Genomic DNA, 52,638 nt, shown 5'->3' on the forward strand with positions numbered 1-52,638 from the left:
CCTCGCTGTCGACGTTTTGCTTCTGTTCGATCACCACCTCTGCCGGCTAGAAAACACTGAAGCCGGGAGATCCGGAGAAGCCACGGTGGAGCCTCCCGTCGAGCCCCTCGCCGAGCGACGGTTCTTCTTCGCAGCGCTGACTCTGCTCTCCTCGGTAAGACCATCCCAAGTGTCTCCACTTGTGTGTTTCTGCACCCAGACGCGTTCGCTTTTCCCCGTCTGCCAGCGCGTTCCTCCGGCGTCCGGGGACGGCGCTTGACGCTCATCATTCCGACTCGCTTTCCTCTCTCTCGCGCCCGCAGTCTGTCGCCTTGGGGGGAAGCCGCCTCTCTCTCTCTCGCGGTCTCCGCCGGTGCGCGTCTCGAGTCTTCGTTTCGTTCCCGCCTTTCACGCTGTCTTTCCCTGAGTCCTCCGTCCTCTCTCCACGCCCTCAGATTGTCGCGCGCCTTCCGCTTCGCATCCGCCCTGCCACAACGGCCGTGCGTGCGCCCTCCCTGCTTCCCGTTACCGGGCGTTTCTGTCTCTTCCGTTCTCACGTTTTGTCCCCCGCTCTCTGGTGCGCGTCTCTCGTCCAGGCGATAGCCTCGCGGAATGCCTCCCCTTCTTCTTCTTCGCCCTCGCCCGCTTCGGCGCACGCGTCGCCCGCTTTCCGCGCTTTGCTCTTGTGGCTGGCCGGCTGCGTGGGTCTGGTCTCCACAAGTCGGAGCCTCTTCTTCTCTTCGCTGGACATCAAGAACGCGATGCTGTTTTCTCTCGGGTTCTCGCTCGCGCTTCCTCTCGCGGACTACGGCGCGAGCGCGGACGTCCTATCCCTGTCGAAGATGATTCAAGATGGCCACGAAGAAAACGTGAATTCGCTTTCGGATGCACTGATCGCCTCGTTCGAAGAAGGCACCTACGCGGGAATCGCCGAGTTCCTCTTCATTCGACCGTTCACTTCCTCCTCGCTCTTTACGTCCCTCGTCGACCTCGACGCACTGCTGTACCAGCCCGTCGCCGCGCCTGCGGCACCTGCAAGCGCGGTCTCTCTCCACCAGTTCTCCTACTTCCTGGCGTGCCGAGAAAACCGTGCGTTCACGGCCTCCCCCGTCTCCCTCTCTGCCCAGCTGCTCCTCTTCTCGGCGGCCAGGCGAACGGCTCGAGCCGGCGCGACAGGCTACTCGGCGGACCTCACCTCGCTGGCGTTGTCGCAGATGAGCTCGGAGGGCGACGAGGCAGACCCAAAGAGCGCACGCCTCGGCGTGCTGCCGCTCGACAAGGAAACGCTCGTTCTGAATCTCTCTCTCCCCCCGTTCTCTGCCTCTCGCGTCCGTCACCTCAGTGACCCTATTCAGCGATCGCTCTCGCGCCTTCAGGCAATGCCCCCGAGGCGGGAAGGCACAGAGGGAGGCGCAACCGACCGGGAGACAGCTCATGCAAGCGATCAAGTGCCTTTCTCGCAGGCCGCTGAAAACCTCGAACGCGCGGTCGCGGCAAGTCAAACGTGAGGCGTCCTGCGAGGCAGCACCGCTTCAGCTTGTGGCGCTCTCTTACGACTTCCCTCTCCCCTCGCCGCTAAACTGTCCTACCTTCTCCACTCCTACATACATACGTATATACGAATATATATAGATATATACATATATATATATATATATATACAGATAGATAGAGTTATCTATGCCGAATGGAAATCACAGAGACATGTGTATCGCAGATCGCGCTGTGACAGACGTCAACATAGGAAATAAGTATGCATGCAAACCTCTATGTACCCATGGATACGCGTATTCTACGTATATATATATATATGTCGTCCTGTTGTCTTCACTGCAGACGCAAACCTCCGTTGCTGTGGTTCATGTGCTTTTCACCTTCAGTTAAACGTCCTTTGAACCGCCTCTTTTTTTCTGGCATGTTCGCTCCTCGCTGTCACCCTCATGCACCCCTGTGGTCTTTACTTGCTGTCTGCGTTTCTTTGCATGCAGACTCGCGACCCCCTGGACGCCTGTTGCGCCGGCTCGTCTGGTTGGGGCCGAGTCGCTGGAGGCCTTGCCTCGCTGTCGGTCCGCCGACTTTTTCGGGCTTCTCCAGTCGCTTTCTGCGTCGTCTTCGAGTGCCGAGCGACGCGACAGCCACTCACCTACAGTAGAAGGCCGGGGCGAAGGACGGACGTGCGGAGACAGCGAAGGAGCCGAGGCGGGCGGCAAAGCCGAGAGCGAAGCACCCAGCATGCGCGAGGGAGACAGCGAGGACCAGCTCTTACGCTCGCTGTATGGCACTGACTGGGCCGACGAAACAACCGCCACAGGCAACGCTATCGGGGGCGGAAGTACCTTCCGAGCAAGCAAGGCCACTGAAGTTATGACCCGCCATGTAGAGGGCATTCCGAAGCGCACTCGGTACGTGTTTCCTCCTCACGGACACGTCGGCGTTTCCTGTCTTCTGCCGAGCACAAGGCGAGGTCTGTCTGTCGCGCGTCGGTCATGGAGCAAGCAGCCTTCGATCGCGCGCCGTGTGCTTGCAGGGGGTGGGGGGAGGGGGGGAACGTGGGGACGGGGCGGCCGGACGGAGTTTGCTGCTTTTGCGGCGCCTGTTCCAATGCGTGCGTCTCGTTTTCCGTTTACAGACGGCAGAGTCTCCTGGAGGTTGTATGTTCTCGACGTGTGCGATGTCTCTGCTTGTTCTTTTCCCTTCTTTTCCACAGCCTGCGACGCCTCACCCTCCTGACCCTCCTCCCACCGTCCGCGTTCCCCTCACCGGGTTCTCTCTCGGCCATTTGCCACCACTTGCGCGAGGAACTTTCCGAACTGGGATCCGCTCCAACTTCTCGATCCCCCGACGGTCCTTCTTCGGCTCTCTCCTGTTCGGCTTCTGATTCGTCCTCGCCTCCTTCGTCTTCGATGTCGGGCGCCCCTGCGTGCTGGCCGTCGCTGGGTGCGGCGCTTCCGACTGCATGCGCAGTGCACGGGGGCGGAGCGTCGCGACCGAGTCGCAGCGGGGCTGCGTTGCTCATTCGCGTGTGGAGGGACGCCGTCGACATGCTGGATGCTTCCCAGGACTTCCATCGACACTCCGGAACCGTATGAGACGCCCACAGACATATCTCCACACGTTCACGTTTACAGAGCACCGTTTGCCGCACCTAGCTGGGATCTTGCCTTTGTTGACCTTCCGGAGAAGAGAGAACTCGCGCATTCCTGTTTGTCTCGAAGTTGTGATTGTTGACGCGCCGGAGGATGGTAATGGAGAAAACCTTGGCGGAGCACATGTGTGCTGAAGGAGCACGGGAATCGGTGTGTCTGCTCTTCGCAAAGGAGCGTCGCCGTGGGCGGGTGGACTGTCTCCTTCGATACGCCCTGACTCGCGGCGAGTAACGCGGAGGAAAGTGCGAGACCGCCGCGTATGCCCCCTGTTCTAGCTGCTCCTTCTTTGGTTTGCACTTGCAAGCGTAGTGTTATCGTTATGTATCTGCTTCTATATACATACATATATATATATATACATATATGTATATATATGCATACGATATAAAGAAGTAAATATTTAGATGTATCTATAACTTGTCTCCCGCCTTTTTTTACTTTTGAGCACGTATTCGTGCATAGGGCGAGGTGCGGTAACTGTTGCCTTTAGGCCAGAAAGCACTCGGAGAGCAACGCTAAGGACGACGCGGTGGCAGATCCTGGCGGTTTTCTCGTAAGCCTTGACCGCTTCGTGCGTGACGCATCAGGTGAGGAAGTATGTTAAGGACGAGGCAGGAGTTGCCAAAACGTGCAGGGACACTTTGTCGCTTCGATCCCTCTCCTTTTTCGTCTTTGTGGCCGGAGGGAATCGAGCGTTTCCACGTAAAGCGCACACCGTTTCGAACACTCCACGCGATCTCAAGGGCGCGTCACCGGTTTGGGTGTCCCGGTTCCCGTGTCTGCCTTCTGCTCTGCGGTCGCCAGTGCTCTTCACTGCGACCCTGCGATCCCTTCGACTCGGCTTCGCGGCGTTCCTCGACGCGCGTTTTGGCAAGCTGCGGCGGGACGCTTTTGAGCGAGAAACGGCGAAAGAGCAGCGGAAGAAAGAGCCATGTCCAGATGGCGGCGAACGAGCAACAGGCGACGCGGAAGGGAGAGAAGAATGCGTGTTGCCCATCTGGGACGCGTTCTACCTTCTCGCTTCGTTCACTACCCTTGCCCTCGTCACAGCCGCTGCAGCGGCCCGCAATGTCCTCGTATGTCGCTGTTTTTTTTGGCGCCTGACGCCGACGCGCGTCTTTACGCGAGAAGGCACTTTCGTCTGGGGAGCGCGCGCCATCCCCATGCAGCCGTCGGGATATGTTAATGTGTAGAGGACAGCAACTGGCTCGTAACCCCGTTTCGACCGTTCAGGATAAGGCGGCCAAGGCGAGCCGAAACGTTTTCTTCGCTGTGTTGCGGATACAGTGCACATTCTTGTTTGTAGCTGAGGTCGCCGAAGGTATGAGCTTGTCATCCCTCGTAAGTCCGAGAAAGGTGTTCGGGAAATTTGTCTGTGGCACTGCTTGCATGTTCACTGTGCGTGTGCAGAGCACGCTCGGTAGTAGAAAAGAGGGGGAGCGTCTGCGTCAAGCGATTTTGAAAAGGATCGCGTTACTCCTTGTGGACCTTGAAGAGGTCCAAGCAGAGGTGAGAACTGCGGTGGTCAGCAGCAGCCAACCGTTTGTCCGTGCAAACATCGGCACAATCAAGAGGGGTGAGACGGAGAGGGTAGGAGAGGAGAGATGGGAGACGAACAAGGGCGAAGCAGACAACGGAGAGGCAAACAACGGAGCCGACGGTAGGAACCTGGAAACGGAAGCGGATATTGACAAAGAGGGTAAAGCAATGACGAGAACACATCGGCTGACAGGGACAGCAAGACGAAAGGAGATAGCGAGACAGCTTAGAAGCGATAATCCTAAAGAGACCGGTGGGCGTTCGCTACCTGTCCGTCGTTTTATAGCATCGCAGTTCACTGATTTCATCCGGATCCTGTGGCTGGTAAGAGGGCGTGTCAAACGCCGCCTCTTTTCTAACCATCGGGGGCGGGGAAAAGAGGAATCAAGATGCTGCTTTCCAGTGTACGACTCGCCATGTAGGCGGAAAGCGTACACGTAGCGGCGTGTCAGAGTCAATGCTCTGCACATCACTGCGCACTCATTCAGATCATACATATTGGCGCACATGAGCATTTCTGAGCAGACTGCCTGGGCTGTGGATCAGCCGGCTGTGCTCCGGTCGCTATGCACCTGATGAAGCTGAATGATTGGTGTTTCCTCTCCTGTGGGCCTGCGTCGTCCTGCGCCGCAGATGAAACAAATTGCACGGGCTGCAGGAGACCTAAGCGATGAGGAGCGGATCGACGAGGGGGAGGCAGGCATGCAGCCCCTGGCTTGGTGGACGAATATACACGTTACGCCTCGAGGGTCGCAAGAAGTCCTTCGGTTTCCGTTTACAGAAACTCCGGTACGGACTCGGGGAGAAAGCGGAAGCAGGAAACGTTCTCCAGTCGGAGATGCACACAACCTAACACGCAACCTGTGGCCAGGGGGCGTGGTTAAGCATCCGCCGATGCGTAAAATTTTGAAACGGTTTTCCGTTTCCGATTCGTTGCTCTGTTTCCTCCGGTAGAGGCCGTTGGACGCGCACATGCCTGTCCGCGAAAACGTTTTTCTCGACCTTTGCTTCCCTCGGTGTGAATGCACGGTGACGATCTGTGCCCCTTCCAAGCCAGAGGGCTGCCGGCAGCCGGCTTCAGAACGCGGACGCATTGCGAGCTCGGAAAGCAAACACACCGACGCGAGCGCGACTGCCTCCACGAGTGCAGCGGAGCTTCCCACAGGCGTTTTCCCGACTGTCCGATTTCCTTCTAGGCATTTTCCACGGCTGCCCGAAAGCTCGCTCGAGATGCACTTGTCTCGTACGCGCACCTTCTTTCCAGTATTTCACAGGTAGGAAGCCACCCTCCCACGCTGCAGTCCTGAGGGGGCCTACTGCGCCGGCACGGACATTTGGTCTCTCTTGCTCTCGTTTCTTCCGTCGACAATCGTACAGGCTTTCGGAGGCGAACGGAAGGTTCGCACGTGTGGAGGGAAACGCGTGCGTATGCGGCATATGCTGTGCGTGGGTGATGTGTACCTGAACGGGAATAGACCTCAACATGTGTATGTGCCTGTTAGCAAATTATTTGCAACGGGCATGGATCAGGTTTTCGGAAGCCGCATGCGTCAAGCGAAGCATGAATTCGCGTGCAGGTTTGCAACGAAGACAGACACGCTGGGCCGGGAAGAGACCGTGCGTATAGTTTGTGGTTGCGCGAACCTCTTGCGACAGAAAACGTGTGAGACGGAATCCAATACATCTCCGTTCTGTGTGAATGGCAACCGCGATAAAGGCGGGTCCTGTATAGCACACGCTTTATTTAAGCAAAGAAATACTTTTTCGAGCACGCGATCACAGTCGGGCTGCGCGCCACATGCGACGCATCGGTGGACCTTCAGGATCGGTTGAAATTTAAAACGCAGTGTCCTACCACACCGGGTGGTACCCATGTGTTTTCCCTGCCATAGCACTCCTTGATGTGCATGTATGTCCGGTTGCGGCGTAGACCTCGTTACGTTCAATTCTAACCGTGATAAACGAGTATGTCCGTAACTGTTACCGCGTGTAGGTGCTGATGGACATGCGAACACCAGCGGGGAGTTCCATGAACGGATCGTCTATGAATAGCAGTTTTCCCTGTAGCAGCCGCCAGACGATTGCGCGCGGCGGGGACTCCCAGTGAGATCACAAAGCGCAGGAGATGGGAACTGTGGGTGCCTGTGACGTGCCCTACGAAAAGGGATTCCATGGACGAAGGCCACCCTCTCACGGTGTATTTCAAGTTTCGCGTATTCACCAGTGTAATGCTGCGCTGTTTTGGGGAAATGGTCTCTCGCTGTGTGGCGCTGCTTGTTGTTCAGGCTCTGGCTTCTCGTAGACAGTGGCTGCTCGAGGCGGCCTCATCAAACGCCGACGTCGGCTCCGGCTAGGCGGCTTTGTGTCTCATTCATTGTCGTTCTTCGTTTTGCCTCCCTTCTCTGTCTTTGGCGTTCCTTGTCATCGCGCAACCTCTTGATTCGTTTTCTCGTGTATTGGTCTTCGCCTTCCGCTAACGTATCTATCCATGCAACTGCCTGGCTCCATCAATACAGTCTTCAACGGCAATGTTTGCGTCTGCTCGGCCGGTCGTCGGGACGCGCACCATGGCATCGAGTGACTGACTCGTATACTCATGTGCACACACGCCTGCTAGTGCTTTTCCCTTCTGATTGCAAGTTGGACCGCTGCACCACCCTACGAGTTGAAAGCTGTGTAGCCGGATGTATGTACACAATTTCGGGCCATTACAGGACTGGGCAAAGATCGTGCTCAACACTGCAGAACAAACAGTGTGCGCTGCTCCCGAATTCGTCTTGCCGCTTTCAATTAGAGTCTTCGTTTCTGGGTCGAAATCACTTCACACAGCGTGGCGCACTCTGAGTGTGAGTGTGAGAAGGCGATGTGCCAGCGAACCGAGTTCCCAGAGAACAGAAAGGCATATCACCGTGGACACACGGGCTCCATATCTGTGTTTTTCCGTTGAGGGGGGTGGTCAGCACACACTGTGCTCGTTCCGTGGGGTTTCTCCGAGTTCACGTTTGATGAATAGGCCCTCCGGCAGGCAGCCAGAATCGCGGCCGCGTGGCGCCACGTGTCGTTGTTCCCCTGGAATTACCGTCCGCACTGTGGGCTCGGCGACTACGAGACAGAACAGGTTCTATCGCATCTGCAGAAAAAAGAGACACTTCCTTTGCTCTTCGCAAGCGCCCACAGTCCCTGGGTATCGACTGTATCACTTCCTCAGCAAAGCCCTTGAGCATCGATTTCACACAGCCTACAGTGGCACGACTGCCCGCCCTTCGCCGCTACCCTGTACGTTTCCGGAACAGCTGTCCCTGGGTAAGTCCCGCGGCTAAACACATTCAGTGTTTTTACTGACAGGAACGTACAGAAATAGACTCTATGCGACTTCACAGTCGTGGAGGCGCGTGGCAACCGTTAAATGCGACGGACGTTGGAGCACAACCGTTAGTCTCGACGTCACACGTTTAACGAGACTGACCGAACAGCCAATCTGTATCCTCCATGCGTTAGCGCTCCATACCTGCGCGGAATTCTTTTGGTACTTTCGCAATGAGCCCGCACAAGCACAGTATCCACAGCCCCCCCTCCCTCCGGTCCCCTGCGAGGCAATAGCTTGGAAGATTCGTGCGGGGAACCGTCCCCAGCGTAGGACATCCGACGAATTATCGCGGTTTCTCTGCTTTCGTCTGACCCTCTCGACCCACGCATGTCTAGAAGGAGGCCGCCATCGTTCGTACGCACCAAATCGTGGAAGATTTCCGATCCATCGTTTTTTTCGGACAGAGGCTCCGGCCCACACTTTCCGGGCCAGCAAACGATTTCCACCACGTAAGATCTTCTTCCCCAAGGGCGCAAGCCTCCACCTTAGTCCATTCAGGACGCGAAACGAATGTCAGCGTCGGGCCTTTCTGCTCTAGGTTAGTGATCGTCATTTTCGCGTTGGTTTCCCAGGTCAGTTGAACCTTCTCATTCTCAGCGGAGTTCTGGTCCGTTGTTGTGACCTCGCTTCTGTCCTTGACCGGCGAGAGACGGGGCTTTTGACACCGTGCATTGTTTTTTATTTGTTACTGTTCAACTCCTGCGGTTCGTGCCAGGGTGTAACTGTGTACACATTCGTAAACGCTAGGGTGTCATTCCGCCCCCCGTATCCGATGAGTCCGTGCAGACAGTGCTACCACCAGGACTGAATGCCGCCTTCATTAACCGGTAGAATGCTTTCCTGAGACACCCAACTCCCACAACGAAAAGGAGGAACGTACGACGCTCCGTGTTGCTGTGCCCATGTTGCCTACCACACGCGGACAGTCTGCTCATGGCGATCGCTGCTGGCGGCAAGAATACGAACGAGGCAGTTGTCGCATGCAACATCCTGAATCCCCATCCGGCTACTACTTCTCCAACAAGGTATGTTTAACGCTAGCAACTGCACACGACGCTTCCGAAGTACATCTAAAGTGATACATGCAAGTATATTTGGAGCCGCTAGGATACCACCCCGTACATAAAAGGCCTCCGGCCTTTCGCTCGAAGCAGATTGCCTCTTTTTGAGACCGCCAGAACGGCGGTTCCACAGAATAGAATGCCCTAACCCAGCATCTACCTGATCTAATTCCATTGAATTCGGCACGAAAATGCAGGGATGTGCAACAGAAAGGAGGAGACTCAAAGGGAATCTGAGTGAATGGCACGCATGTCCTGCAGTTCACATGCATGCAGAGAGAGGACGACGTTGCTGCACAGATGCAGCTAGACTTCGAAAAACACGCTAAGAATGCATGGCATGATTCACATGATTCGTCAGCAGTTTCTCTCCGCTTATTTCTCGAAAACCAACCCTGGGGAATACGCCTTTCTTCAGTCTTATCCTCTCATTTCTCGTTCCTTTTTAAATGCCTTGTCTCTGCCGCGCCGAGGCTCTCCGCTTGTGTGTCTGACTGGATCCCGCAACCCTGGATGCTGATACTGACGATAGCCCCACCTACCGTGAATGTACATTTGTGTTGTTTGAAGGAACATTGTACCCGTCTTTATCCAATCTTTGGAGCAGAGTACGACAGACTATCTCTTGGCGCCCCAAACGAATTCTGCGCTGAGCCTAGCCGCCCCGTCTGTGTTGTGTATCGCAAGGCGCCCCCATCAGCCACATCGGCGACTTTTCCAGGAGGGTTCGGTACGAAAATATCCGTTTCGTTGATTTATTCACTTGGACCTGGAGCGGTCGGGAACTGCTTTCCTGTTCTTTTGTATTTCCGCGTTTTCCCGCTCCGTCCCGCCTTCTCCCTCCTTCGCCTTCTGTTCCCTGGTGTCACACTGCGCAGGAAAAACCAGAAACCTCGCCGCGGTGTAGGGACACCTGCCGATTGGCCGGGCCGGTTCCCTTCTCACTCAGCGCGCTCCCTTCTTCCTTGTAAATAGGAAGCAGTTTCTTTCTGTCGCCACCTTCAGAATGCCGCGCCTCGTGCCGTGTCGAGGCTGCATGCCCTACGGGAATTCTCCCGCTTCTCTACGTCGTGTGTTACCCTCGCAACCGACACAGTGCCTCCGTTCGGGCTCGTCTCCCGTCCTCTCTCTGAGAGGACATGCGTCCACTGTCGGCAGCCTCTGTCACTCGCTCAGGATACGAACAGATGATCCGAAAGTGTCGCGTTTCCCGGTCTCCGAGTTTCCCAAGGGGAGGCTGTGTATTCACACGTCGTCTCTCTCAGCCGGCTTTCCCGGGCGCTCGCCGGTGGGACCTGGTAGGCGTCCCCAGTCGTCCTCCTGGGTTCCCGGACAACGCGCCGCGCTTGTGTCTCGGCGCCTTTCTTCCTCTTCTCAGAGGCGACCTGGCCAGTCTGCCAGCGGAGCCTCGGCAGCCGTGTCCTCGAGGCCACAAGCCTCTGCTCTCCGCAACCCCGTCTCCTCTTCTGCTCCGTCCCCTTCCCCTTCTGTAGATCCTCTGTTTCCGTCGTCTTCCTCTCCGTCTTACCTGCCGTCTGCATCTAGCTGGATGCCCACATTCGCAGTTCATCCACGCCCTGAGTTCTCTCCTGTTCCGGGAATGAACTCAGTGCTTCCTACCCCTCCTCTGCCTCCGTCCGGTTCCGCGGCCTCGCCTTCGTCTATCGCCTCGTCTCCATCTTCCGCGTACGCCTCTTCTCCCTTCCCCTTTTCTGCGTCGCCGTCAGTTCCTGGCCCTTTGGCCTCCCCCTCTGCTCCCCGGCCTCCCCCTCCGCCATCGATGCCGGTTGGTTCCGCTCTCGCTCCGCCTGCAGGCGGCGCTCCTCCGCCTCCCTTTCGTCCTCGTCCTCCGCCCGTCCCACACGCCCCGGCTGCTTTTCACGCTTCTTCGGTAGGCCTCGAGACAGAGCAGCAACCGACAGCGACGCAGGTTTTGCGAGGCGCGCCTTCTCATCCGGGACTTTCTCCACGCATGCCCGCTCGCGCTGGCTCGCCCTGGCCTCCCGCAGCGGGTCTCCGTCCTTCCTCGCGCCCCGCACCTCCCGCTCCGCCCGCCGCCCCTTCTCTCCCTTTCTACGGCTACGGCTATCACCCGCCGCCTGCCTACGAGGAGACAAGTTCTGAAGAGAGCGCCTGCTTCCACGCTTCTTTGGAAAGTGGCGGGTCTCTCTATCTCGCTGGTTCCTCCGCCACGCACCTCGCTGGGTCTTCGTCGCAGCACGCCTCTGAGGAGCTGCATATTCAGCGGATTCATCGAGACGTGTCTGGGCGATCTCTCCCTGCTCCGGTCCTCGTGGGGCACCTCTACTCTCTCGCCTCCTTCGCAGCCAAATACACACTCGTCGCCGCGCCGCCTTCGCCTGCATCCACGTCGTTCTTCGTTCCTTCGAACTCGCTCTTGGCCCGGTACGCACCTCCGTCCTCGTCGCCAGTCGCGGCGCACGAAGCGCCGCCGTCCCTTATCTCGACCGCGGGGCTCGTCGCGGGAGCGTTGTGGGGTCTCGTGCCGGAGCTGGAACTGACCGACGTGTCCCCGCTGCTTGACGGCATCTCCGTCCTGCTTCTCCTCCACCAGCAGCAGATCCAGAAAGGCAGACGCAAGCAGCTGGACGCTCTCGTGACTCCCAGCCCTGACGCCTCGTCGCCGGACTTGCCGGGAGACGAAAGAGCCGAGGAAGCCTTACCCACCGCCGCAGCTGGTGCCTCTCGGAGGGCGGAGTGCGACGCCGGCGCCAGTGAGGAAGGCCCCGATGCTACCGCTGGCCTTCAGCTGCGGTTAGTGGCCAGAGTGGTTCTCGACAGACTCGAAGAGCTGTTGCATCTTATGAGGGTTGATGAGGTAAGCCGTACGAGACAACAAGGCGGAGGGACGTTTTTCCCCCTAAGCGAAGCTGTGTCGGTGCCCGGGAGGGGGCGGCCGCCTCCCGGTTCCTCACGTCCGTGTGCGTGAGTTCGCGAGCAGTCGTGCGTCCTACGGTGCGCTCTTCGGCCTCTGCTCCGTGACTGAGCAAGAGAGTACCACAGGAGACAGATCGGCCGATCGAGAGGAGGCGATTCACCGCTGGGCATGGTCTCCACTTTTCAGGGTGTGTCCCCGGGCGTGGCTTTTTGCCTTCCTGGTCAGTCAACGCTCGGTGAGGGGTATCTCCCCTTGTGCATGCATTCTCGCGCCCCCTTCAGGTGTCCCGAGCAGCTTGGCAGGCCGCGTGCGTCCTTCCCCCTTCCGTCGTCTCCCCCTTTTTCTTCTACGCCGTCGACCTTCGGATGGGAGACGCCATCTGTCTCCTTGCGTCCGAAGGCCCCAACAACCCGGATCTCTTTGATCAGCTCCTCCCGCTCCGGTCGACGGCGAAAGGGCCAGTCGGTCGCCCCGCGAGTCTTTCGGCGGAGACTAGGAGTGAAGACGAGGGCGAGAAGGCGCGTGAAAGACTCACCTCTCTCGCTCGAGTTCTCCACCCCTTTGCGGCGAAACCGGTACAATGACGGGGCGGTGGGACAGCGGCGCGATGGGGACGGGAAGCCCTCGTGGGCAGAGGAACCTGGACGAGCGACAAATTCGAGCGACGGCTACTTGCGGGCATTAAGTGCTCCGCAGGACAATGCAGAGGGGGGGAAAGACAGCCTGGAAGAAACCGGTGCGAGTGAGGTTTTGCGAGCTTGCGTCGTCGCCACTGCAGCTAGCTCAGACCGCCGCGTCGCTCTCTGGGTGCGTGTGTCTCCTGCTCAGCTGATCAACAAAGTTTCGTTTCTCCGAAGCGCGCCGATGCTGCAAGTGGTGACCCGCCTTCTCGAGGCGACCAACGGTGAGACGCCGACAGATTCGCGCAGCCACTGCTTTTTCCCTGGTGCAGGCAGTTGCGTAATCCGACGTCGCTGCGGAATGCGCCAGGACTCGAGGATTTTGGAAAACAGCGCGGCAGGAGTCTTCGTCAAAGGACCGTTTGTGCGCCCCACCCTAGCAGGGACAAACGACTGGTCTTGTCTGTACGGAGGGGACATGCCTGTCGCCCCACCCTAGCAGGGACAAACGAGTAGTCTTGTCTGTACGGAGGGGACATGCATGTCACTCGAGAACCGTGAACCGTCGTGCTACGAGAAAGGGCTTTACTGGTTTTTGCCTTCGACGCCTGTTTCTCTCTTGTGTTTCGCAGAGTCGGACCCGGACACGCTCGTCCGACTTCTCCATCTTTTCGGGAACTCTGTCCGTGAGTCGCTCTCCAGACAAATGCGTGGAAGAGCAGAAACTGTGAAGTAGGGAAAGTCGAACAGGTTGGAGTCGACTTCTCTCCGCATTCGATGCTTGCGTTTGTTTACCTCCTGGTTTCCGGTTCTCTCCGTTAGTCGACAACGACAACGCATGCTGCTCACTTTCAACTGTCCATCTTAATTCTGCCCTCTTGTGATGCGGCAACAGGCGTGTTCTTCGTGCTTCCTGGTGCATGTTCCTGCGGTGTCTTGTCTCTTTTGCACCCGATTCGGCTGTTCCCGTATCTCTGTGCTCTTTTTGATCTCTCACCAGAGGCGCGATGGTTGATCACCTCGATCTTGTCACGATTGAATGTTGAAGGAGACGCCGATCTTCCAGATTCAGGTCAGTTCTCCTCTCTCGTTACCCGGTTCAGGCTCCAGAGGTAACATTTCTAGGTAGGGGCGTTAGAAAGAAGACGGCAGTCTTCTCTCCCCACCTGCGCGCTGCTGCCGTGTCTCTTTGCTGTGCTAGAACGACCCTCCCAGATAGGTCCTCCCGTGTTGCCTATCCCCTCGGAACGGGGAATTGCTTCTTTAGGGCGTGCATGTGACGCTTGAGGTGGGGGCACTGGAGGGTGGCGCGACGATCTCTGCGGCGATGAATTGCTCCTTTATCTCTCCGCCGTCTCGCGTCCCATTACTGGGTTTCATAAGAACGGTCACGTTGCGGCTAAACAAGAGATGAGGCTCTCTTGCGCGCTCGCTCTCTGCTTCCGACACCGTGGACGTTATTCCTCTGTCGGACGCTTTTGTTTTTGCGGGTTGCCGCGTGTGTCCTGTGCACAGTCCTCGTCGATGTCTCCATTGCTGCTGGAGGAGGCGAACTGCCACACCAGCTAACAGCGGCGTGCGTTCGGAGACTTCTCTCCCGAGCTTCCCAGGGAATGCACACTCACGCCCTGGCAGAAAGTGTGCTGGCCCTGGCAGGTAAAGAAAAGACGATCGACAGACAGACGAAAGTACTGTGCCTACTGTGCCAGCCGTCGTCAACATTCGAAGAACATATAAGATCGGTTGGTACAGAATATCAAACCTACCACTAACTAACTGAGTTAAATAATACAGGGTTGAACAGTGGGTTTGTTTCAATGACCAAGGCTGCATATATATATATATATATATGTATTATGCAAATTATGTATATGTGTGTGTACGCAACATTACCTCATTTGCATGTGGGTATATGGGAATGTCGAGGTGTAAGTACGTGGACCGGCTCACATACAAGGTCGCCGTGAGTGTCGACACCTCGACATCCCCTGCATGGTGAGCGTAAACCTTTCGCTTTCCAGGACTGGCGCGCTGTCGCTGTGCTTGGTGGATGGAAACGCGTGCCTCTGATGAGAGATTTAAAAAAAGCACAAAGATACAGGAACGGCCGAATCGGCCGCGCTGGCTTCTCTGCGGTCGAGAGAGGTGGATGAGCTGTCCATCGTCTGGGATGAAATCGCGGCCGCCTCTTGTTTGCGATCGGTTTTTTGTGCGTTAACTTGCGGTGCGTTCCTCGCAGGGCACCTGACTCTGGAGCAGCTTTTTGATCTGGCGGGCCCCATTCAAGAACGCGCCGAATTTTTGAGCGCGAGGCAGCAAGCGGCACTTCTCCTTCTTTATTCTCAGGCGTGCGTTGCTGCAACAGATCTTCTTCGAGTGCTTGAGACCGTAAGTGTGCCGTGGACCGCTCCCTACTGCGACGCTTTCCTGTCGTGGTTTTCTCGGAGTTACCCCGGCATGCCGCCGTCGCGCTCGGTCCGCTTCTTCAGTCCCTCTGTATGCTGGCGTGTGGTGAGGGCTTTGGGGGCGTGTCGACGGCTCTTCCGTTTTTTTACTTGTTCATCGTGTGCTGATCTTTAATCATCTCCCGCATGTTTGGCTCCTTGGCGCCCGTCTTGGTTTCACGACGCGCACCTTTTCGCCGTCCTTCTGGTCCCGTCGATGTGTCTATTCGTCGTCTGCTGTCACGGCCAGATGTCGTCTTTCCCATCCTCCACGTGTTCTTAGTTTTTGTCCGAGCGAATTCTTCGTGTTTCGCACTACGGAGGCTCGGATGTCCCTCAAGCAGATCGCTCTCTTCGCGCGATCCGAGAGGGACGCGAGTGTAGCCTCGGCCCAGTAGTGGGAGTTCTGTCAGTTCTCTCGAGAGCCTAGAGGGCCGTCGCGTTTGCTGGTGCAGCTGGCTGCCACGGCTCAATCGGCAAGACAACGGGTGGCGCCACGGGCCAGGATTCCCGCGTTCTGTGCCACAAGCGTGTCGACAAGATAACGAAGATCCCACTCAGGCTGATTTGAAGGGGATTTATCTCTGGACCCAATCGACCAGTTCGCTGACTACATGGGCTCCGGTCCGTCAATATCCATGTGGTCTTGCGCGCAGCATTTGCTTGCATCTATGGACACCCTCCCCGTAGACCTCTTCGCCCGGACAGCTCTTGCCTTCTCCATGAGCACCTCCGTCTCCCTTCTGACAGTGAACAAAATTGCGCAGACTCTTCAGGGCCACGCGCTCGCCAATACGATTTCCCCAGAACGGGTCAGCTCTTCAGCTTCTTCCGCCGTATCTGCGATCAGCCCGTGGAGACGTGGATCCAAATAGAAACCTAACAACAAGTGTTTAAGCGCCTCTATATAGAGAGAGATAACGATGTTCAGAGGCAGTACTGTAATTGAAGCGATGTGGACTGTGCGTTCTGAGAGAACAAAGTTGAGGATGCGTCAAAGCCGTAATCATAGTGGTGTTTGCGTAGAGTCTGGGTTTCTCGCAATTGGTGGATCGGCGCGTTTCTTCCTTCGCTCGATGTTCGTTGAAGATCCGCCCTGCCAGTGCACCCAAGAGCGCATGCGGCCGTTCCACATGTTTAAGACAACGCGTGCCATCTTGTGCGACAGCGGCGATCCATCTGGAACGTTCTCGTCTAAGTTGTCGGTGTTTTGTCGTGTGATGTATCTCATGCGAGACTGTCATCTCGAGAGACGGCCAGAGACAGGCGTACAAGTGTACCTTGCCACATACTCCAGGTTTCGTTTCTCCATGCGTGGATACAGCTGTCAGGTGACTGAACGGATATCTCACTAGCGTGATGTGCGACAATGTAACACTCTGTAATTTCCCGGGCATTGTGTCGAGGGGGGGACGTTGAAAATAGCTTACGAAACGTGGCAAAATCCGTGTGTCGAGACAGCCTATCCTAGCTCGTGTGTTACGGCGCAAATACCAGCTCATGCTTTCCTTATCTCGTCGCCGCCTCGTCTCCTGTTCCCTCGCAGCTTGTCGATGTGACACTCGCTCTGGCGGTGGCTGGACTCCAGAACCTCCGCTGCTGGGAAGCTTTTGGAGTCGCGATCCGCATCGCCGACTTTAGCTGGAAGTCTCTACCCATCCTTGCATGGATTTTTGCAATGACGGACTATCGCGAAATATCGGCATGGCAGTCCATCGCCCTTCTGTGAGCCTCAGCTTTCGGCCGAGAATCATGAGAGCGAAGAAGCGTCGGGAACGTACAACATATCGCCTTGTGTTTCACATTTCGGACACTACTTGGCTCTTCTGTATCAAGTCATTGCATTCACAGCTCATCAAAATCAGGTGGCTCGGTTCCTGGGGGCCTTTTGTTCGGTGTGTTGTCATTCGGTTCGAAAGATGCGATGTAGGGTGACTAGCATGCAGACGCGTGTTAGTCCACTGCGCTGTTCTGTCGTTCAGTCTCACGTGCTAATCTTCAAAGGGAAGGGAGCGCCTCTCCAATGTGTTTGCAACGCTTAACGGCTACCTCGGTGCAAGGGGTCGCTACGTGGCGGCACCAAGGGGTACCGTGCCGGGTGTTGTATCTCTTAACGGACACTTCATCTGAGCTGCGCGTGTGGAAGACGGGCCGGATTGGCTGAAGACGCTGTCCATTGCAAACATGTCTCTGTTCCTCTGTAGCGCCAATGAGACTGCAACGATCTGTCATGCCTCGCAAAGGCGCCTCTTGCTTCGCCTTAGGCTCCCCAGTCTCCGTGGCCCTCCGCGATTGTCAGTCTGCATGCGGCAGACACAAGGCGACCAGGCGTTCCTTCCTCTTGTAGCGAAGGAAACTGCCAGGCGTTTCGATTATCTGTTTGGGACCCACCTGTTGGCTCGGGTTTCTCTTCTTTCGCTGCTTTCGTAGTCCCCCAGCTGGAGATATATCTACCTTTAATCATCTCGTCGTTGACTGAGTGGTCAGCAAGGCTCGTTTCACGTCCGGCGCCTTTGGTTGTTTTTTTCAGAATTCCTCAATTCGCGACAGAACTCTCCATGGTGCAGCGGAGCCAATTGTACGAGGCGTTCACAGCCGCCCGTTTGATCGGCTTCTTCAATGTTCAAGAACAAGTTCCGGAGCTAACCACTAGGCTCGCGAACTGGCGGCGATATTGGATTCGCTTACGAGGTCACTCGGCGTCAGGCTCCAGAGGCGGAGGACGAACTCTTCCTGGCCGGGACGGGGCCGACGGTGAAGAAGGCGACAAGAAGCTGAACGATCAGCTGACGAGTCCTGTGCCGTACGATGCCATTTTGTACGTAGCCAGAATTCAGTGTCTACAAGGCCGGGAAACAGAGCTATATACTATTCCTTTTCTCCTTCCCAAGTACAATCTGATTTTCGAGCCACTTGATGCAACACCGATCCACCAGGTAAGTGTTCATAGATGGAAATTGGGATGAAAAGCGTCGCAGCACATCACCAGTAAACCGAATTTTGCTTTTTTGTGTCCCTGGTTTGTCCCCGATTTTTTCATTTTGCAGCCATTAGCAAGCTGTTTTCTGCGTTTAAGCGGCGCATCCGACAATTAAACTCTCTCTTGTCTTGTGCCCCTTTCTCCCTTTCTCGCACCCTGTCACGTTTCCTGCTTCTCGTTGTTTTTCTGTGTCTGTTTCCCTTGCGCTGAACGGCAGAAAAGTAGTCGATTGTGGCAATCTGGCTGTGCCCGTGTCCTTGAATAAGCATTTCCTTTCCCAGTCTGATTCTTTTGTGCCGCGTATATACCAGAATTTGTTGAGGCAGGCAACTTCCCTATGGAAAGCAGAGGTGCTGAAACAGAATCCCGCGTTTTTTGCCGTGCACTTGTCCGCAAGTAGGCATTTCAGGTGAGGATATTGTTCGCTAGCTCCAGGTCTTTGGAACCCCGCCGGCGGGGGTGCTTCAATTGCAGGTTGTTTGATGCGTGCCCATCTTCTGTTCAGGGAACGGGCATGAAATTGGGCGAGGTAGCGCTTCGCCACCGAGTTTGGTCTGTTATGGGGTTCAACATTTTGACCGTAATGCACTCGGAATTCCAGCAGTTTTTTGAGAACCCCTCTATACCTCAAGACCCGCAAGTATGTGAAGAAGCCAAAACCGATGGTGAAGGTGCGGAGAAGCCCTCACCACTTCAGATGGTTTTAGAAGACGGGCGAAAATTCAATGTAGGAGCAGCGGCGAATTTCCTGACATCTCGAATCGAGAATGTGGCGCGTCAGGCCTCAACTCTGGATAGCTGGCTAAGCGTGCTGAAAGGAGGCCAGCAACAGTCAGCCCCAACGGCGTCGCCTGCTCCCGTTCGCGCTTTCCCCTCCATGTCGCTGTAGAGGAAAGTTCTCTCTTGAATGCCGCATGCGATGGTATGGCAGTGGTCAAGGCAGAAGGCGGGATTCCAACGCACGGAGTTGTGAAGCCGGTTATCGATATGTCCACGTTTTATATTCGTGCGATTGATGTGGGAGGAAGGGCTACGCAGGCTTAGATGGAGAAGGCGTGCGATGCTATCACAAATCGCAACCCGGAAGCCTATGATGTGTCTGCGCCGGTCGGGAGGGTTGTTGGAAGTGAATAACGAAAGACAGGGAAAGGTGAAGGCGGTGTCTCCTCTGGCTCTGTATTCGTCCGATGCTGGAGCTGTCTTCGATTCGATTGAGACTGCGGTCATTAACACTTGACGCAGCAGCAGGATGTGGAGCGATGCCCGGTGTAATGCAACCTGCAGCTGCGGGGCCTATGGCTCCTTCATTCAGCACTGGGATGGCCAGGTCACTGCTTTCACTGAATACCTAAAAAGTTGCAATAGTTTTATATATTTGTGGTCAACGCTATAGCAGTGTGTACCGAAATCGAACAGGATGTGTAGATTACCTAGCACCTACTCGACATTAGTACTCCTCTGGCCTTGAACCCTGGCCAGACTGTTAAGTGTCTCACATGAACTGAAGGCTACCTACGCACAAATGCTGAAATCGTAGCCAACATGCATGCCAGTCTAACGCGTGTGATCATGTGTGGTTGTTCCAGCCTTTCTCTACGCAACTACGTTTTTTCAATATGAGTGCGCGAATCGGTTTGCCAAATTACTGAGGAGCACCAGCGGCATGACGGACCTCGAGGCTGACGGCTAAACGCTGTCATTTTGCTTGTCACCGAGGAACGCAGGTTTATCCTGAGAGAGATGCATGACTCAGCTCAGAATAGTTAGTAGTCCACAGTGATTCAGCCAAAATGGGACTGGCAGGTGTCGATTGTGTGTCGTACGGCACTATTAATGCGCTTCGTCATATCCCTTCTCCCGCCCCTGCTCAAAAACTCTTCCGCAAGTTGCCCGAATATGCATTCCCCCACATTGTACATACAATTGCCGTGATGTTTCACACTATATGGTCTGCCTCTACAGGTTGTGGGTACATCTCTTGAAAGTGTGATTTATTTCCGATAGGTTGGATTAGCAAATTGGATTATCATCCGGATGTTGTTGCTACCTAACGGTTAATGGAAAATTTCGGACTCCTAAATGATGCGGGCAACCTAGGCGCTCGGGCCCTTAACCTAGTTCCTCCTACGAACTGCCATGGTGCTAAAAAGGCCTTACTGCGCGCATGAAGCCCGTTTCTTGGTTTTTTGAGAAGGCTAACGCCTCACGTTTTTTTTTTGTGAAGACTGGCAAGCACACCGGGGGCGACGGGCCCCCAATGTCGACACACGTTCACACAAGCATGGACGATTTGTGTGTGTAATTGACGCGGTCAAAAAGCGCACACCATGGGGATTAGTACACGGAATAAAAACCGGTTTGCCTGGACCCGCCAGGAGAGGTGAGGACTCGGGTCACGCATTTTTGAACCTTTAATGCCAAAAAGCTTTTTGACTAGCGACGCAGAATCAGCGCAGATGTCACGATAAAATCGGGGCCATGTTTTTGAGAGAAAATACGCAAGCGAACAGAGTTTAACAATTGTTGAAAATTGAAACGTAGCTCAAAAGCTCGCGGTATTATCCAAAAAGGTCGTCCCGCTCGTTCGTCTAAAGGGAAGCACATTCAATAATACACACACCCAAGCATATTACGTGCTCAAGGCTGCGTGGCTCAACAATCCTTGGTAACGCACTTTTATTTGGAAAGATGGCGTTTCTTCGTCGGAACTCTGCTATCGCACTGCTCTCACTGTGCGGTCTGGTGTTGAGCTTGTATTGCGTTCATGTCCAACAAAACGTGGAGAGGAAGATCGCTTACAAGCCATATTGCGACATTGCCCCCCACGTGATGTGCTCGAAGGTAAGCGAAAACCAGTACATGAACTTTCTTTGGCCGCGGAAAGGGGCAGAATACTTGTTTGCTGCCTTTCCCTTTGAGCTTCCGGGGGTGGCATGAGTTTGTATGCAACATTTTTAGTAATATGTCCAAATAAAAGTCTCTCTGATTCCCATTTTGAGGGACCGGGTTGTGGTCCAAAGTGACACAGGCTTTCACTGACGTAAGAATGGACCGGATGCGCTTGCTGAGAATCCGTCTAATAATGCAACCATGAGTTGTTTGTGTGTCTTACGTGAGAGGAGGATCGCTCGTTGTTACACATTGATTCCATTGTCTAAGACTGAATGGCAGCGTACCCTTAGAGAACGCTGTTGGTTCCATGTTAATTGACATGGGGGCTAACAACAGAGGCTCATCCTAGCCACTACAATTTGTCTACGTTTGAAACGTACGGTGCTGTGCTTATTTTTGTTTCTCGCTGCTCGACGTCATAGGTCGCGTTAAGCCCTTATAGCCATCTTCTTTCGCTTTCTGGACTCGCCGAGCCTCACGGACGTATGGACGTTGCCAACGGCTACCTTGGTGAGACTCGAAGCATACGTCCAATATGGCTGCTGTTAAAAAGCGGAAGCAGGGAAACTTGCACCCTACTTCTTTTGTCTTGGACGGGCCTAATCTCTGGAACGAATGGAACCTTTCGCCACGGAACACGTTGTCAAAATGCTTTTGTTTACTGAAAAAGAGATTATGTAGATGTATGTGTAGGCATGCGTTGATGCTTGTATGCATGTGCATATTCACGGGGGTCTTTGTAGGCCTGTAAATGCATGCAGGAGCATACGTTGCTTACCGCGCCTTTTGTCTGTGTCAGAAGTTTGTTTCTGGGAAACACTGCCTCAATTCCATTTTCGGTAAAGGCCCATATCAACACACCGCACTCAGACACGCGTGTATACCGCCTGAAACTCTTCGCGAGAAGAAAGATTTGTGAGGGCGTTTTTCGGGTGTACCTTCGATTATGTTCTGTTGCGTGCTGCTGCTGCAGGTGCCATCTTTTACAGCTTCATGATGACTTACCCTCTCGGAAAGCATGCGCTCAAAAACAGCTATTTTGTTGCAACGGCAACGGCTCTGGTAGGTTGTCGCTTGCATCCGACGTATGGCGGTTTGCGATGCCCATGCGTTTATTCATCTGGTATGCACGACCACGTTCAATTGAACGTGTGTGCTCACAACACATGGATCTACACGTAGGCGTTTATAACATCGTGATTTTGTATCTGTTACGTCTCTGTCATTAGTGATGTTTGCTTGCTTCGGGTTCCTTCAACAATCTCCGGCGGCAGTGCTATACATCGTCACCACAATATTTATATGCCCACGTAAATTAGGAAATAGTTATGCATGCAGAGGTGGATCTTTATGTACGTGTGCACTCATAATCATTCGGCTGCACTTATTTACGTTTGTACAGTAGACGTGTGTATACTGCTTTCATAGGTGCTGGGGCTTATGCCGGTGCACCCTCTCTGAATGTTGATTGGCTGAATACGCGGATTGGGCCCGTGGTTACAGAAACTCGAATGATTGTGTCGGAGGTTGTGTGAATAACCAAAAAGAGCTGACAAGAATGAGCTATGAAGGAATGATCGGTCTGTGTAGTTTGAGTTGATTCCAGATTGGAATTCTTCTTCAGGCACCATGGCAACATCCTTGCGTATTCGCAATGCGCCTTTTTTCAGGTTGTCTCAGGATACCTTTGCTACTTGGTGTACTCGGCTCTTTCAGTGATCTCTGTCATTTCGTTTGGTACTGCGACAGTAAGTGAAACTCTTTGCCTGTGTTGGGAGACAATGTGTACGCATACGCATATGAATTTGCGAAGAGTGTAGGTTTCTTTCTTGGCACAAAGGCCTAGTCTCGAAATGTTGTCATTGGATGAGTTATGATTGGGGTATATAGTATGATTTCCTGATTATTATAGGTAGTGCTATTCCATAAGCGACTTACATCTTATATGGTAGACTAGCTACTAACAGTTTTCTGTACTCTGAGTAAATGGTATCGAAAGGGAAGGGTGTATATCCTTGCAGGTGGTACCGGAGAGGCTTTTCAGACTCTCGTCTTCCGAGCATTTTCCAGAGCAAGTAACATTATTAGCCCTCTGAATAGCTATGCATGGGGGGACAACAGATTTACACCCGATTCTTACCCTTTTAATTCCGCGCAGTATTCTAATGCACATGGCGTACACCACTTCACAAACTTTTTTCTGATGACTGGATATTTGATTCACTGCCCATTTAGCTTTCTACCACACCTCTCCTTGGAAAGCGTCAACACTTCATTACTGTGGAACATGCATGGGGTAATCGAAGTTGATGGGATACTCCCTCAGGCTTGAGTGAAACAAGAGCCGTGTCCGCCTTTCTTTATGCTACTGAAGATCTTGTCCAATACAAGCCGCTTCTGTAACTTTCGGTCAAACGAGTGTATGCGTGCAATGGCAAAACACACTTCGGGCAGCTTTCCCAAGAACTTCATCGAGCAGCATACTAAAGGCCGACGACGCGGAACCTGTTCTCACTTTTTACCACAGCCGATAAACGGTTCATCGTTTATGTCAGGACGTGGTTTGCTTGTGATTTGCTGCGCAGATCAACGCTCTACTATTCATTTCTCTCCTTGGAGGAGACTGGGCAGACAAAGTCAGTGCAGAGATTTCAGATAGAAGAGGTCGCCTTGAAGCGGAGCCAGAAAATCGGCGACGGGAAGAGAAGAAAGTAAAATAATTCATCCTCTGAATCACCCCACCCCGGAGATGTGTTGTGTGCATTGGGACGGTCGTTTTATTTTGCCTCGCCCGTTCCAACAATTCTTGAGGCGACAAGTAAGCGCTTCGCATGCCGCGACCTTCACAGCACTGTTCCGTACGGACCGCGCTTGAGCAAAACAGAATGATGTACTGTATGAGATGAAAACGGGAAAAGGCCGTTTTTGGGACCCAGATTTGCCCCTTCTCAACGCTGAAGGCCGTCTCCAACGGTGTCACTGTTAAACCGGATTCTATCTGTCTACGCTTGTCGGTCTAGTTGCTCTGCGAGGTTCCTTGGGGCAGCTTGTGTGGTACTTTCTCACTACGGGGTTGCTTTCCGTTGATGCAGGATTTGCTTAATGTCGTGCTCTCTATTCTCTGCTGGATTCCTTCTTGCATCTTGTAATGTCGCGCTGCAGTAACGGACGATGTCTTCCAGGCTTGGTAGTTACCATCCGGAACACCTTGAATTATGCTACACAACGGTAGCGTGCACATGTTCCACGACACAACACTGAGGTGCCCTGATGATGTTGCGCATATATTTTTTGCTGGCAGATTCAAGTGGTTTAACACAGCGACTCCAGCTAAACCGGCACCGATGTACACACACGGACACACGCTGGCGTCTCGCATGCCTCACACGGTGGGGGTAGACAAGGCTCCTTTCTACGTACCGTGAACAAAAAGTACAGACTACATGTTTACCAGGGAATCAATTCGATTCGAGGGCGTGCTAGCGCCACCTTCCAGAAGAGCCCCAGAGAAAGAAATAAGAAAACGAATTACCATCTGTAGAAGAAATAATACAGATTTATATACTGAGCTCCGAGGAACAGTAGCATGGCTTTTTGGTGTCGTAAGAGCGTGAGAAGCGGAAAGCCACAGAGCAGAAGAACGGATCCAAAATACAAAAGAACCCGAAGATGGCTTCACTTGTTGGCTGTAGGTTCGAAGCCGAGCAGGTAATTCGTCTCCTCAGTCGACATCGTAGGCTCTACGTAACGCTTGAGGGATTCCGGAGCTGATGGAAAAGAACGTACTACTTGGGCAGCTGCAGTCGAACCTTGACTGTAGTAACTTACATGCAGAGCGGGGCAAGAGGCAATTGCGAGTGAAAAGTTCCTACCTGGCTCGCGCCATGCCTAACAACTGGCTCGGAGCCTACATTACGCCATAGTTCAAGGCGACCGCTATCCCGCGATGACAGACGGGGAGTTTCCCTGTCCGCAGCCAATTACAATTCAAGAAATAGTCATTGATTTCTCAAGACGAGAAAAACGCTGGACCTCTGCACATACACTGGCTGACGACACCGAGAAAAAGAGACTGTTACGGACGTTCGTGTTGCCATTGCCACAACAAAAGTGTTAACCACTTGGGGGCAACACAATGCGCTCCAAGAACAATAAATTATGGCTTTCGGAGAAGAACGTGTTTTTCAGCGCTACAACATTACTCCTGTTGGGACCGACTTCTAATGAAAAGCTGTAGGCAACACCTTTGGTGGAAAATAGGTAGGTAAAACGCACACCATTGTAACGCCTGATGTTAGATTCCTGAACGAATTACTGAGAACGCGGGTCCCGGCGGCATTTACAGCCGACGGAGAGATATCTGCCAAGTACTGCTCTCCGCGCGCTCACGAGTTGCCTTCATTTTCAAGTTCAATCCGCCCCTAGACAGCTACTACCACTGGTAACATTTCCGGCACTTTTGCACGGAATCGATACACCCCCGTATTATTATTTAACACCAGACCCTTCCCAATTGCTTGACCGTGCTCTAGCCACTTGTGTGGGAGGCGCTGCCTTTTTCCGTATTGCAGCGGAGGCGGACAAAAGCCACGTGTGTGAGGACTGCCTTCCGTTCAGGTAGCCTCCGCATCATATTATCCAGCGTCTACGGAACAACCGACCCTTCGCGTAGTTTTCTAATCAAAAATATTGGCGACGGTAGAACACAGGAAAATGACAGGGTGACACCCAGCGCCCACTTGTTAACCGTCGGCCTGTACACACACGGTCTTCAAAGTAGTCGCTTGTATTGCTCATTCTTTGGGACCCCAGCAGTGATGCAAAACCGCACATGGTACATCAACAGAGTACTGACGGCGTCCTGGGTACAACCGTAGACATCATAGTTGTGGCACAGCGCAGCTGAATCTGTACACGTTTTGCCAGCTTAGAAGCGCGCTACTGCGAACATTCGGCCTCTGTAAACGGCCGTCAGCGAGCGCCTCATGCAACAACACAACGCAACAGACTGTATACATCAGGCCCACGACATGTGCAGCCGGGACGGTGCGTTGGTTCTGTTCAGATGCCTTTCAACTTAAAGCCTGAAAAGATGTAGAATCCTAGGCCCAGTGTCCTTCCTCAAGAAAGCTTTTCCCCGAGGAGCACATTGAGACCCCTTCACATTAAATGTCAAGTCTAACCCCTTTGCGGCCTTCCATCACACAACCAACGCCGACATAATCGCGTGAATCTCGTAAGCCGCAATCTAAGCATCAGCCGAGTTTACGGAGCTTCTAAGAACCATGGTGAAGCTCGCGTGTACGAGCGCCAAGTAGGATGAGGGGCAACGGAGTGCTTTAACACACCAGCGTTTCACCTGACGTCTGATTCCTCTCTCACATCAGTCCATTCTGGCCTTCTTGCTCGATGCAGTTCCCGCGAAGCCTGAGTTGATCAACCTGTTTTCTGGATCGTTTTGGCCGTCGTATTCCCGGCTTCGCTTCTTGTGTTCTTCCAGCTGTTGTGCCGAGTCTGGCCCTCCTTCGCTTCCTCTCAGTTCGCCCGGACTCGGATCATCCACACTTTCATGCGCCTTTCCCCTATCCTTCACTCCTCGTAGCATCACATCCCGATTAACCGCAGGTCCCCTCGCATTTTCATCACGCTCCGATCGTAATAGCCGCCTTAAATCCTGAGCCGGGATATCCCCTGCCAAAACGTCTCCAATGGCCCCTGGTTTCCCAAGCTCGGTACTCTGGCCGTTGACAGCACCCGCTAGCAATGCCAGTGCACCGCATATATCGTCAGGCACAGCTTGGGTCTCTTCCTGAAGAGACGAAGCGGAGCCGTTTCCGGTGGTACCATTGCTTTTGGTTAGCTGCTCGAGAAGTGACGTAAGCATGTCTACCTCTCCTTGCGGTCTCTGCGTCGCCGCTGCCTCACCCAGATTCAGTGCCGGGGCGGGCGCACCGTCCTCACACGATGACGATCCCGCGGACCGCATCCACATGTCGTATGCAAGCGATTTTAGGTTGCTGTCCACTGCGGTCTTCTCCCCTCTATCGTTTGCTCCCCATTCAGTGTGCTGTAGCAGCCGGAGCCTGTCTTCTTCCTCTTCTTCTTTGGAGCTTCCCGAACGTGATCCACGTTTGACACTGTTTCCCGCTTCACTCTCTCCCGGATAGAGGAAGGTATCATCATGATCACCCTCTTCGTATGCCTCTCCGTCTTCGTCACCTGCTGAGACCCGAGGAGCCCCGGCTCCTTCGTTTCCGAGGTACATCATCATACTCTGAGAATCTGTTCCCGCGTTCCTTGCCAACCGCCTATCACTGACGAGCCGCCGACAACCCACTCCTCCTGATCCACCCTCCACCTCCTGCTTCCACTTGACGGCCAGGTCATACGCCTCCTGCAGGCCCCCAAGACGACGCGTACTGAACACCTTGAAGCCTGCGCCGCAGCTCACCTCCCAGCATGCACACTTCACATTGTATTTGATGCCTTCAACCCGGGGGAAGTCGCGGGCTTGAGAGGCGTAGGTGCGGCGTCCCTGTTTGTGGGTGTAGGCCATCCGGTGTCTCCGGCCTCGAGCGCCACTGGAGCCTGAAAAGACGGCGTAAGGGTCCTCGGCTGCTCGGGGGGCGGTGCCAGTCGGTTGGCGCCCGAACACATCGACGATTTGCCCGGTTGCGCCCTGTGCCTGGCCGCCAAGCAAGAACGGCAGCTTCGTTGGAGGAGACAGCGGATGGGGTTGCGCTGCTCCGCCTTCTCGCCTCGAAGCTGAAGTTGACTCCAGGAGCAGGGGCGAAACGCTTTCAGAAGACGAAGCTGGGAAGGGAGACGATGACGGCGACAGTCGGGGGTTTGTTGCATGCAGGGACATGGAGGTGAGTGCACTCGCTACAGACGTCGACGAGCAACCCGATGACGCTCGAGACAGGGGAGGATCGGACGTGAAGGAGTTGAGGGAGGACAGGTTGGCAGTGGACATCTGGGACAAGGGTAACGTGAACGCATGCGTGGATGCGTTCGGTCGAATCCCTGAATGCCCACCTGCTTCCCCACTCCGCGCCGCATGGGCGACGGCTGTTCCTAAATCCCCGGCACCCGAGAGAGCGTCGGCCTCTTCCACACTCCCCAAGATCGGTGAAGACCGAGACAGACCACTCACGTCCACATGAGAATTCAGGAGCGAAAGCGAGGACGCACCCCCGGCAGGTGACGCCAAACCGTGCGAGGTTCGGGACTGAAGGCGTTGCTGCGACGGGAGAAGCTGTTCGGCTAGCTGCTGGAAAAGTTGCAACTGCTCCGGCGACACCGAAGACGGCAAAGAGTCTCCTCTCAGGATCTTGCCCGCGTTCGGCGAAGAGAGAGCAGAGGCAAGATTCGGGAAGGCTTGGGCCAAGGCGGCTGAAAGCGACGCCAACGACGGGACGTTTGAACTGGTAGCAGGTCCGCTCTTTGGAGATGGAGATGCCACGAGAGGCGATGATCCTAGGAGGAAAGAAAAAATACCGCTAGCCAATAACAATAGCGCTGTGACCACTACACAGGCACCACGCTGAAAAACCCATACACCCCGAAAGGAGATCCACATTCAGGCGCACAGTCGCCGTCGAGTAAACGTCCTAAAATAATTCTGATCTTCACTGAGAATGCTACACACGAGGGAGTGCTCTTAGAATTTGATGCCCGCTGTTGTCTCATCGTGAAGCGAACGAGTTGGCCACAACCTTGCAACTGAGATCAAATGTAAAGGGACAGATGAATAGCGTGTCCAGTATGCGACTCGCGACTCTATTCTACGCTACCCTTCTACAAACAACAGGGCATGGGAACTTAAACGCTATGCACGTTACTGCGGTGTCCCGTCGCAATTCCACCGTGGTGTTTCTTGGTTGCCTTTTTGGCTTCTTACCAGAACAAGAAGAGGAAGAGCTCGTCATGCCCGCAGCTCCTACGTTTCGGTTGGCATGCAGACCCGTAGCTGTTGAACCGGCGGCCTCACCACAGATCTCACCAGGCGACACCCGCATCATTTCTTGTTCATTCTCTCTTATCGCATCATTTGTTAGAGAGGATGACGACGGATCATGACCCGCTTCTACGGAGGGAGATGCAGCACCGTGCGGACCCCCAGCAGAAGGCGACGCGTGAGCAAATCCAGAAGGCCCGCGTCGCTCTACAGGTGGGGCCATTCCTCGTCCTGGTTCCTCGCCTGAAGACGCTGGAGAATATGGAGATTCAAGACCCTGGGAAGACGAAAGGGGTAGCCGACCGTTCTCGCTCCCAGTCATCAGCCCCGCAGTAGCCGCGCTTGAAGCAGCCACTTCTGGGGAGGGGGGCGACGCAGCAGACGCGAGGAAAGGAGCTGCACTGGACGGTCCCACGGACGGAGACGCTGAAAGAGATCGTAGGAGCAGGTCAACGCTACCTTTCCGTCGATCCGATGGTGAGGAAGGTAGACCTCGAGACGCACTCTCTAACTGAGCCAGAATGTCTGCCGCCAGAGTGGTCGGGGAGAGCGAGGAGCGAATTGAACCCCCTTCCGCGCTCGAGCTGACGCCTCCAACCCCGTTCAGCGCATTTGCTGTCGCACGGACGACAGCAGAAAGCAGCGCCTCATTGGACATCGCCGGAGTCCCGTTGACACTTCCAGCAGAGCCTGAACAGATTCAGCAGGACGTAATATATATTTGAGAAGTGAGGAGGCAAGCGACGGGGCCGGCACACAATGCGGCTTTCAATATCTATATCCTGCAACGAAAAGGTATCTGCATACATAAGTATATATGCGTGAAGGTGTATACATTCGTTCCGTGGTGCTAACCTGCGTGCGTTGCGTTGGTGAATAAGTAGAACTTGCACACTAACGTTCGCCCTTTTTTTCCCACATGAGGTAAAGCATTCTTCAAACGCCATCTCGCATTGCCCTCAGATTCGAGAGATACTGCGGAGATAGCAGTTGGGTTCGATGACGCACGTCTGCTGTTCTTGGCCTCGTCCGCACACTTACCTCCAGCGTTATGGAGAGCCGGCGGACCAGAATCTGCCGGGAAGATGGACGGGCTGGTGCTGTGAGACGCACTCAGATTTTGTCTCCTTCCTGCTCCGCCTTGTTTCTGGTCCTCCCTTCCAGCGACGCCCGCGGTCCTCAAGGAGATGAGTTCCTCCGAGTCTCGCGGGGTGCTCGCCACATGCGTTCCCGTGAAGCCTGGGGCGTTCACGTCGCCCGTTCCCGGACTTACTCCACCGACACCGCTACCTGCAGGTGCTGCGGCTGAGGGGCCGCTTTGCCGACGCAGATCCGCCGCCGCCGAGCTCTGCTGTCTGCCACCGCCGGACACGATTACCGGTGCTGATCCCATCTGTCTCTGCCTCTCTTCGATCGCTTTTTGACGGGCTACTTCGAAGCCGAGCGTCTTAATATTGTAACACGTCTGACGGGAACGACCTGAGGAAAGCGGCATCATTGTGGCGCAGAAAAGGGAGACACGTACTGGCGGGGAATGCTCCGGAGTCACCAACGTGCACAGAGGGCCCGCGTCGTCAAAACCGTAACTCAAAGTCCCCATCCACTTTTAAACCATCGACCCGCGCACTACAAACCAAACCTACACTTCTACATATGCATGCACGCAACATGCGCTGCTAATCGGACGGTGTTCGGGGGCCGTCACGCGCGACGATGTGCAGAAGCATCCTGGCAGCTGACAGCGGTTCTCCGCCGACTTTGGTGAGAACGGCCACACTTTAGCAACACGTGATCTGGCGGCAAAGGCGCAGTGCCCATCCTAGCACATGGAAAAACAGCCTCCTGTATGGTTGTCTCGGTTCTTACCGGAGCTGTCGGTCCACTGGGCAACCCAGCACGTGTTTTTCTTGCCGATGAAGACTCCCTTCACCTTCTCGAGTTGTGAGGCGCGTCTGGCGTACTCCAGTCTCTCGGCCTGCTCCTCCTTCTGACCGCCCGCTGCTGACTCTCGACCAGGTCCGGATCCGCCTCGACTTCCCACGCCGCTCTCTCTCCCGCTACCTCCAGCGGACCAGCTGGCGTGTGTCTTTCCTCGTCCTTCGCCGGCCAACTCCCTCGCCTCGTGTCGGCGAGACGAAAACTGACCCGACGCCAGTCTCTGCTGACCCGCGACGCCTGTGGGAGGGGTCGAGCTGCGAAGGTGGTGAGGCGCCGACTCCGCGGCCCCTGCACCCGGACGGGACGACGAGAACTGAGGCTGACGCGACAAGAGAGAAGCGCGGTGGGGCGCGCGCGGGGCACCGAGAGCCGAGTCGTTTTGGGAGGGAAGGGCAGAGAGCTCTTTGAGCAGCGGAGACGAGCACTTGGACAGGGAGGTGGCTGACAGCGAAGAAAGCGAGTGGAGGTCGTCCCCGACCGCAGACAGGGAGCCGTCATGGCGCCGGAGGTGAGTTCCCTCTGTCTTGATACGTTTGGCGGAAGGCTCCGAGTACGGAGCTTTCCCTCGGCGCGAAACGTTACCTCGCTCGGTTGTTTCTGTCCCTACGCGTTCCTCGTCTGTAAGCATTCCAGTGGTCGAGCGCCCTGGAGACGCGCTTGCTCTCTCGAGCCCACGTAGCCTGGAAGGCCCCAGAAGCGGACTCGGTTCTTGCTCATCGCCCTCTCGTCCACCCCGCTGGCTGCCGACTCCCCGAAGTTTATTGGCGTATGTGGTAGGGACACTGTTTGCTTCCCAAGTAGGAGAGGCCAGGGGGGACGGTGCCCCAGACGACACAGCGCTTTGAATCAGCTGGCGAAGAAGAAGTTTCTGGCTCCTCTCCGCGACGCCGGATCGGTCCCGGCCACCCACACCAGGTTGCGCCGCCTGTGACGACCGCGACGGAGACAGAAGTCGCTGGAGAGCCTTCAACGCCGCCTCCGTTCCTCCCGACCGAAGGATTTGAGCTAGCGCCGCACCAACATTCTGTGCACTCAGCCCCTGTCTCTGAAGCTGTTCCTCCAGGCGCTGCTGCAGTGCCAGCGTCTCTGGCTCGCCTGCAATCGACGCCCAGCCTTTCGCGCCGACTCCCTCCAAGTCGGTCGAATCTCGTCTGTTGGATCCTGAAGGGTCAGCGTTATCCAGCGAGGACGGCTTCCCCCCCGGTGAACCTACACCCCGCCCTTGGCGAGGGTTGACTGCATCTGCGCTGAACTGCGGAAGCTCGTCCTTCTCACTCGAAAGGAGCCGGTGACGTGCCAAGGGGTCGCGGGAATCCGAGTCGTCATGCCGCCTAGCGCCTTTGAAAAAAGAACTAACCGTAGGGACGTCGTCCGCCTCAGTGAGGAACTCGGGTTTCTCCTGCAGTCGAGAATCTAGACGGTCCTCTGGGGCATACGATGCAGACTCAAAGACCTTCGAAAGCCTTTCGTCTTCAGCCAACCCGCAGCGAGCGCCGCCTCCGCCCTCGCTCGTCTGCCCGAGTCTTGCCTCATGCTGCAGCAGTCGGAGAGACGCCGCACGGTGTTCCTGACCTTCGCTGGTCCCTGAGGAAAATCGCGAAGGCTCAATGTTCTCGACGTCTCCGCGGTGCATGTCTTTGTTGCTGGAACCGGTGTTTCCCTTCGCCAAGGACGCGCGCAACTCCTCAGCTTCACGGGCTTTTTGCCGCTCCTCTGCGCGGCGCTTTGACACACTGTATAAACAGTCGAGGTCATGGAGCGCATCCAACAGACGCTCCTTTCCCCACAGACGGGGCGGAACGGAGAAGAGCTCTTGGAGGATCACGCGGTAGTTCTGGAGCGTCTGCGAATGAAGTGAGCGAGTCTGGAGGAGCTGCTGGAGGTGAAACGCGAAGCCGCCTTCTGACTGGGACGCCCAGGACGGCGCCAACGACCGAAGCGCCCTGAGAGACGCAACCAGTGCACTCTTCTGGGCTCCGACCTCCATGTCGGCGGTACAGAGGAAGATCGAGGGATCAAGAAGAGCTTTTGCCGGTGAAACGGCGAAGGGCGGATTGGTGTCATTCGAACCTGATCCGTCACCCTTCTGGCCTGTCTTCACTCCTTCCTCCCGTTCTTCTGAGTCGTCGTGATCTCGAAGCGCTCGTCCCCTTCGGTCACCAGGGACGTCTTTGCCTGTTCCGTCATCGGGGCCTCGGAGACACTCGGACGGGGCCTGGTCCCCGCTATTCGCAGTCGCCGCGGCGAGAGCAGTTTGGCCGCGAGTTGAGATTCGACTCTGTCCCGGGTGAGTTCCGTTTCTCCGCAGATCATCGCAGCCATGGTGGCCAGGAAACTCCGAGTTGCCGCACGATTTGTCAAGTCCGAAATATCCGCCGCGGAGACCCGGCGAAGACACATCCGTGCTTCCCACGCCATGTGGGTGGCAAAATCCGGCGGCCCCGAATTTGCTCTCCCCCGAGAAGGCGTGTTTGGATCCGACCATCCCTGCGTTTAGTGGAAGCGCCGAACCAGACAGCTGATCCAAAATGTGCCTGCATCCCGGCTGGCCGGTCCACATGAAGGCGTTTCGAACCAAAAGCCTGTTCGGCTCCTGTCGAAGTAGAAACAGTTCGCGGACGAGGAACTGCTGCTGCAACGGAGACAGAGAGGAAGGCCGACCACCTCCGAGTGGCTGGAGGCATATCCGGAAAATGTGCGCGTAGGCCAGCTGCTCCACGAAACATCTCGAGGACCGGAGACAGTCTACATGCTCGAAAAAGAGCGCATGCAGCTCGGGTCCACACCGCGGGAGGACCCCCCCGTGAGGCACCGACGGTGCCGAGACGGCGTGGGATGACGAGTACGCGGCAAACGGCGACACAACTCCCGGCATCCGATGCACTGATGCCGGATGATATCCACTGGACGCGAGCGGAGTTGGCGATGACGAGGTCGACAGAGAACTTTTCTCCTCAGGAGACTCAGCCCCCGTGCCTGAGGGGGTGAACGGCGAGAACGAGAAGGCGCCGGGGGAAGCCACGGACACAGAGGACGAAGGCGAGGCGGCAGGCGTGTCGACGCTGCACCGACCGCCGAGCCCAGCGGCCTTTTCTCCCGCGCCTGGGCATCGCGTGGCGCCGGACGACACGGATGCGCGCTCTTCCTCTTCGAAGCCCTCTCGTGTTTTCTGACCGGTCAAGAGCCCAGCGGCGACCCGGCTCAGCCTGTCGCGGTCTCCACCTTCGAGTTCACTCGCTTTTTCCTGAGCTCCGACGCCGTCGTCCGCCTTGGCAAACCCGTCTCCCATCCCAATCAAATCCGGTTTCGCTGCCTGCTCAGTCTCATCCACCTTGGGGCTCGGCAAGACCCCTGAAAGACGCTTCACCTCGACGTCGGCCCCCGTCAGCGAGTCGGATCGCGGTTCCCCGATGTTCGCCATGCCGACACCGCAAGGGCTCTCTCCGAATCGACTCGACGCCGTAGGCGTGCACGCAGGTGTAATCGCGGAGACCGTCGTACTAACAGTGGTTGTGGCTTTCGCACGGAGCGCGGCCTTCTTCTGAGTGTCCACACAGTCGTCGCGGATGTCCGGGCAGAGTTTCCCGTCCTCGATAAACGCAGAGACGCTGCCGCCAATCGACACGCGAGCTCCCAGCGGCTTCTTCTCCTTCTCCTCTCCCTCGCGAGGCTCGGAAGCCCCTTCCACGCCAGCGCCAACCTCCTCTTTGAGTTCACCCCTTTTGAAATTCACAGCCTTCTCCTCAGTGGAACTGTCCCCGCCACAGAAACCGGACGGCGTCGTGTCTCCTCGCGAATCGGCTTCACGGAAAAACTCGCCGGTGCCCACTGGCGACGCGACCGTTTCGCTCGACGACGGAGACACCTCCGCGGCAAGAGCGTCCGGGCACAAAGGCTCCAGCCCAGGTGGCCGCAGGGTTTTCAAACCTGGCGACGCTGACGGCGAAGGCGAACGCAAAGCCGCGCCTGCACCGACGTCGCAAATCGACTTCTGGCCCTCTAGCCTGGTCTCCGCCGGCTGTACAGCAGCGTCGTCCATCGCACTGGGCGAAAACGCGTGGCAAACGGAGCCTGGGGGCGACGCAGAAGACGGCGACAGAGGCGAGGGCGTCGTTGCTGAACATGAGGGAGAGGCCGAGCCAGGGAAGGACGACGGGAAATGGTACGCGCAACACGGACTGGAACGAAGGCTCGGGCCTTTACTGGACGCAGAGTGACAGCAGCAGCAGGCGTCGTGCAGCTCTTCCAGGAGATTCAAGAGGGTCGAGCGGATTTCGAGGAAGAGAGACAGCGAATCTTCAGGGAGAAAACAGCGGCAAGAAGCAGCCCACTTGGCTCCTCCCACTCCGGGACCCTGCACGAAGAAACCACAGAAAACAAGGCCTGGACCGTGATACGTCTGACGGCCTTGCCAGGAAGACCTCGTTCGAGCAGCGGCGTGGATACGGGGGCGACGGACGGGCGTCGAACTCGGGACTGAACGTCTCTCGCACAGTCGCGATCACGTCTCAAGCAGGCGACACAGGAACACGCATCTGAACCGTTTCGTGGAGCAGTGCAACCCCCTGGTTGTCCGCGACGACAGACGCTCGAACGGTGTGCGAGACTGCTTTCGATCCAGTTCACTCGTTCGTCGCCTCTCCTCAATCACGTTCCCTGGGGGGAAAGAACAACTGGCATCCGCTACGGGGAAGGCGATGTTTCGCTTTCCTTCAAAGACGTGGTCTGCCGCCTGCTGACCCTCTGCGAGGCTTACCGAGCACAGGGTTCCTGGAGAAACAGCCGTAATCGACGAGTCGCGTCGCGATGGAGAGGCGCCGCCGGGTGCAGACCCAAAAAGCAGTGGTGCCCCGCACGCATTTCCTGCGCTCCTCGGCGTGAGGATGTCCGGATGAGGCGGGGCCAGAGGCGAGGCGAGGAGGAGTTCTCCTTCGTGGCAGAAAGGAAACATTTTCTTCTGGAAGAGAGGCGCAGTCCCACATCGCTCTTCGCGCTCCTCGCCTTCACTCTTCTTCCCCTTCCCCGTGGCGTTGCCAGGGGCGCCGACTAGGCCGTCAGCTGAGGCATCAATGTCGAAGACGCGATCCTGCGTCGTTTCCCCACTTCCACCCTCCTTTCGATCTTCAAACGCACACACTGTGAGACTCTCCCCTCCTACTTCTTTCTCATTCTTTGCATTCGGCAGTGCTCTAGGGACGGTGAGGAAGCCGGGGATGAAGCCCGAAGAGAGACATGAGGACCCAGACGCGCCGTGGGAGCCGAAGAAAAAGGGGCGAGCGCGTGGAGACCGTGAGGCGCTAAAGACAAGCTGACGGGCAAACCGCGAGCAGCAGAGCGGCGACGACGTAGGCGTAGAGGGGGAACAGTCCATCGTTTGCCCCACCGGATACAGAGGCAAGGACACATCATCGAGCCGCAGGACAGCTGAACTCTCTCGAGCTATCGGGCCCCCAGTGCCACAGTCAGTTTTCACCACCGATTCGTCTTCCACTGGCCGATCACTGGCGGTCGCCCCGCCTGGGCGCCTGGCCGCCGCCGTTGTCAGAGGCGCGTCGGCGCCGTAATCCTCAGCGACGGCGCCATGCGGGTCTTCGTTCTCTCCAGCCCGTGCGTCATCCTGTTCTTTGTCGTCGCGTGGAATGAACGTGTCTTGATCCTTCTCTGCGGCCACATGAGACAGTGCAACTGCACCGTTTCCCACATTTGTGCCGGCGTTGGCCAAGTCTGACGCGTCTCTCTTTGCTTCTCTCCAGCGGGCGACTCTCGTCACATCCTCGGCACTGCTGACGGCGCCCGAAGAGAGTCCCATAATGTCGAGCTCAACGGAGAGCGAGAGCATACGAATGACAGCGTCCTCTGGAAGCTGTTGCGCTTCCGATGTCGTTGCAGTCTTCTCATACCGTTCGCCAGCTTCTCCGCCTTCCCTGAATCCTGCAGGCGCGACTAGCGCGGCCGCGTCTTCTCCAGTCTCTGGCTTCATTGTCCAATCTGACTGGTGGTCCCCGACAGTCTCCATCTCCACATCGCCAGCTAGTCTCTCTTCTCCATCGCTCGACTTTGCCGCTCCCTCGTTCAAACTGTCCCTTCCGTCGGCGTCGGCACACCCGGAAGGCGGCGTATGCGGGGGACGAGACGCTCCGGCGCCTCTGTTTCTGCCTCTTCTTCTCCCGCCATTGAGCCGGCCCGAACTGGCCATTCTCCCCTCCTCGTCGCGCCCTCTCGCGTGGGAAAGGGCCGCGGGATCAGGATCGTTGCCACCCTGTTCTCTCATTTCCTGCTGTCGAAGAAGGCGGAGCCCTGGCGTGCGTCCTTCTTCCTGTTCGCGCAGCGCAGCTTGGAGCCGCGTGTGGAAGTCAGGTTGAAGAAGCGTTTTCCCACCCGTCTCGCGGTCCCCGTCGAACCCAGAAAAACCGTCTTCCTCTGTGCTCTCTCCGCTGTCTTTCTCCTCTTGCAATCTCTGTTCTTCCTCTCTCTGCCGTTCCTGCTTTCCCGGTAGCCTCGCCTCCGGTTTCAGCTCGGCGCCAGCCCCAGTTGTGAGGCTCATTGAAGGAATTCGCGAGAAGAGGGGCGACTCGTGGAAGGGAAAGGAGGGAGAAAGCCCGCAGAGGGGATCGGCGGCTCGCCAGAGCTCTGCTCTCCGCCTGCGGCTGAAAGAGAGAGAAGAATCAACCGACGTCGAGCGCGAGAGACGGTGAGAGGGCGGAAACGCATCGGCCGACAAAACGCGTGGCCTACCGGCTCCACACTCGACCTCACAAGGCAGCACCTCGTTCACGTCCACCCCCATTCTGTCGTCGTGCTTCGCCATGAGTGACAGGCGCTGCTTGATCTCGGGCTGTCCCCTGCCTCCGGCATCTACGCCAGGGTCTCCCCTGCTTGGACTTCCCTTGCCCTCTCCCAAGAAAGACGAAAAAAGGGGCGAGCGTAGGGCACCAGATCCTGGTCTTGCTGCGCCCCGCCTGTGAACGACAGCGGACGAAAACGGAAACGGTTTGGGGTTCCCCCGCGAAAGGCCCTCTCGGTCGACGAGTTTCGTTCCCGGCAGCGTGCGGTCCTCCTTCTCTTCTTGACCCGCGCCGTCGGGGCTTCGGGAGAGAGAGGCGACGTCCGTGACACTCTCCGGCAGGAAGTCGATGTACTCGTCGTACTCAGTCAGGCACCGTCGCAAGTGAGGGCTGACGACTGTGGTGCCTACTCCCGCGTCGCGAACAAGCTGCCGGGAAGCGACAGATGAAAAGTCTGAACTTGAAGACGCTGCAGTGCACGGCTCGGACGCCGGCGCTGAAGAAGCTTCATTGCGACCCGGACAGGCCTCCTGGTCTGTGAGAAGTTGCAGTCGCAGCGCGTGCCGCTGTGGGGGGGAAGAGGGCGTCTCTGGTTGCATCGTTGCTGTGCTAGGGCATCGACCGGCTCAACAGGGAAGTAAAAAACTGAAGGGAAAAACCTTATTCCTAACGCTTATGTACAGGTCATTTGCATATGACCGCAGGCCTTTGCAGCAGCGCCTTTCTGCGAGCAAAGATGCTGGGGAAAAGACGTCGTTCAGGGCGATACAGAGGAGTGTTCTCCGACCAAAAGGATCAGCAGAAGAAGAGTCTGGCGATGGCGTCACTCTCATACGAGAGGATGACAATACACCTTGGCCGAAACTTCCAGCAAAATTCCGCGCCCGTGCAACAAGGCTCGTTTCGTCTAGTCTGCTCTTCGACTCATTCCCACAGGGTACAAGCCGTGGGACTCAACCGCGAAGATGCCTGCGAAAAAAAGCACTGGACACGCAGGCACACCACAAAAACCAAAGATCAGACGTTTTCCCGCCTAAACGACGGCGTGAACGGGGGCGCAGAGGATACAGAAAAAACCTAGTGGGCGCAGATCGTTGCTCCAACACGGAAATGAAGGTGACGGCTCGTGGATGCGCAGCATCGAGAGTGGGAACTGGGTAAACGAAACACAAAGCCTTCAGAAGGAGTAGCCTTCACAATCACCAGACACTGCACTTCTCTCGTGCGCATTTGCTGTCCTAGAATACTGGCCACCAAAAAGAATCTCAGAGCTCCTTGGTCTCCCAGCTCGAGCGACGCGTGCGCTCGATGGGTCGAGTCGTCGCAAGGGGAGACGCCGGCGAGCGAAGTTTCGCACGTTCGCCCTTGACGAGGCACTTGACATCGATTTGCATCAGCCAAGGTGGACACGCGGAAAGAGAACAGAAAGTTTCCCCCGCACGCCTCGCGCGAGTTGAGTGGACGCGTCCCTCACTTTTCAAGCGGCGCGAAGACCCGACACGTACATCAGTCTATGCGCACACACTGGAGACCCCGTGCGACCGCACGCTTTTTTCTGCGGAAATCTGGCAGTCCTGCGCACGGCGCGATCACCCCGTTTCAAGAAAGCGCAGACTTTCGCCAGCAGCGTCTGCCCAATTCTCCGTCGCGCATTTCGCGGCACACGTATTCCCCAGATCGCGGTCACACTCACCTCAAACAGAGTCACATAACAGCCAGAGACCGCGGCGGTCACCCGTCTCCTGTCTCTCCTCTGTTCTCTCGGAACGGGGTGCAAAGACGGAACGGGAACCGTGGCGTCCACTCGCAAAAGCCCAAAAGGGAGAGGAAAAACCAAGACAAACGATGGAAGAAAACAACAGAGGCACCCCAGGCTGGGAGAGCTTCTGTCTCTATTCGCGCTTCCGTCGACTCACCTCTCGGGGTCGTCCCTGCCTGGCGCCGCGTTTTTTACCACTCGATGACCACGCGGGTTGGGGATCTTCCACCGACGAAGCGTGCGCTTCTTCGTCCTCGACAAAGCAAATGTCTCGCTGCTTTTGCCTCCGAGGAAAGTGGGGGTTTGTCAAAAAAAAAGTCAGATGCTTTCCCTTCAGGACCATAGCTTTCCCTAGATCTTCCGCACGGAGAAACAGAAGAGTGGAGATTCTTTGTCCCAAATTTCAGCGCTCGAACTCCCGGAAAAAAACACCGAGAAATCGACTCGCGCGATCTCCCGCGGATTTTGAGTACCACGCGCTCCCGTGAAGGGGGGGGGGGGGGGGGGAAAGAGGGGGGGACCACCGGATGTGGCGGTCGACGTCCTCGTAGACTTTGAAGACAAGGTGACAGGGACACGTGATGGGAAGCGCGTAAAATCTGAAAAGGTGACAAGCACATACGAGAAAAAACGGTTTTCAGGTTGATGCTTGGGACACCGGGGGAACACATTCTCATTTCGATCGATAGAGCACACACGTGGTCATCTGCTGGCGGCGAGAGTGCAGCAGATGGAGTCGCTGAAGGGCGGCCGCCCCGTTCGTTCATTCGAGTATGTCCATCGACATTTGTCCAGGGGTGTAGATGTCATCTGCTGCAGACGCTCGCCGCCTTCCTCCCTAAAATAGGCCTTGTGGGTGTGGTCTAGTCACATATGCACAGAAGCTTGTATTGGGAGGCGCTGCGGTTCCGGAGCATTACTCAGCCACTCCTTAGAAAAAAGGGGGAAACACGTTCTTGCTCAATCCTTCTTGTTGAATCTGACTCAAAGCAAACGGAACGCGGACGAACTCGACATATGCACACTGGCACCAAACCAATTCCTGCTTGGCTGAAGCAGGTGGACGGACACTCAAGTCGCCTTGTACGGCAGCCTTCTGCCTCTCATCTGTACTGAGGGGGGACAGCACGAGCGTTTGTGATCTGTCGTACGGCGTGTGTATCGACAAGATGGGATTAGAGGTGACACCAGGCATACGTTGGTGCTACCATGCAACAAAATGAGAGAGGAGCTGCGGTATGTGACCGCGTCGACTTCGAAGACGCCTTTCTGGCCCGGTTTTTTAACGTAAAATTCTCACCAGGAGTGGACAAAGAACTGGAACCACTGCTTACACGCCAGCGCTATCGCGGCAGTTGGTAGCGGCGGGGCGTGCTATGAGAGGAGACTCTCTCGGGTGATAAGGACGCCAGGCTCAGGGGCACATTCCGGGTGCTTCGGCGTAGAGTGTCGTGCCTCGTCGTCCTATCACACATGGGCAGAGAAGAAAGTCGCGCCGTTTTTGCCGCACAGAGACTCGCAGCGGTCGTGAGAAGATTGCCAGTACCAAGACTGCAAGGACGACTCCGGTCAAAAAGGGGGAAAATGTCCCATCCAAACCCGACAGTAGCCCCGCGCGGCGGTGTGTTGGGGACCAGGGGAGGCGGTAGGTGAGAAGTCTCTCCTGCCTCTGAGCCGCGTGCCCGACAGGCGACGGGAAGGCGGTGAGCAAGCGGCCCTTGGGGTACTATTCCCCGCCACAAAAAATGGGACGCCGCGGATTTTTTTATCTTCACTGAACGGACGGCAAAACGGCATCGCTACAAACATGTGCAAAACGTTTGAAAAATCGCGAGACTCTCCGCGCAGGGAATATCGCCGATTCAGACGCGACGCTCACGCGTTCGCAGGATGCTAGGCGATAGTTTCGCGATTTCTCAGCTCAGGTTCGCACCGACACACCCGAGCAACGGATGGGCAGACAGAGAGGGGTTTTTGTGTCGTTGACCCCCGCTCTTTTGCCCCTCCCCTGCTCACACAGCCGTCCAAATCCGCACCGTGTGTTCACTTCCACCACGCGCTCGCGCGCCGGTCGTAGCGACCACGTATTCTGCTCTCTCTCTGCCACCGAGTCAGCGAACGCTCGACCTACTGCGGAAAAAATTGACTCCAACTGGGGGGATTCGTGGGCACGCTGTCGTGGGGGAAGACGCAGAAGGCGCGAGTGCGAACGCCACACGCACCCTCTGAATTTACAGGCCAAGAGGCTGCGCACACAACAGGACGCCTGTGGTAGCAGGACGGGAATGACGCAGTAGCGTGATTCGCGCGGCGGTGAACCCTGATGGAGCTACGATGGGGAAGTCGAGATGAAGCTTGCGGAAAGGAATCGAGAACGACGGAAAGAGAGAGTTCATAGGGCCAACTTTAAAACTTTGGACGCAAAAAACAGAGGAGAACGCTGCACACGAACTAAGAAAACAATAAAGTAAACGCAGCTCAGAAAGCGACAGCTACACCACTCTCTCACCGACGGGGCTGCAAAGTTAGGAGGTCGTTCGTTCGCCCCCCACTTTGCTTCATCAGATATTGCACCGCGTCCTCTCCTTTTGATATGACATTTCAGTGTGTAAGATCTTCCAGTTGCCCTCCTTCTCGAAAGCAGCGACGCAAACAGAAAGATACAAAAAAACTGACGTTGACGCAGCGGAGGCCGGCCACCTCGACACAGGCGAGCATAGATCTGGCGGTCGACTGTCCAACCCTCCAAACTTCCCCCCACCCACCTCGCACACGTGGCCGCAGTGAACGGTCCATTTCGAGTGACTCACCACCACCCTCTCTCTCCAGTTGAAGCGTGCGAAAAAGGCGGGGCAAAACTACTCTCGCGGACCCGCGAACACACGTCTCAAACAGTCCTGGCGTCATTTGGCTGTGGCAACGAAGGGGGGGAGAGGGCTTGAGTGAGGAAAACCGTGACAGTCTCTGTGGCATTCCAAAGCCGCACACTGCATTCTTGACTTACTCACGGGGATGCACTTTCATATTAGTGAAGTTGAAGCAGTGTGCACAGTGACACTGGCCCCCTGGTTCGTTTTGGCTGTCATCGATCCACGAGACACGTCGGAACTCCTAGATACAAACCAGCACGAATAGGAGACTGAGAATGCGGAGGGCGAGGAACGCCAAGGATCAAGGAAGGAGACACATCGTTTCGCAATTGCCGCCTGAATGTTGTTTGCCATTACGTGGCAGGGAAATCTGATCCAGGTCTCACGTGTGCAAAACTCTCCTCAATGCCGATTTCCTTCTTGAGGGCAGGCAAGCGAACAAATCCTACAGCAGGCACCACACTACAGACGAGATATGGTTACGCCGGAAAAGGGCAAGGCAGCATACACGGTGCCAGGGGAGAAAGATGAAAGACAAAACCGTATGGCGTGCTTGAAAAGTGTGTGTTACTCGACAGACTCTTGTCAGCCGGCAGGCGAGCCTTTTTCTTGTCGGGGTGTCGCAGGATGAGCGTTCGGGAGGGCGAACTGTAGGCAGAGAGGCACAAAAATTCAAGCAGTGTTGATGGATGAGGTGAGGTACGACACGAGCTTCAGAAATCGAACTTTACGAAGCCGCACACCTTTCTCACATAGTCCCCAAACACTATTTCTTCAATGGTTGCAAGGCGGCGAATTCAACAAGTCCGCCGTGGGCGGAAGCCTCATTTTTTCCGGCGACCGACAGGCTCGTGAGGGACAAGCGTGCGCATCTAGCTAGTGTGTATTCCTTTCTGACCTCTTTTGAGTGATCAACTGCGTAGTCAAGTGTCAGGTTGTTCTTGGCGCACCAGCTGTGGAACCTGTAACCGTCTTAACGGAGAATACGCAGTTTGTCCATCGTGTTTGCCTTGTCTCCCTCATTCTACAATGCTCGATTTTGCATTTGTGTAGAACGGCGACGACCAAAATTATTGTCTCCGCCACGCGCCCCGTTCGAGACGCCGTCAGTCAATCGGATTCAAAACAGTAATTTCCAGTGGGAGGTGAGGCCTTTGTACCTTTAGAAAGAAAAGATTGTTCGCGTGTGTCTCACAGGCGATAAATGTGGTATTCCGAGGCCTGCCTTTCCTGAGAAAAACCTGCTTTACGATCGAGACTGCCTAGAGAATGCCGGCGTAGGTAGTGGCGTGTTTTTTCACGAGCGCGCTCACGCTATAGGGTAGGACCGTCAGGGGTGCCGTCATCGGACGACCGTTGTATTCGTGTGTGTCTTTTCAGAACAACGTGCGCAAGTAAATTTGACAGGCGTGTTTGCCTTTCCACATAATAGTCGCATGTACCAGAGTGTTCCCGGGGGTACGCCCTCACTTCCCGGGTGGATTCGACGTTGACCGCTGTCCCCCTAATATGCGCGAGAGCATCACATGGCAAGAAGCAAGTAGAAGTAAGCGCTGCTTGAACGTTTTTTTATTATTTAGTCGTTGAACACGAAGGCAGCACATCACCGGGGCAAGCCACCGCTTGGATGGCGAGCGGCCTCCATCTATCCGGAATACTTAGCTTCGGGTTACGTACCACCAAGGCTCTGAAAAAGAGGCATATTTTGAGGAATCGTTTAACAGAACATTGCGACACAGCTTCAAAAATCAGGCAGCCCTGACCCCTGCCGCGCTCGACGAGAATGCACTGTGGCCTTGACCATTTCCTCTGGTGTCTATGCGTGCAGAGGTCTTTCAAGTTTGCTAACCATCCTTACACGATCACCGCATTCACTGTTTCCAAATCGAAAAAACCACCGCCTCTCTAACTTCCTATATCCTGCATAGAGTAATCACGTGCAAGGAAACTGGAAAGTCTTTTCTTCTCACAGAGTCACGTGACGCGGGTCTCGTCGATCCTTCTGCCCCGCCCGCCTCCCCCCCCAAATATCCACGACATCTACTGTCTCTCTGTATCGAGAGCCCGTCTTTTCAAATTCTACCTGTGGTTTGAGGAAAAGCTTGTGACGGACTTTGAGAAGGACAATGCACCTTCCGTTCATTCGCACAGGGTACAAGCAGTACCAGAGGCACCCGGGCGGTTTAGTACTCTGTCACTTATAGCCATGAACGCACCCATCTGAAGCACCACAAGACACTCTCGCGGCCATAGGGTATGTAGCTAAGAGAGTACCATATATATGCAAGCCACTGAAGTGTTAGACAGAGAATCACGAGTGGTGCAACCGGCATGAATATCGCGCAAAGCAGGGTCCCCATAATACTGCCAGCGAAGACGCCGGAACTCCAAAGTCGCGATTTCTCTGTCATGCCTTCCAGCTGCCGCCTAAAACCGACAAGAAAGGCCGTACCCAAGAGGCCAACACAATTCCCCAATGTGTACGCGATGGCAAACTTGGTGCTCTTGCCTCGTACTAGATCTTGAAACGAACCTGAGAGAAAAAGGAGTATGAACGGCGTACACATAATGCATTTCCTTCCGTACGTTTGACTCGCGCGAACAGTCGTGCGGGCCTCGAATTGCCAGCAAGCATACCCTTCTCGACAACATCGCTGGCGGCACGCAATTCACACGTCGACGCCTTACATGTGCAGAATCCATGTGAGCCTGCTCTGCTGTCTCCAGGGCGCGCGGCTCCAAACGTCGTGCAGTCTAAGTGTGTGCCCAGCTTAGGTCGATCTGACGCGCTTTTTTCTTTATCAAACTAGCACTGCCGGCGTATACCGGCATGGCGTGTTCTCAGTTGAACTCGCACGAGGTCGTGGCCCGTATGATTGAGTTCTCTCGTTTTGACAACTCGGTCACCGCAGCGACGACACTCGCCAGGAACGATCCACAGATACTCACAACAGGGCGCGGAATCCTTGTGCTGCGTGTGCCCCCATCGCTCTTTCCACGTTCTGAACGATGTCGTAACGCCAAGCCCATGGAGGAACCCTCCACACCACATTAGATATTCGTAGATTCTGCTTATCAGCATAACCTTAACTGGCAACACAGAGCAACTAGCCTTCCTGTTATTCTTGCAGAATGATGTATTCAATCGCAAAAACGGATGCGATGTACCGGGCGGAAGAGGTGATAAAGGCGAGGACTGGAGCAGCCCATAGGGGGGGGCGCTGAAGAGATTGTCGTGGGCAGATAGGAGGAGTGCGCTCTAGAAAAAGAGACGCGATAACGGAGAAGAGCAGTGGTTAAAAGGAGCAAACGCAATGTAGGAGGGGCCAGAAGGAAACCGAATATCTCACCGAGCATGGAGAACAAAGGAGGGTGAATACGCGTCAATGGTTTTCTTTCAGCGAAGTACAAAAGTGAGATCTCCCCACATTTCGCAGTGTGCTTGCCTCCTCGTTCTCCCCTACCTAGAGCAAGAGACGAGATGACGAGGCAGCCTATAAAGCATGTGAGCCACCCAAGTAGACGTTCGGTCAGGGTCAAAGGTGGAAAACAGCAACACCACTCTTCTTCTTCTTCAAGGTCGTCAAACTGCTGACCAGCTGCTTGCCCCAGCGAGTCGGTGCTCCTGCCTCTCAGCCGCTCGGAGACAGCCCGCGGAAACGCGAGAAGTCGTCCTCCCATGTCCCGAGAGGAACTGGATGTTCCCTGAGGGAACGGCCATCCTTCGTGGTACGCTGGATGTCTCTGGGATGATTCCGCTCTCCGATCGTCCGGCGACACTGATACATGGTAGGAAGAAACATATTTCTGCTCTCCTTCTCGGCCGCCGGATGACGTCACTCGGCCACTGGCGTTTTCTCGTGAGTTTACACCGAAGCCATCAGGACGGGCGTGTGAGGACAGAGAGGCAGTCAGAAGAGGAGCTGAGGTTCGTCCAGGCATCTTGGACCTTTAGTTTGCCGAGTTTCGTTTCGTAACGTGCGAGACGTGTCTCGAACGGCAAGAAGACATTCTCGCTCAACGTACACTTGAGGTGAAACGCGCGGAGCAGTCGTGCTTCCTCCTCTCGAGAACGACGTCGCAGATGGAAGACGACGATTCCGAAAATGTGAATTCGCGACACCGAAAGGAAAACGGGCTTAAAAGGCAATTTTCTTCCCAGTCTTCCGGTATTGTCCCCGGCTGGGGACAAACACACGGCGACGGACAGGGCAGTACCTCAGCGTCTTGTCTTTCTCGAGCAGAAGCCGGAGGACGAAAAATCGCCTCGATGTTGAAATTGTCTACTTTCGTGGTCTATCAAGAGAGATGCCGTTTCTGGAGACCATGGGACGGTACGGAAAGTGTAAAGGGACAGGACCGAGAGAGACTGGCGGCTCGGCTGTCTAGAAAGAAGTCCCGGGGAACGCGGAAATGACCCTCTTTCCTGTCAGAAGGAGGCACGAAACAAGACGAATGGAGACATAATATTTATTCAGGTTCGGAGTGGAACTCCTGATGCTGAGATCTGTAGTCGATTTTGGCTTAAATGGGCGGCCGGTCCACAAGAGACAAGCACAAAAATAGCATAATGGTAGGCTACCCCAAGGTTCTCCGCCACACAAAGGGTGCCACGTGCATGCCAGAGCGTGGTGAACCGAGATATGTCTGGAGACTTGAGAAGAAAAGTAGGCAACGGACAGGAAAGAAACGCGGAAGAGTGTTCGTCTCCCGGCATCTTTGGCTTTGATTATCGTCCATACCGTTGTTGTCGCAAAGCAACCGAGGGCCGGAACAGCGGTCCCGTCTGTTGCGACTTGCGCGTCACACCTTTTCGGGCTCGTCTCCAAGTAAGACCCGCTCTCTATCCGTGAGACGGCGACACGAACAGGCGTGCAGATGGCAAACAGAGCAGCCCTGCATACGGTGGCAGGGAAAGTTGATTCACAGAAAAAGCGTTTAGAACAAGGAAGAAGGGGAACGCACACGAGGGACGGTACTGACCAGACTATAAGGATCAGTGGAACGAGATATGTACAGCAACAAGCCGTCCACTCGGGACTTCGGAGACAAGATCTGCACCATTGGTAACAGGAAATTCTACAGTTACCTGAATTCAAAGGAATTTCACCGCAGAGTCTACACGCAGCGGCAGCCGACGTAGGTCCCTAAAGCAAGTGGTAGCGCAGGGCCAGCGCTCTCAGTGGATATACTGAGTGTTCTCGAAACCATGCTACTACTGGTTTAGATCTTGAATGTCTTTGTTTACCAAATATATAAGATATAGTTTTTAGCTCCTGCACAAGATCCCATAAAGACACATGTACCAAGGAAGTTGCAATGACCTTTGTACGCCAAATAATTACAGGTAGCGTCTAAAATATATAACCGAGTATCAGGTTGCTTCACAGAACACTTTCAATAGAGAACCATGACGGCGAGTTTTCGGTAGACTGGCACTCGAAAAAAAAACGTTGACAACAGAGTGGCCAAAGGCTAGTGTACGCATAGAAGCAACTCCAGGGAAATCGACATATCGAACCAAATCTTTGTTGTAGAAAAGGTACAAATGTACAGGAAGGGCGTACACAGATAGTGACAAGAGAGTGACAACGCACCGCATGGTGAGCAAGAGTCGCTGCACGATGGAAAGATTTCCACCGCATCCGGTTTTGAGAACCCCTCGCAAAAGTGATTATTTGTATGTCTCCAGCGACATGGTCTCTCGGCGAAGCCCCATCCGCCCTACTCGGTGAGACGAAAGACGTCTCATACAAGCATGCACACTCAGGGGAGTGTCAGAAGGTCGCCGTTCCAGCGAAACGATTCGTATCGAAAAAAGGTTGGCAAAATGCTGTACGAAAGTTCAACCAGCTCTTCATGCCGCCGTCGCGGCTTCTGAAAATCGTCGGCGAGATAAAGATACATGTGCCCTTCCTCGTAGGGGACCGACGTGCAGCCGGAGGACTAGTATAACCGTCCTGAGTCAGGCTGAGAGTAGACCGTCCTGCTTTTTGCACGGAGCAGAGGCAGTCGATTACGAATCTGGGGAAAGGGGGCACGACAAAGCATCCTTTACTTTTTGCATTAGCAACGGAAACCGTGGTTCAACCATACGCGCCGCTCCGACAACCAAAAGGCTGTCAAACCACGAGACACAGAGGCGGCCTTCAGAGACGTTTCTTGCCGGCACACACTGCCGTTTCTCTAGTGTGCAGACGCAGCGAGAAAATGCATCGTCATTACTCTCTAAAAAAGTTGTCAGAGGAACCATCAGGTAGTCAACGATTTGGGGAAAGGGAAATTTGAGCTCTGGAAGCTTCTGGTGCTTCATATACTTTGTAAGATCCAGCCTCTGAATCTACCACATCGCTTCCACTGTGCTCGTTTACGACTCGGGCCTCGTAGACCATACGGGCGCTCCGGTTGCCCTATCTTCTGTGTTTTCGCATTTCAATTTTCGAAGTGGACGCCGGCCACGTGATTGTGATCATCAGTGCGTGTACCGTGCCGTCGATGTTTCCGTCAACTCTCTCAACTTGCGTTTCACGTCGTTTCCGCGGGAGAAACCAGCAGTGTGTCACTCAGAGCGCATCCGCGAAGCGGCTTGTAACTTCCCGTCGAACACGTCTCTCGAAAAATCAATTTCCGTAAAAACCTTTCCATTCCTAGGCGTAAACCCCTTCGTTATTTGGAAGGCGCAATTCCAGTTTCGCACCCAAATACCTTGTTTAAGAGTTCCTCTCAAAAAAGGAAAGGAACCGTCAATAGAGACCAGGAAACGGCGAGCGGACAACCAGTCTCAGGTCGCGTGTTACAGAGTGTGTACAACAGTCTGATTTACATCGGTCCACCACGTTAGCAACCTTCCGGTTGTGTGCGCAGTCTTGATGACCGGGAACGATTCCTATGAAGAGATCAAAGGAAAACCGAGTGCCACCATCACCTCTGCGCGTTTCGCCATTTAACGACAGCCTTCAGGTAAAAGGCCGTAACAGTATGCTGGTGTCACTCACTCGTTGGTGTGTACGCCGGTTCAAAGGGCTAGCGCATCTTTTCTCCTCCCAAACCCGTTGCTAAATCAGCCCTAAAACCCGTTGCAAAATCAGCCCTCGCCTCTGTTCGCGTCCCTCGTTTGTATTCCACACGAAAAGAGCAAGCGCGTAACTGGTCAAACGCCGCCTGTAGGCGCAGCAGAAGTCCTCGGTGTCACTACACCTCATCAGCTTGCACCAAATGGCTTTCCCCCGACCATCACGCTGACGAGCCATGTCTGCGCCAGGCCAGCGACAGCCACATCGTTTGCTCAGTCCGTACCCACTGTCTGGTTGACCACACTCAGCATGCCCGCTCAGAGCGTGGGAGTTCCCATTTCGAGACACGCTGAGAGACCTTCAGTTCCGTGTTTGCGTCTCTTGAACTCCACCGGCCCTCCCTCGCATGCTCGTTTCCTTGCTCCTGAATCGGCTCCGACGGCCTCGCCTCCTGCCTTGATTTCTCGGGAAATACTTTCACAAAGGCTGAGGTTTCTCGCCTCCGGTCCATCGCCTTTAGTGCCTTCTGTGTTTGTCTTTACACTCACCATCAGCTGATCTGCGCAACCACTGCCCGCCCTCTCGGCACGCGGCGACAGCACAGGCGAGGCAGCCTCGCGGTCCTCCGGCGGGAAGGAATCGAAATTGCTCCCTTTCGGACCTTGTGTGTCTTGCCTACCGTGGTGCATGCCGTTAGGAAATTGCGAGATACGCCCGGCGGACGCACCGGCACCGTGGCCCGTCCGCAAGACTTCACTGTCACCCATTTTCGCTGCCGCCCTGGGGGCCCACTCGGCATTCCTCTCTAGTGCATTTCCAGGTTCTTCCTCTGCGTCTCCCTTGTCTGTTCGCTCGCTCGCTTCTGCCACGTGTCCCCTGTTCTTCGGATCCACTGCACGCCCCCAAAACGCACTCAACGAACTAAGGTCGCGCGGACTTTCCCCGTGGCTGTTTCCGCCGCAGGGCACGTCTGGGGTTCGCGGCCGTTCTGAATTGCCTGCCACTGCTGGGAGAGCATGAGACGGGGGAGCTGAAGGCAGCGTCTGTGCATCTTGCCCTACCGCTTTCTCATCGAAGCGAGCACACACTCCCGGAGAACGGACTCCTGTCAGATCTCCACCCGGACGCCAAACAGCCTCGCTTGACACGGCAAGAGACGATGTGCCTGGCGCGGCACCTTCAACAAGCGAGGCAGCACACTCCTTCACGGTGTCTCGTTCGCTGGCGGAACACGACGAAACCGAATGCAACTTTTCTGTACCGGCCTGCGAGCCCGACGTTGTATTCTCTGCCTTTGACGAACAGTCATCCGCCGAGGACTGCTTGCCATCCCCTGTAGCCGGTCTAACGGACCTTCCCGCGTCCCCTGACGCTTCGCTAACAGTACTGGAATTTGGCAGTCCTGCGGCGTCGATCTGCGCCCTGCTGGGAGTCATCCCGACGCCTTCTCCTACCTTGGCCATCGACTCGTTTGGCGGCGTCAAGCACAGCGCCTTTTGGTCATCGTTGGCCGGCCCCGGTCCAGCGGTCGCATCCCGAGACAAGATAGGCGTGGCGAGTGTAGCATCAGGAGATACAAGCAGAGACGATGCCGGAGAAGAGCTAGAGGAAGCCCGCGGCGGCGAACGGCAGGGGGTGGGACACGCAGTGACGGGGGAGGCTGTCAGCGGGACGGGAAGGCGTGAATCGGCTGTAGGCTGCGCATCAGTTGAAAACGGCTGTAGAGAGCCAGAAACAGCCGACGCAGATTCACGAAGTAGAACGGAAGAGTCAAGAGCCGAGTCACCTCCAAACACCCTGGGGGCGGCGCAGACGGAGGTCGCACCAGGCGTTCCTTCGCGGGGACTGTTGAGCACTGGACCTGCGACTGACGATTCTGTTTGTTCGAGCATTTTCACCTCTCCATCTTTCTCCCCGTCATCACACAGTTCGGGTCTCCGCTGGATCCCCGCAACCGACGCGATGACAACAGAACTTACGGACGCCTCGTTGTTTGGCGCAGGCAGACTTCCTTCAGCTTGTCCTTTCTCTTTTACTTCCAGTTCGGCAATTGCTCCGTCTTTGACGTGAGTATGTTGATCGTTTGTCACACTCGTGTTCGTCCTGTTCTCCTCCCTGTCCCCCACTACAGCCGTCGCGCCGTTTTGCCGCACACCTGAAGGCGCAAATGCGGAAGATGAAGCAGCTGCAGAACACGACGAAGAGCACGAACCCGAGGACGCGGCCAGGGGCAACGAATCCGCCTCAGCTCCGTTCGCTTCCACACCGGAGCCTGGACATCGCGCAGCGCGCGAAACGGCAGAGAGAGGTCGGGAGCAGATATCACCTTCACCACCCTTTGCGGAATCTGCTTTCTTGTCTTTGTCGTTGCCCTCGCGTCCTTCGTCTGCCTCGCATGCGTTCTCCGCTTTTTGCCTCGGCGACGAGGTACGCACCGGCTGTGCAGGCGGGGCAGCGTCAACAGCCTTTCGGACAATATCCAGGAGAGCTGAAGGGTTCGCCTTCACACCCGCGTCGAAATCAACGATCTCCGCGCATGTTGGATTGTCATGCAAGCCCAACTGGACTCGCTTCGCCTCGTACCTGAAGGGAATTGCATGCATACACGTGAGATGGCAAACTTGCATTTGCCTATGATGTACACAGTACCTCGGGTATATATATATATATATAATACAACAGTACATGCATATGGATACGCTTGAGGAGTCCATTACAGTTAGAGGCTCGAGGCGGTTCCCGCCTCGTGGCACCGGTAGGCATCTGGGTTCACAAAATACTATGTTGCCTTAAGCTGTGAACATCGCATATGAAAAACAGCCACTTTCGGGATACCATCCGCTTGAGAAAGTGGAACACGCCGGAAGGTAGCTGCCACGCGACGCCGTTTTCACAACGAGGCAGATAGCGGTTCTTCAGTGTGGTGTACAGTCCAACCAGGTGCGCCCGAACATTATCTTGAATGTCCAGTTTGCGAAAACGAACGTTGATTCATGGACCTCACATGCGCAGCATCACACATCTGTTGAATCCTAAATTCCTGCGAAGGGCGTGCCGCTATAGTCCCCCGTCTCGGTGCACGTCCATGTTCATGAGGACAAATCTATCCACCGGAAGCGACAGACGCACCGCCACTTTCGAATCCAGAATTTCGTTTCTTACCAGTCCATAGCCTTTTCGTGGGCGCCCTCGAAACCAAATTTTTTCACCGAGAATGAGGCGCGATGGCGGCCGTTGTGTCGCGTGACGCACACGGACCACTTCCCACTCTTGCAGTCATACACGACGCCCGGTGGCCGACGAGTCAACTGAGAAACGAATTGAGATACACGAAACAAAATATCTTTCATGACCGTTCTTCTGCCTTCGGTCGGCGCACTCGGTAC

At 55.5% G+C, this 52,638-nt stretch overlaps 6 protein-coding genes across 6 annotated transcripts in view; 3 read left to right on the forward strand and 3 right to left on the reverse strand.

Moving 5' to 3' along the window:
• The window catches only part of NCLIV_021310 (conserved hypothetical protein), a gene marked incomplete at both ends in the record, with an annotated part of 14,273 nt that extends 7,255 nt beyond the window's left edge, over nt 1–7,018 (forward strand). The window contains 10 exons of the mRNA XM_003882326.1: nt 1–154; nt 576–1,483; nt 1,968–2,381; nt 2,687–3,062; nt 3,616–3,712; nt 3,930–4,201; nt 4,536–4,715; nt 5,298–5,453; nt 6,042–6,062; nt 6,950–7,018. The exon at nt 1–154 is cut by the window's left edge and continues 41 nt beyond it. Coding sequence (XP_003882375.1) covers nt 1–154; nt 576–1,483; nt 1,968–2,381; nt 2,687–3,062; nt 3,616–3,712; nt 3,930–4,201; nt 4,536–4,715; nt 5,298–5,453; nt 6,042–6,062; nt 6,950–7,018 — 2,647 coding nt within the window. The remainder of the gene's footprint in view (nt 155–575; nt 1,484–1,967; nt 2,382–2,686; nt 3,063–3,615; nt 3,713–3,929; nt 4,202–4,535; nt 4,716–5,297; nt 5,454–6,041; nt 6,063–6,949) is intronic.
• Nucleotides 7,019–11,064: 4,046 nt separating this feature from the next.
• Nucleotides 11,065–18,021, forward strand: NCLIV_021320 (conserved hypothetical protein; the record flags this gene model as incomplete). Its single annotated transcript, XM_003882327.1, has 10 exons — nt 11,065–11,931; nt 12,273–12,566; nt 12,820–12,895; nt 13,244–13,297; nt 13,612–13,683; nt 14,127–14,267; nt 14,851–14,999; nt 15,712–15,867; nt 16,602–16,780; nt 17,586–18,021. 10 exons carry the CDS (start codon nt 11,065–11,067, stop codon nt 18,019–18,021), a joined length of 2,424 nt encoding a protein of 807 aa, XP_003882376.1.
• Nucleotides 18,022–20,723: 2,702 nt separating this feature from the next.
• Nucleotides 20,724–23,647, forward strand: NCLIV_021330 (putative vitamin K epoxide reductase complex subunit 1; the record flags this gene model as incomplete). Its single annotated transcript, XM_003882328.1, has 5 exons — nt 20,724–20,876; nt 21,350–21,437; nt 21,901–21,989; nt 22,598–22,675; nt 23,513–23,647. The coding sequence occupies 5 exons, from the start codon at nt 20,724–20,726 to the stop codon at nt 23,645–23,647; spliced, it is 543 nt and encodes a 180-aa protein (XP_003882377.1).
• Nucleotides 23,648–26,310: 2,663 nt separating this feature from the next.
• Nucleotides 26,311–38,209, reverse strand: NCLIV_021340 (uncharacterized protein; the record flags this gene model as incomplete). The annotated part of the gene is made up of 5 exons (XM_003882329.1): nt 26,311–28,406; nt 28,831–29,577; nt 29,929–30,366; nt 30,754–35,179; nt 35,582–38,209. The coding sequence occupies 5 exons, from the start codon at nt 38,207–38,209 to the stop codon at nt 26,311–26,313; spliced, it is 10,335 nt and encodes a 3,444-aa protein (XP_003882378.1).
• A 6,228-nt stretch (nt 38,210–44,437) lies between these two features.
• Nucleotides 44,438–46,181, reverse strand: NCLIV_021350 (SFT2 domain containing 1, related; the record flags this gene model as incomplete). The annotated part of the gene is made up of 2 exons (XM_003882330.1): nt 44,438–44,772; nt 45,704–46,181. 2 exons carry the CDS (start codon nt 46,179–46,181, stop codon nt 44,438–44,440), a joined length of 813 nt encoding a protein of 270 aa, XP_003882379.1.
• A 3,388-nt stretch (nt 46,182–49,569) lies between these two features.
• Nucleotides 49,570–52,638, reverse strand: part of NCLIV_021360 (uncharacterized protein) — a gene marked incomplete at both ends in the record, with an annotated part of 8,596 nt that continues 5,527 nt past the window's right edge. Inside the window, 2 exons of the mRNA XM_003882331.1 lie at nt 49,570–51,835; nt 52,415–52,560. Coding sequence (XP_003882380.1) covers nt 49,570–51,835; nt 52,415–52,560 — 2,412 coding nt within the window. The remainder of the gene's footprint in view (nt 51,836–52,414; nt 52,561–52,638) is intronic.

Source organism: Neospora caninum, chromosome VIIa (assembly GCF_000208865.1).
Source record: "Neospora caninum Liverpool complete genome, chromosome VIIa".
Classification (NCBI taxonomy): domain Eukaryota; phylum Apicomplexa; class Conoidasida; order Eucoccidiorida; family Sarcocystidae; genus Neospora; species Neospora caninum.